Source organism: Neofelis nebulosa, chromosome 9 (assembly GCF_028018385.1).
Source record: "Neofelis nebulosa isolate mNeoNeb1 chromosome 9, mNeoNeb1.pri, whole genome shotgun sequence".
Classification (NCBI taxonomy): Eukaryota; Metazoa; Chordata; class Mammalia; order Carnivora; family Felidae; genus Neofelis; species Neofelis nebulosa.
In genome coordinates, this window is record NC_080790.1 from 73,775,605 (window position 1) to 73,841,276 (window position 65,672).

Consider the following 65,672-nt stretch of genomic DNA (forward strand, 5'->3'; position numbering starts at 1 on the left):
TTTTGAAAATAAAGCAATAGTCTGCGAAGGCAATAATCTGTGTTTGCTTAAGTCTCCCACTATGAGATTCTCCCCTTCACGCAAAGATTCCCCTGCCCCTTTCTAATAAGATCATCGCAAAACATGACACGTGCCACCCACAGCCAGAAAGCCTAATTCTGACTATGGTGATGGATCCTCTTCTCATCTGTCCCTCCCTAACACGGAGGGGAGTGCAGTTGGCTCCATCTACAAACTGGAACAGCATTTCTAGGAAGATCCAAGTCTCCAATGTGCCTGGTTTAAGCAAATCAACATCCCAAGTCAGATGCCTTTTAGCTTTCTGCCAGCTCTCCTGCTCCCCACCCACCTCCAGTCTCCATGTGGGGGCATGGGGTCAGAGGTATTTGGTTTCTAAGCAGGGGAATGCTCAGTGAGTGGACTGACTCCTTCAGGAACCACTTTGAGCACCCGGACCCTGAGGGGTCGGACGATGCTGCCACCACTTTTGGTCGACCTTAGCTCAGTGTTTTCTATTGTGGAGGCCAGATAGCTTGGGAAATGGGGTGGGGAAACAGTTCTGCATTTTGCCCCAGTTCACCCACCTAGGGTATTTAAATACAGTTACCATCATTGTTTTTATTTTCTGTATCTGCGTGGATTCATCATCGTCATCGGAAGGGGGCAGAGAAAGGGCTGGCTGCCTGAATAAGGTGGTGTTTCGTCCGTACCTAAGGTGTTCCTCACCACAGAACTTTGTGACCCAGGCCAAGCCCGGACTGTGTTCGCGGAGAAGCTCCCGCGGTAGCGCGGAGCACCTGCTGTTTCCCGGGCGCGGCGGGACCAGGGGACGACGATTCCCCGCCCCCGCCACACTCAAAAGCACACCCTTTCCCCGCCCCCCACGCCGGCCTCCTGAGAGCCCTCTAGTGAGCTTCCTCTACCCTTCTACCCACCCCACCGCAGCCAGGTTCCTATCCAGACTCCCCGATCCTGGGCTAGAGGGGTAAGGGGGCTGGGTGGCAAAAGAAGACCCAGCAGCAGGGTGGGTTTGGACGCCTCCTCCTCCTCCGGTGGCACCTCGATCCCCTGACTCCTCCCCTGTCTCTGTTCCGCAGCGTCCTCGCCCTGTCAGCACTCTGCTTCAGCAACTGTACCTGCCGCTGACTGGGGGAACACAGGAGAAGGAGAAAGGGAAACAGGGTTTGGGGAGCAGCGCGCAGCAGGATGACGGGCCTCGCCCCGCGCTGCGGGCCCCGGCAGCCCTAGAGCCGCCCGCCCCCCGGCTGCCGCACCGATGCGCTGTCCGCGGTGCTGACGCCGGCCGCCTGCTAGGTTGGGAAGGGGAGGAGACTCCCTCACTCCCGGGTCTCCAAGAGCCGAGTGACCCCACCCCCATTCCTTCCCAGGCGGGATCATTTCTGCAAAGGAACCTTCAGAGACCTAGCGCTGCGGAAGGATCCAGGAAGAAGAGGGAACTTAAACTTCGGTTGCAGCCCAAGAACCGGGTGTCGGGGGATTCGCGTTGTGTGGCCCCCAACGCCCTGCGACCTCAGGGCACCACCAAGTTGAGCAAAGTTTGGCGGCAGCTTGGAGATAAGAAAGGGATTCCGAAGCCGAAGCTCAGGGAGGGGACGGACGGGGTTCCCCGACAGGGTGGTAGCCAGCACCGCAGTCCGGACACCTGCTTCGGTGTCCCGCATTTAATGCCGCCGGAACGACTGGGAGGCGTCGCAGCAGCCCAACTCCCCACCCCTTCCCTCCCATCCTTATCTCCCCCCGCCCCCCCGCCTTCAACACCCCGCCCCGGGCGCCGGTGACTCCGCCTCTTCGTGCCGGGCGGCTCTCCGGCTGGAGCTGGAAAGGGAGCGCTTCCCGGGACTCGGCTCGGTTCTGAGGCTCCGAAGCCGACGCCGCCGGCTCAGGCCCGGGGGTGGGAGCTGGACTGCGGGTGCAGCCGGAGCCTGGGAGCCGCCAAGCAGGGAACGCCTCATGGGACGACCCCAGGGGCTCTCTTCGTGCCCTGCTGCGGCGTCCCAGTCTTAGGCTCCCGGGTTCCCCAGCCCGCCCCGCCCGCAGCCCGCGGCCTGTCTGGAGAAGAGTATGAGGCCCGGGGCCCCGCGGACGCCGGCCACAGGGCGGCAGGGGCCTAGCTTCAGACCCCCGCGCCCGAGGGTGGCTGGTGAGGAGCCGCGGGAGCCGGCGAGGCGTCGGGGCGCGGAGAGGAGCGTCCCAGCCCGGGCGCCCGAAGGGCCGCGGGACCCGTGTGCGGCCTGAGTGCCAAGGAGGAGGCGGAGGCGAGGCGCCCCGCCGTCCGGGCTCTGGGAGAAGCGGCAAGGGGCTCCGCGGCGGCCCCCGACCCCTGGCCACCATCCTCACGCTTCTGCTCCCGCGGGGGGGATGTCGCGGCCCGGGCCCCGAGCGCCGCCCCGGCCCTGGGGCTGAGCTCCGGACCATGTCCTCCCGCAGCCCCCGGCCCCCGCCCCGCCGCTGCCGCCGCCGCCTGCCGCGCCCCTCCTGCTGCTGCTGCTGCTGCCGACGCTCGCACCTCAACGAGGACACGGGTCGCTTCGTGCTGCTGGCGGCGCTCATCGGCCTCTACCTGGTGGCGGGCGCCACAGTCTTCTCGGCGCTCGAGAGCCCGGGCGAGGCGGAGGCGCGGGCGCGCTGGGGCGCCACGCTGCGCAACTTCAGCGCGGCGCACGGCGTGGCGGAGCCAGAGCTGCGCGCCTTCCTCCGGCACTACGAGGCCGCGCTGGCTGCCGGCGTCCGAGCAGACGCGCTGCGCCCGCGCTGGGACTTCCCTGGCGCCTTCTACTTCGTGGGCACAGTGGTATCCACCATAGGTGAGCAGCGCGCCCGGCGCGCCTTTCCTCTCCGCGCCTTTCACCTGCCACCCTTTCTACCGCTCGGCGGCTGGTCCGCGTCCCTCGGCTTCCCCCTTCCCTTCTAATGCCCCACTGCCTAGTTTCGTCTTGCCCTCACCCCTCCGCCGGTCCCCCTCCTCCTGACCCTTCTCTTTCTTAACTGGCTTTCGGCGCGGTAAGTGGCCTGGGAGACCCATCTCTGGCGCTCACCCAGCGGTGACTCGCCAGGCAGTACGGCCCAATGGGGAGAACCCTCACCCAGCCACTGGGCTGACCCGCGGCCGCCCGCGCGCTCTAGCGCTTCCCAGCTCCGTAACTTGACCTCTGTGCGCCTCAGTTTTCTCCTCTAAAAGGACTTGTGAGAATAAGCGTCTAGGGCCTTCTATTTCCTTCTATTTCTCACGCCCCCTGGGTCTGTTTCCTCATCCAGATGATTTGGGAAGCCCCCTTTCCCTCCACTCACCACGTTTTTATCTCTCTCTTTTTTTAAATCTCTCTTTTCTTTCTTCTTTTCCACGTTTTTCTTCAGCATCCTCTAGCCCTTTACCCTGGGGAGGACGAACACTTTCCTTGATCTCCTTCCCACCCGGTACTCCTACAGTCTACACCGCCCCCTCCACCAAAGAAAAGCCCGTTAGACTCTGAGGCCAGGATTTCAGCGCTCTTATTCCGCCCGCCTTCCCACTTGGATTTTCTCCCCCTTCTCCCTCCACCCGCTTCCCAGCTTCTCCAATTTCTTGACCTCTCTCGTTACCTTGCCATCTTTTCCAAGCAATAGTGGCACCAAGGGATAACCGGGTGCGGTGGGGAGGGGGCAGTTTCTCCATACTTTTTATCATTCCTTCTTATGTTTGGTATAAACAGTTCACGGTTTCAGAACCACACAAAATATGATGTGTAAATACTCTTTCAAGCCCCCCACTTCTACTTTCACACCCCCACCCCCATCCCACCAGCCTCTCCTGTAGAGATCTTGGAGCCACTGGCTGCTCGGCACTACACCCCTTCCTTCTTTTTTCTTCTCCTGTCACCCACTTTCCCCATCCCCCCTTTCTGAGGATGCTGGGTGTCATGTGAAACAGACCTCCTCCTCAGTTACTACAGAGTGCAGAATAAATACAGGATTGCCACTTCGGTGAGATTTTGTGTGTGTGTGCCGTCCGCTCCTGCTTTGAGCTTCAGGGTGGGAGAGGGCATTTGGCTGGCCATATCACTAGTCACCCCAAGGCACTATCTCCTGGTGGTAGTTTTGGAAGAGAGGGCTGGTTTCACTGGGTTGAGAAGTGAGGGATTGCATAGACACAACTTCCATGGGTAGGTTCTGGGCTGGTTTTGTATGCCAGCTCAGAGGTGTGCATAGACCAACTGGCCAGTGTAAGCCATCGCAGATGGCTGCTGAGAGGCAGAGAAAGACTTCATCCATGTGCAGGATATGAGCAGCTTAGAGATGTCTCTCTGAGTGTATATGTATAGTCTACGAAAGGGCTTCCTTTCTTTCAATGATTTTTCATGTGTCATGCTTCATCTGATTATTTTAAATAGAAGTGGCAAATATGGCCCAAGCCCAAAGCACACACAAATTTGGTAAAAATACCTTTTAAAAGCTATATCATGTTGTTATGGTGATTGAAGATATAAAATGACCCCCCTCAAAAAAATCCCCTTGTAAGAGCTGCATCAAGTTGCTATAGCAACTAGAGTTTTTTTTTTTAAGTGCTTTAAAAGTACTAAGGATGCTTAGTCCTAGAGGATGACATCATGCACTCATAGCTCATTACTGATTTGTGCTCTTCCTCTTGGAAACACACCCTTTTGCTTTCTTCCACCTAGAGGCACACCTGTGCACATATTGGATGGCCACAGCATTTCTCTCCCGGTTACATGCTCTGGCTTCAGCTTCCTAATGGAACGTACACGCTAAAGGGAGAGGTGTTAGCAGTGTCCTCTTCCCCTACAGGGAGTGAGTCCATCCAGATGGGGCCCCATGCCAGTGACCTGTTGGTCTCTGTGCCTCTCGGATGAGCACCCATCAATTTCTTCATGCACTGCCCAGCCACAGCTTCTAAAGCTTCTCTCAGTCCTTGCACGAAATCAAGTCTGTGTGTTGGCAAATTGTTCCAAGCCCTTTAAGCTACTGGCAGGAGTGGCTGTTCTTTAGTCAAGCAGAAAGGAACTATGTTCTCTTTCTTGATTTGTGTTCTCAGATGTAGGCAAGCAGTGTAGGAGGGCTACAGTGAAGCATGTGGCTGTGTTACGAATGACCCAGCACATTGTTTCCAAAATCTGCTGCACGGAGACATTCATCTCTCAGGGGAGCTACACTCAGGGACAGGAACTAGCCTGTGGACAACTTAGCATTGAACTAGACCTTTGCAGGGATGCCAAGACAGCTACACGAGTAGCAGGATCCACGTGCTGCCATGGCCTGGAGCACTGGTTCAAACTGGTCACTTCTGTCATATAAGTTCTGCTGAATCCCAAAGTAGCATGGTTGTCATTTCAGCCTTCTCTTGCAAAATATACTTAGATGAGATGAGAAGTAAAGGTCTACATACATCACTTTCTTTCCCTTAAATGCCCTGAGTCTTCAGAGACAATTATTATTAGTATTGGTGCTTTTGTGGATTTAGCAGCTCAGGAAGCCACAGCTTGGTCCAAAATGGGCAGTCAGGATTCTCTGCCTGCCACCTCATCCAGTGAAGAGGAAAATTAGCATGCACTCCGTTTTCTCTGATCAGTGGATATCATGGTATAGATGGTCCATGCAGCGGTGGGCATTCCTCTTTTGTGGTGCATGGACCCTGCTAAACGATTCATCTAGATGTTCGTATGGACAAATCTTCCTTTATTTATTCTATAAATATTGATGTATTGTGTATGTCAGGCCCGGTGCTACGTTTTGAAAAGTTAAAGCTTATTCTATAAGACACAGGTTAAAGCATATTCCACGGCAGATGGATCATAGCATTTATGGGCAACATATCCTGGCTATTTTCACTAAAGATGATTAGAACAAGGAGGAGACCTTTAGTCCAGTCCCGTGTGGTGCAAAGTTCTAAGGGAATTGTCTCAGGTCACAGTTAATTATATGTTCAGCTGGATCGAGAATCCATGTTGTGCAGTGTTTGGTCTACCAGTTTCATGCATATAAGTGGCGGACACCTTCTTGTTTGAGACTGAAGTATTTAATAATGGGTGTGTGGGGGGATGGTCTGACATCAGGGCAGGGCTGGGCAGGAGAACTGGTCTGTTGGTCAGGCCAAGAACTGATTAAGTCCAGAGAACACTTGAAGGATCAAACATATGTTAGAGGTCAGACAGATGAGAAGCATCTGGCAGGTCTAAGACAGCTGGGAAGGCAAGAGCCAATACCAAGAAGGTCAGTCAGAGACAGGTACTAACAAGTAGGAGACCTTCTGGTGTTTATCAGAATGGTACAGAGATGGAAACCACTTGCTTTCTGCCTTCTTTTGCCCCAGTGTGTGTGTGTGTGTGTGTGTGTGCGCGCGCGCACACACACACACACACACACACACACACAGGGAAAGGGAAGAAGGGGCAGGAATGGGCCTTCAGCTAACACACACACACACACACAGGGAAAGGGAAGAAGGGGCAGGAATGGGCCTTCAGCTAGAGGGAGACACACATGTGGCTGTATTTAGGGTTAGATGGAACACCATGATAACATGGAATATTTGTCTGGACATTTGGCTTGAACAGGGCCCCATACCAGAGCTAGGTAGTTTGCAGTGGTATAGACACATGTGTGTCCACATGGTACAGATCCAGTGGGAAAATTTGCCAGTGATTGTTCAGCAATAGTTGAGGCTGTGCAGGAAGTCAGCCTGAATAGCTCAAGCAAAATACAAATCCACTTTGTGGTCTAAATTATTCATATTGATTGCTTACACTGAACTGAAACCCTGAGTAGTATTATTTCTTTCATTTATGCGATGTGACATATTCCTAAGGGGTTGAAATCAAGTTTGTTTTAATGTGAATGCATTCATTTATTTATTCCTCCATTTAACAAAATCCAAGACAAGTCTAGCTCATCGTAGATCCATGTGTGGCCTTTGGCAGATCATTATCTGCATCTCCTGTGATTACATGAACTCCTCCAGGTAAAGATGGCGGCTTGTGTTCTGTTCACACTAAACAATATTCTTGGAGGCAGTGCTCTAGCTCAAAGATATTCAAGCAATCCAAAGGGTATTAATCCATCGTTTCACATCCTAAAGGATGTTTTACTGGTTTACTTTGAAAAGATTAAAAGGAAACTCTCTACTGGGGTTTTAATTATGCAACTGCTGTCAGATTTACACATAGGGAAGAACATATTTAAAAGTCTTTCTCAAATGGCAGCTTGATATAAACAGAAATATTTTTGCTTCCTTTTATTAGGTTTGCTGGCAGCGTATTTGAGCTATAAAGTTAAAACCACGCCGCTCTAGACGGGATGGTGTAGGTATATGAGAGTTGTCACTGTTGACACTGCATAATTTAGCTTGCTACTTTCAGAATTAGGCACACTTAATTATTCAGCCGCGAGATTAGTAACAAGTCCTAACTTTTTTCCTCTTTTTTTCACATGGATTTTTAAAACGGTTTTCACTTCAAAGGAAACTAAGACATTATAAGACCGAAATGTCACTGCCACATTTACATTCGGTTTTCTTCTAACATGTATGTAATCCAACTGGAGGTGGTTCTGATCCCAGGAGGCAAATAACATTACCCAGAAGGAATAGAGCCCCTTTCCTCACTTATTTCCCCCATCAACTATTTTTTATTGAAAGATGGTGCTATGACAGCTTTGAAGGACCTTTAAGGAAACGCATTCTCATCCACACCCATCCACAGCACCCAGCCCTGACCCCAGCACATGGTGGACACTTGATCATTATTTATTCAGTGAACAAGAGAGCAAATCACTCATAATACAACTGTAGTTCTCTGGCACACCTTTCATAGGGAAAAGAAAGAGAACTGATCTGTGCTAAGCTGCTTCCCTTTTGTTAACATTTTATCATCAGTGTTGTTTCTACATAGCCTTCACATGCTAATTTTAGTGGGTGCATAATATTCCATCTGGTTGATGTTCTATAATTTACTACCCCTATTGCTGGGAAGCCGGGTGGTTCCCTATTTGGGGCTATTTTGAGTAATGCCACAGTGATCATCTTTATGCAGATGGCCTTTTCCTCCTGTAATATCTCCTTGGGTTGAATTCTCAGTGGTGAAATTGCTGAGTCAGTGGATACTGCTGTCTTCTTGGCTTCTGTGGCCAGCCCCTTCCAAGTGAGGGACTGTCTGGTCTCCCCCAAGCTGAGCCTATACCTCTCCATGGCCTGACAGAGACCAGTTATCCAGCTGCTTGTTCCATGGAAACAGGCCACAGACTGCCACTTGGTTTTCTCCAGGATTGCATTCAGTCCCTGGGGCTGAGCCGCCCCTTGAACAAGTCTGTGGCTTCAGCATTTTTAGCCTCCATTGCTTTAATGAGAATTGCTTCCTTTGGGAAGTTCCGGGTGAATGAAGAATGGCAGGAAAGAGGAACAGATGGGAATAGCTGCCAGGCCATCAAAGACTGAGAGAGAGGGGTACCTGGAGCTTCTTCCCTCCTGTCCCCTGCACTCCTGGGGACCATCTCCCACCACTCCTGGGCCGAGCCAGCTGAAGGAGAGCATTCTTCCCCTCAGCCCTGACTGGGCCACAGCCTGGAATGGCCCAAATTGTGCCACAGGAGCAAAGATCTACCCCTCAGGGATTCCAGCTAGACACTACCATAAAAGTCTCCCAAGCATTTAGACCATTTTGCCAACAAAAGCCAACAAGCCTCCCATTATAGAAAACAGACAGTAGCAAAGCTGCTCTGATTGGAGCCCTGCCCGTCAGGCCTACTCTTGGATGCCATGCTCTCCCCAAAACCTTCTCCGAGGACCCCCTAGAGCTCCTCCAAGACCCACCTGAAGAGGGCTAATTTAGCCTTGTTCTTCATTTCACGTAAGGTTCAGAGAGGGGGAGAAGTTCCCAAGGTCACACAGCGGGTCAGGGGAACATTTAGCTGTACCTCAGGGAGAAAAGGGAAGAGCTTATAGAAAGGAGAATAGGACATCTCAGGAGCAGCAAAGTCAGTCAGGTGCCTTCGAGGTGTCCTCCAGGGAGAAGCTCCTACTCCATCTGAAGGCGGTCTGTGTTTGAAGGTGGGGTGTGGTGCCCCCAGCCCTGTCATCTACAGTGGGACTCTCCTTGCCCCTGTATGGCCGCCTCAGATTCAGAGGAGCTGAGAGAGCAAAAAGCCACTGTGTTCCTGTGGTCACTCCTAGCCCGGGTCTTCCCCAGTCTTCTGACCCTCCCCTGGCTCCTGTCTAGTTCCACTCCCTTCCCCAGGGCCCAGGGCTGGGACAGGGGATGCCATCCAGCAGACCGGAATGTGTGTGGGCTGAGGTGGGCACACTGGGCAGTCTCAAGCTCTGACTGCACTCAGGGGCAGGGGCAGGATTTCTGTGTAGGGAAGAGTCGGGAGGTGGAGGGGCTTGAGGCTCTGAGGACATAGGACTTTCCATGGGGTTGAGAAGAGCCTTTCACAGTACTCAGGGAGGTGCCAGGAGAGAGCAGAGAGAGAATCAAAACCCCCAGGCCCTCAGCCCAAGCCAGCCCTTGGCTGCCACCCTTGCTGTCAGGCTCTGCCCCAGGGAGTTTTGTCCTGAATCTGCCATTCCCAGGCCCGCCTCCAATCTAGCTGTTCCTCACGGCACTCTAGGCCGCCTCTGCTAGCCATCAGTGGTGATGGGGGAGGATGCTCTGGACCCTGTCTGTGAGTGTCACCCCTTCCCTGGGCTTGGCAACCCCAGCTCAGGACTAAGCTCCCAGCTCAGTAGCAGTCAGCGGTGACTGGTGTACCTGTGTCCTTGAAGGATCGAGCTGTGGGGGACCTGCTCTGTCTGCTTCCCCTAGATCACAGAGGACTCACCCCCAGGTGAGCCCAGGATGGAGATGCCAGAATTTTATAATTTCAGGTTTTACTGTGTCTGGATACAGTATTGTTGTGCTCACAGTAATACATACTGCAGGGCAGGAAGACAGAGTAGCACAGAGCAGTGCTTCTCAAACTATAAAGTACATGTGAATCTCTGGTTCTTGTCAACACGCAGGTGTCTGCCCAGTAGGTCTGGGGGAACCTGAGACTCTGGATTCCTCACAGGCTTTCAGTGACATCCAGATCACTGGTCCCCAGGCTGCACCTCTACTAGCCAGGGTGTAGAGAAGCAGCAGCGAATCAGGGGCTGGCAGCTGAGACCCACCTCTGCCACTCACTGGCCCTGTGGCTTTGGACAGGACACATCACCTCCCACTACCTCAGTTTCTCCATTCCTAAAAGGAAGGAGTCCCTGCAGTCCCTGGGGTCCCTTCCTGCTGTGACGTTCTCACGTCTAGGAAGGTGATTTGCTCCCATTCTCCCAGTGCAGTATAATGTGGACTAAACACGCCAGCTATGCAGCCTGCCGGCTTGACTTCCGGTCCCCGTTCTGCCACTTACAATCCATGGGCTCCTGGTGCATAGATATACCTCTCCTCACCTGTGTTTCCTCTAGAAAGTGAGGATAACGATGGCTCCTGCCCTATGGAGTTACTTTAAGGACTGAGGGAGCTAGTCCGTGTGTGCAGTGCCTGGCAAGCCCTCAGGAACCATCAGCTGCCCAGAAGTGGCCCCATTGGCAAGTTGCCTCACTGCACAGGAGGGAAACTGAGGCAGTACTCACCCCCTGCAGCTCACCCACACACACCACCCTGTGCACAACCCTCTGGGTCCCAGCCACACCTGCAGCGTGGCATCTGCTGCCCTCTCATTGGCCACTGCCTCTGGGGTGTGTTGCTGTCCTGCACTGTTACATAACTGGCCTGGGAGGGTGCTTTTTAAAATGCATTTTATTTGGTTCCTCAACTAGAATGTCTTACTAATTCTTCACATGTGTGTGCTCTGGTAATCTTTTTAAAGAACCTATTTAGGGAATAATTGAATGGATGATTGAGTGGTGGGTTAGACCAGTGTCTCCTGGTGCTTCTCTGTTCTCCACTCTCAGAATGGAGCCCTGGTGGGCCAACTGCTGCCCAAAGCCCTGGTTTCCCAGGTGGGCTATAGGGCCTCTTGGCAGTGCTGGGGCTTAGGCGGAGGTGATGGAGCTGAGAGCAGCAGAGGCAGAGGTGACTGAAGTCAGGCCCTGACACGCTTCTCTGAGATGGGACTGCAGGGGGAGGCCACTGGAGGATGGCACTGCAGCGAGTAGTCACCCTGTGGGCGGGAGCCAGGGTGTCGCTCCAGGTCCTCTTTACCCTGGGGCTACCTCAGTGCCCCTGATGGGCAGAGAAGCATTCCCAGTCAGAGGCCTCCTAGGGCAGGACAGGGGAGGCTACAGAGGCTGCCAGCATCTCCCCTCTCCAGACTCTACTGTGCCAGCACCCAGGGCCTCTGTTCTGGGGAGCAGGAGCGAGAGCTGAAGCCTTATCACTCTCGCTGGTGGTCTCCCCCTCATGTCATGCTTGCTGGTTTACCATGCTTTCACCGGAAAACATGTTTACTCAGGAACCTTTCAAAAACCCAAGGACAGCAAAGAGGAAGCTATTATCCCATTTCACAGATGAAGAAATAGGCTCAGGGAGGTTAAGCGACTTGCTTGGGGTCACACAGCAAGTGCGTCATTGGCAGGATAGAAGATTCAGGACTCTTGACCACCCAGCATCCTCTCTGCTGCCCCTGAGCCCCTCATTACCACCGACAGGGAAGGATCACAGCCCGGTCTTCAGTCTGCTGGGAGGTGGGGGTGGAGGAGGAGAACATGAGGAGGTATCAGCAAGGGCTCAAGCACAATTTAAGGACTTGGATTTGGCTCTGCTATGCTCCTCGCAAACCCAATGGCTTCAATGAACTAAGGGCTGCTTGCTTTCCATCGTTTACAACTGCTCCTCTCTGGGAGGGAGACTTCTGGGCAGATGAGAGAAGGTAGATAAGCATAGTGCTTTGTTCAGAGCTCACCAGAACTCTGGGAGCCTGTGTGGAAGGGAACTTTGTCCCAAGCTCCTGCTCAGAGAGGGGACCCCATTACTTGAGGGCCCTCAGCCTTGCACTTGGGCTAGCAGCAGTGGACACGGAGAGGTGAGGACAGAAAACTGAATAAGGACCAGAAGGTCCACACACCAGCCGGGAAAGTCTGGGGATGCAGCCAGCTCAGTTCCCAAGGGCCAGCTGGTTTATGAAAGGCTCTGCTCAAGGTCTTATCCTGGAGGCAAACGTGCCCAGATGTTAGGGGAGCACATGAAACCAAGGACCTGCCAATGCACCCCCCTCCTTAGCCACTCTTAACTTCTGGCCATCCCTCCCCTACTCCCCACCCACTACACCCCAACCCTTCCCACTCACCCCCATCCCCAAACTATAGGCACTTTGAGCCTCCAGGCCATGGCTTTTGTTGTTCTCTTGACCTGCAATGCTCTTCCCTTTCTCTCCATTTTCTACCCAGTGAACTTGGTCCTCAAAGCCCAACTCAAATGGGACCACTAGAGCGAGACCTTCTATGAAGTCCCTCTTACTGGCCCCAGACTTGTGGCAACTATTTGTCTCTATGCCAGTTTCCCTGGAAATAATGCAAGCTATATCAAAAGCTGTCACAGGACCCAGCACATAGGTGTCAGAAATTATTCCCCCTTCCTCTTCTTCCAGGCTAGGAGCTCTTAGTGGGGCTTGTCACTGCTACAGTTAACAATAATAGGCATGCACTGAATGACTACTATAAAGTGGGCACTGTATCTGGAGACGGATGGAAATAATTAAAGCAAAGAGACCATTTCTGTAAATCATGAAGCATAATGCTTGGCACAAAATAGGTGATTAATCAACATTTGTTGAATGGATGGAATGAATGAATGAGTGTTAGTAACTGACAACCTTGGACTACTGGACATAGTAATAAAAAACTTTTTTCTTAAATGCAAAAAGCTGGGCCCAGGCTGGGCTCCAGGAATCTCCCCCCTCCTCCCTCTCCCTCCCCACTCTGGAGCCAGAGGGACTGGCTATTCCCTGGCCTCTCTGCTGGGCCATTGGTTTAACGATCTCTCAGCGGCTGGCAGGTGTGCAGCAAGCAGCCAGCTCACTCTAGCGGGGCTTCCCCTGGCTGACAGTGCTGTCTCTGTGGCTCTCTGAGTCACCTTGGTCCTTTCCTCCCCTGCCTGGGGCCCTACACGATGCTTGGCATGAAACCACACCAGACAATTTTGAGACTCAGCCCCTGTTGCCCCAGGAGTGGTAGCAAAAGTTCAGTCCTAAACGAAGAAGCCAGACTTCTGGTCCCACCTCTCTCACCGACCCTGATTCCCCATATGGCCTGGCCTTGGCCACAGCCCCTGGTCCCCAGACCTAAGGAGACCCTGTTAAGTTCTAGCCCTCAGCCTAGCAGTGCTACCTTCTCCCCATCCTGCCCAGGACACACCCCTTGGGAACCGGATATTGGTTCACAAATTGGACAGAAGTTTTCCCAGTAACTAAACACAATTGCACAAACTGGGAAAAACCATGCCCACCCACACAATCCAGCACCATCACAATGCCTCCAAAAATACTTGGGGAGCTTTTATTGGAATTGGGTGTCCCAGCTTTCTGGAAAGTTACAGTTGAGATAAACACAAACCCCAAATCGCACTGTGTGTGACTTCTTCCTAATCCTTTCCAAATGGCCACCATCTCATTCCCTGCTGCCAAGTGTTCTGAATTCTGAGCTCCTCACACCAGGGCCTGCCAGAAATGCTGCAGAGACATCCCGGGCCGAGAGGGAAAGGAACACATAAAACTCTGCCCATGTTGGGCTGGTTGGCCTTTCTTAGGAGGGCAGGGTGCATTTTGGAGACCATGCAGTTTTTGATGCCCGGATTCTATGTTTAAATGGAAGGTAAGGAAGGAAAGGTGGCAGGTGAGCCAGTGCTGGGGGAGGTCTGGAAGCCCCAGGCAGCAAGCAGGGAAGAGAACCCTGCCTTTGTCAGCGCCAGTGACGCGGAAGCACAGGACCCTATCCTGCCAGTGCCCAGTCCTGCCAGCACCCGTGTCTTCCGATCTCTGCTGTGCCTCCCATTGGCCAGCACAGGGCTTGGCACATGGGAGGGGCTCCAGGAATATCTGTGGGATGAATGGCTGTGTGCAAGATTCTCAAGTCTACCTAGGCACCAGTTTAAGAAAAAGTAAAATATGAAAATCAGATGACGATTGGCCTTGTAAAAAGAAAGCTTCAGTTTGCAGAGGGCTTTACCCCAGGGCTTCTAGAAGTAGACCCAGGCACTTCATTGTATTTAGAGTGAGGTGCAGCATGCAGCCAGTATGTCAGGAACCCAGCAGATGCATTAAGTCCCTTTTCCTGCCATCACCACCTACACACGAGCCTCAAATTCCTGAAGCAGCACAGTCCTTGATGGCGAGGGACCGTGGTCAAACTAGTGAGCACACATCTGGCCCAGTGAGCATCTCAGAAGCAGGTGTGCCGAGAGCTGAAGTGGGTAGTGTGCCCTGTACCCACAGGGCAGCAGACTGGATTTCCTGCCTGCCGTGCAGAAAGTGCCTTACAAAGCTCCCTGACACACACCATTCAGCAGGCGGGTGGCTGTTCACGTCTCTGTTGTCAGACTGAGAAAATCTGCATCACCAGGAGACAACGTGAGGGTGACACAGTGGTCAGGGAGAGAGCGAGGGCTCTGGTCTGGGGTTTGAATTTCAGCTCTGCCTTTCACTAGCCAGTCACCAGGGCATGTCTCCTGCTCACTCACTGAGGAGGTCTTGATCACTGCCTTCCTCTGCACCCCTCTCCCGTCTTCTGAGTGTGACCCATCGAAACCCAGGGCACATGGCCCTCGGCCATCTCGTCTATAGAGATGCTCTTCTCTGTCCCACCCCACTCTACCTCTGTCTTTGCTGTGACCAGGAACTGTACTACCTTCAAAGCTTTTGACTCCAAACATCTCTTCCTCTGACCACCTCCTTCTGTCATTCCAGCTCTCCTCCTCTATTGTCCCAGAACAATGATCCTGGGACCTCAGGACCTGCAGTGTCCTATTTCCTTAATTTTTTTTTTAACATTTTATTTTTGAGAGATAGAGCATGAGTTGGGGAGGGGCAGAGAGATAGAGGGAGACACAGAATCAGAAGCAGGCTCCAGGCTCTGAGCTGTCAGCACAGAGCCCGACACAGGGCTCGAACTCACGAACTGCAAGATCATGACCTGAGCTGAAGTCGTACGCTTAACCAACTGAGCCACCCAGGCATCCCCTTTAATTTTTTTTTTAATGTTTATTTATTTTTGAAGGAGAGAGAGACAAAGTGTGAGTGGGGAGGGGCAGAGAGAGGAAGACACAGAATACGAAGGAGGCTCCAGGCTCTGAGCTGTCAGCACAGAGCCCGACACAGGGCTTGAACCCACAAACCGCGAGATCACAACCTGAGCTGAAGTTGGACACTCAATCAACTGAGCTTCCCAGGTGCCACCCCCCCCCCCGCCCCTTACTTCTTTTCCAATCTAGTTTAGATTTATTCCTTCTGCAAGGACCCTTAACTTCCTTGCCCTGCTCTCCATGTGCTGTGCCCCTGTCTCCACTTGGTCACCATCAAAATGCCAGCTTTCCACCTATTCCTCACCTGCACCCAAGCAGCTGAATGTGGCTGGAGAAAACAGTGCCATCATGCTGATCTAACCTTCAGTCAGTGGCCCTGGGTACCAGGCCGGCCCTCCTACCACCTTCCTACGATGTCAGCTCACTGCTTATGTCCCCTCTTCCCACCTCCAGCCTCTCACACCCCTCACTCTGCTCACACTTCACTGAGAAAATAAAAGCCACCAGAGACTCTCTTATCCTCACAACGCCAAATCCATGCATCACGTGGAACCGTTTGCCCTGTTATGACAGCACATGAATTGTCCACTTTTAAATGCCTGTTTCACTAGGTTCCATCCCCTCCAACTTGCTCAAAGATTCTGTTCCTACAATTCCCACTCCCATGCATTTGTCAAAGTGTCCTCGATTAGTAGGCAAACATGCTGCATTTTCTCCCTTTTTTTTTTTAAAGTTTATTTATGTATTTTGAGAGACAGAGAGGGTGAGCAGAGGAGGGGCAGAGAGAGAGAGAGGGAGAAAAGGAGAATCCCAAGCAGAATTCTGCACTGTCAGCACAGAGCCCGACGTGGGGCTCCAACTCATGAACCGTGAGATCATGACCTGAGCTGAAATCAAGAGTTGGACACTTAACTGCCTGAGCCACCCAGGCGCCCCTCTCCCTTCTTAGTAGACAACCCCCTTGACCCCTGCACTGTCCTCCAGCTACCTCATTTCTCTGCTCCCCTTCACAGGAAGACTTCTCAAAAGTGTAGCCAACCTCTCCCTTCCTCCCTTTCCTTCTCTTCTGGGTCCACATCAATCAAGAGGTTATCCCGCCTTTCCAGAGTCTGTACTTGCAAGATCCCCAGCAGCCTCCTTCTGCAAACCCAATGATGGCTTCCCTGTTCTCAGCTTACTCAGCATCTTAGCAATATTAGACACGGCTGACCACCCTCCTTCTTGAAATCCTCTTTTCTCTTGGCTTCTGAGACACCATGCTCTCCTTTAGCTTCACTGGCTGCCTTCCTCAGTTTCCTCTGCTGGATCCCCTCCTCTGGCTGGCCTTTCAGTGTTGGAGAGCCCCATGTTCAGTCCTCAGACCCCTCTCTCTGCTCTCTCTTCAGATAATCGCATTTAACCTGTAGGGGAGGGAAAATCTTTTTTCTCTACCCTCTTATATTCAGTTCCTGGGGCCCTGCAAATTAAACTGGCAAAAGCCAGGTTAACAGGAGAAAGGGCTTATTATGTATGTATATGGAGGCCTGTTAAGGAAAGAATTGATACCCAAAGAAGCAGTTAGGCCAGGGTTTGATATACCAGTGTAATAAAGAGCTATAAATTGTGAAGACAAGGAAAAAAGGGTTTAAGCTTCTAGGAGTGATAAATTGTAGGAAAGGGAAACTTAAACTTAAGTGTTATTTTAGTAAGGTTTGTTATGCAGATTCAATCTCCTGCAGCATCAGTGTGATGTGAGTGTCTGGTGATAAAGAGCTCTTTTCTTTCTGGTGCGGTTGAGGGAAGGGAAGACACCTTCACCAAGGAAAATTTATACCCTACATTTAGGCAGATAGGAGAAGGGTAGAGAGCTTTTCCTGTATCTGCTGTTTCTCTGTTGCCGTCAGCTCAAAATAATCCTCTGCCAAAGTTGCCTATTTTGGGTCTGCATACTCTCATCCTCTTGCATCCCATGCCCTTAAACCCTGTCTATCTGCTGATGACTTCCAGAAGAAATGCCCCAATCTTCCACACTAAGCTTCAAGACCACAGGTCCAACTGCCTACTTAACATCTCCACATGGATGTCTAATTTGGTATGAAAACTTAAAAAGACCAAAAACAGAACTCTTGATTCTTGCCCCGTCTCCATCTTCCTTATCTGAATGTCACCAACATAAGGAGCTGTCCTGATTCCTCTTTCTCCCTAACTTCCCATATCCAATCCATCATCAAATCCTGTTAGTTCAGGCTGCAGAATATATGCTGATTCCATCTCCTTGTCCCCATACCTATCCCTACTGATCCACTCTGACCACCATCACTACCATCTGTTGCTGGGGCAATGAAAGCAGTCTCCTAACCAACCCTTAGCTTCCTCTCTGCATCTTGACAACCTCTTCTCTACACAGCAGTCAAAGAGATCTTTCAAGGTATAAATTAGATCAAGTTCTTGTCCAGTGTTCCACTTGAAACCTTTCAATGACTTTCCCTTGCAAGAAATCTGATTCCTTACTGTGACCTGCAAGGCCCTGTGGGTTCTGGCCCTCCTTCTCTCAGCCTCACTGGCATTCCTCTCCCCTTTGCTCATGTCACTATGCCAAAACTGGACTTATCAGACCTCAGGGTACTTGCACCTGCTGCTCCTGCTCCTTAGAGCAGTGCTCCCTGAGTCTTAGCATGGCTGACTTCTCAACCACATTCAAGTCCCCATGATGAAAGCTAAAATGTCATCCCTTGAGGAGCCTTCCCTGACCACCCTGACTACCCCTACTCACCCCCGACCACTGTCCGTCGCACTTCCTTATCTTATTTTTTAACTTTTTAAATGTTTATTTATTTTGAGACAGAGAGAGCAAGCAAGTAGGGGAGGGGTGGAGAGAGGGGGTGAGAAAGAATCCCAAGCAGGCTCTGTCTGTGCTGACAGCATAGACAGAGGCCAACGTGAGGCTCAAACTCACAAACCTTGAAATTATGACTTGAACCGAAATCAAGAGTCAGATGCTTAACCAACTGAGACACCCAGGTGCCCCTTCCCTGTCTTATTAGAGCATGAACCACTTTCATAAATCATTGGGTTTGTGTATTTGTTTACTTGTTTTCTTGTTTGTTCCTGACCACCAGCCACTCCCTGCTCCTTGGGAGGAGGGTTCTCCTCTCTCTCACCCACAGTTATGCACCTGTTGCCGAGCATCTGGTATTTGTTGAACAGATGAATCAACTTCCATAGCTTCAGTTTTAACATCTATAAAATGGGAGTATAATAATGCCTCTCTCTCTGGTTGTTGGGAGGATTCTGTGAGGTAATGAATGTAGTACCTAGTCTGGCCCTGGCATTTAATAAGCACTCTAACAGAGCTAGTGTTTGTATTAATAAATAACTTGGCTGAGGTCGCACAGTGAGTGGCAGAGCTGGACCGCAAGCTGAGGTTTCTGACCTCAGAGCCTTTGCTCACTCCACAGTGTCTGATGCCACTTCTCAGGCTGCAGGGTAGGGAGGCCTGGAGGAACAGCGTGTGACATCAGGACCAGCCTAGCCTTGGCATGTTAAGGAACAGTGACCTGATTTTGTAGGTTTAGATCATATCAGAGGGCCTTGAAAAGCTGGGCAGAAATGTTTAGACTTGGCGTGGGGAGCAATAAGGAGCCATTATGTGTTCTTGAGCAGGAGTGCAGTGTGATGATGAATGTTTTAGAGAAGGATTCTGACTGATTAGTCACTATATAGCATGTCATTAAGTCAGGCAATCTAGTCTAAATTGTCATTCTCTAGCCTGCCTGGAAACAACCAGATAATTGTGAAGTACCTTGTTTTGGCTGTTCACCTCGAACACTTAAATCAGCCCACTACCAGCTGTCCCCTTCACTTTATGGGGATCTTACATGTCTATATGGGTGGTAAATCCTTTAGAAGTAGGTACTTAGTTTGTATATTTAGCTCTGAACTGCAGTGTGATTCCAAACTCATTCAAAAGGATTGCCAATGTGTATTGTTTCTTCATGAGCTCTAAGTGGCTCATGATCTATGATAGTTATAATTTTATTTTATAGCTACTGGTACACGCACATTGAACAAAGAGCTAGCAGAATTTGGCACATTAGACTTAATAGCTATATACAAATCTTTCCCACAATAATGTCTGCCTTGTAGGTGTACAGGGAAGACCCTCACATAATAGGCCAAGGGTCAATAAATGTTTGTTCATTTGTTTATATGTCAATCCAGGATGCTGAGTATCTGTGTGCAGAGTGAATTGGGTGGAAGGGGCTAGGGATAGGGGCTGACAATCCTGAGGCCTTTGGAAAGGAACAGAAGAGAAGCTGAGAGAGAGAGATGTTTTCAGGAATGATATGGCAGGATCTAGTGATTGGCACTCAATATGACCCAGCACAATCTCCACTAATCTTGGATTTTCTTGTTCTCTGTTCTTCCCATCCCTGTCATCAAGGCCACACATGAAGATCCAGGGAAGGGGGCTGAAAGTGATCTCTACAATACATCTAGAGCTGCTTGTGTATGTGTCTAGTAGTGGAGGGAAGGCAGTTAAGGATGCTCCAGCCACAAAGAAAGTGGGGAGTGAAGTCAGGCTGAGGCTGGAGGAGAAAGCCCGTCCTCCATATCTGGGCTCAGCAGGGCAGCCCTCCCCTCCCTGATTAGAGATTGCAGAGGGCAGTCTCCTGTGCCCTGTGCTGAGAAAGGCACTAGGGAAGGGCGACAAGACTGCAACAGAGGTTGGTGTGTAGCAGTGACCTAAATTCATGGCATTTTTGTTTCCAGGATCACCTTCATCTTCAAATAAATGTCTGATTTATTTCTTTCTAAATGTTTTTCTATAAAAATTCCTCTTCTTTTACAGCTGTTTGTGGCTGAAGGGCACCCCAGCTGCAGACTTGGAGCTGAGTACTCTGATTAATTCTATCCCAGCTCGTGACCCTGCCCCATTCCCCAGGGCTGAGAAGGGAGGAAGGAGATGTTTCAGACCCTGCAGGGAGAGGCCCAACTTTTCCATGTAATATGATCAAGTGAGACACCATCTGCAAAGCCCTGATCTTTTCCTCTTGTAATGTTTCCAGGGTTTCCCACCCCAGAATGGTGCCACTGTACTAAAATACCTGTCATTTAGAGCTCCTCCCAGCCCCTTTGAGGGAACCAAAATGTCTTTATGCATCAAGGAGTCAGGAACTGGAGAGTTCCAGAAAAACATGAGGTATGGATGCGGTGTGTATATGTGTATGAGTGATTGATTTCACATTCTTCATATAGCAGTGAACAGGTCGACAAAATCCCTACTGTATAGAACTAGCATTCTAGTTGGGGAAGACAGTCAATAAACAAGTAAGTGTCAGATGGTGATAAATGCTACAAAAAGAAAAAAAGCAAGGTAAGAGACTAAAGAGTGTTGGAAATGGGGGTGCTATTTTTGATTGGGTGTTCTAAAAGGGTCTCTGATGATATGACCCTTGAGGAAAGACATTGAGTGAAGCAAGAGAGTGAGCTGTGTGGCTACCTGGAGGAAGATTATTCCAGCCATGGTTCTTAAGTACAAGTTGCATGCAAGAGTAGCAATGAGGCCAATGTGACTGGAATAGTGTTTGGAAGAGGGTCAGGTGCGAGAGTGTTAGAATGTGAAGTCAGAACAATAACCAAGGATTAGACCCATGCAGGGTGTATGGACCACAGCAAGGCCTTTGGATTTTACTGAGTGAAATGCAGAGCCAGTGGAGGTACTGAGAAGAGGAGTGAGATAAGCTTTGATTTTAAGATCACTCTACTGTTCAAGAAGAAAACTTTAGGGGAAGTTTAGAAGCAAGTGTAGAAGCATGGAAACCAGTTAGGAGGTTTTTGAAATATTCCAGATGAGAGATGATGGTGACTTAGACCAGGTTTTAATGGCAGAGCCAGGGAGAAGTGATTAGGTCTTCCAGAATAGTGTTCAGAAAAGCTTTATTCACTGGGTATAGAAATCTAGGCTGAAGGGTTATTTGTTTCCTTCAGCCTTTTAAATATTATTTCCTTTTTTTTTTTTTTTTAAAGACGAGAGCACGAACAGGGGAGAAGGGCAGAAGGAGGGAGAGAATCTTAAGCAGACTCCATGCAGCACAGAGCCTGACATGGGGCTCAATCCCAAGACCCTGGGATCATGACCTGAGCTTAAATCAAGAGTTGGGCACTTAAATAACTGAGACAAGATTATTTCCTGGCTTGCATAGTCTCTGACAAGAAGTCTGTGATTTTTATCTTTGTTTATATGTAAGTAATGTGCCTTTTATTCTTTGGCTGCTTTTAAGATTTCCCCTTCATCCCTGATTCTCAGCAATTTGATTTTGAAGTGCCTTGGCATAGTTTTCCTTGTGTTTATCCTACTTGGGTCTTAATTGAACTTCCTGGATCCATGTGTTTATAAATTTTACCAACTTTGGAAAATTTTGACCATTATTTTTTCAAATATTCTTTTTGTCACCCCAGTATCTTTTTTTGGACTCCAATTACACATAAGTTAGACCACCTGATACTGTCTCACAGGTAACAGAGGCTAATTGCTTTCTTTTATGTTTTACAGACTTTTTCCTCCCTTCACTGTGCTTCATTTTGGATGGTGTCTATTGCTATGTCTTCTGGTTTGATCTTTTTTCTTTCTTTTCTGCAGTGTCTAATCTGTTAAACTTATCCAGTAAAATTTCCTTTTCAGATATTTTATCTCCAGAAGTTCTGCTTAGTTCTTTTTTATTTTTTTCCATTTCTCTCATTATGTTTACCTTTTTCTTAAACCCTTGAACATATTTAACATATTTCTAACAGCTGTTTAAATGTCTTTGTTAGTTCCCTAATCTCTAGCATTTTTGGATCTTTTTCTACTGATTTTTCTCTTGTTTGTGGATTCCTGCTTCTTTGCATGTCTGATAATTTTTTTATTAGAGACATTGTGAATTTTACATTTTTGATGCCTGATTATGCTGTACTCCTTTAAAAAGGGTTGGACTTTGTTCTAACAGACAGTTGAGTTACTTATAGATGCATTTGATCTTTTCCAGGCTTGTTTTTAAACTTTTTTAAAGGTAGAAATAAAGGAGCCTTTTCTCTGTGGCTAGTTTAGCCACACTCTTAAGGTAGAGCCATTCTGTGGTCTCTACTGAATGTGTTATGTATTCAGTAAAACCTTTGCATCCCGGCAAGTGGGAACTCTGGTGATTCCTGATTCTATAAGAGCTCTGGAAACTGTTTGGTTTACACATCTCTGGCAATTGTTCTTTCCTGGAAGTTATTTTTTTGTTGGTCTTAAGAAATTTCATCTTACATCTGCACAGATTGTTATTCAGCCAAAGACCCAAGGAAGCCCCTTTGCTCTTTCTCTTGGTAATTCCTTCTTTTCCCACACACTACCCTGCAAGTGCTGCCTTTGCTGTAGCTGCCTTGTCCTCCTTGAACTCAAGTCTCTGTCTCCTCAATTCACTAAGAGTGCTGGGCTCTGTTTGGATCCCCATTTCCTCTATTGCTGTCTGAAAATTGTCTCCAGGCAGAAAGCCAGGACAATCAAAGGTCTCACTTCATTTGTTTCCCTTCTCTCAGGGATCATAGTCCTGTACTACCTGTTTTCTAGTGTTTGAAAATAATTATTTCATAGATTTTGTCAGTTTCCTAGTTGTTTATGGTAAGAGGGATGTCTGGATAGAGCTTCTCCTTCATGGCCTAAAGCAAAAGTCTGTGGTTCAATTATAGATATGTTTCAAAGGTAGAATGGTAGGATTTGCTAATGGATCACATATAGGGTGTGAGAGAAAGAAAATAAGGGCTCTAAGACTCTAAGGACTCCAAGACTTTTGACCTTAGCAACTGAAAGGATGGATTTGCCATTTACTGAGATAAGGAAGGTTGTAGTTGAATCAAGGAGGGGAGTTGCTGTGATGGAGATGAGAATCAAGGACTAAGTTATGAAGATATTAACTTTGAGATGTCTGCTAGACGTCAGGTTGGATGTCAGTTAGGCAGTTGTATTTGCAAGTCTAGAACTCAAGAAAAAGCTCAGGGCTGAGATACAAATTTTTATAGGCCAATGGTTCTTAACCCTGGCTACAGTGGCATTAAAAACACTTAGGAAACTTAGAAAGAAAAAAAAAAGTTAATGTTCAGACTTGACCTTAAGCCAATTCAGTCAGCATCTCTGGGGATTGGACCTAGGAATTAATACTTTTTAAAGTTTTCCAGATGATTCTAATGTGCAGGCAGGGGTAAGAACCACTCTGTATGTGTCACTTGATGCCCTGCCAAAGATCGGCTAGGGCAGTTGTTCTCAGCCCTGGTTGCATATTAAAATTACCTCGGGAGCTTTTTATTTTATTTTATTTCATTTTTAGTTTATTCATTTATTTATTGTGAGAGAGACAGAGTGCAAGCAGGGTAGAGGCAGAGAGAGAGAATCCCAAGCAGGCTCCTTCATGTCAGCACAGAGCTTGAACCCATGAAACCATGAAATCATGACCTGAGCCAAAACCAAGAGTCAGATGACCACCTGACTGAGCCACCCAGGTGCCCCACCTGGGAGCTTTTTAAAGTCTTAATGTCCAACCACCACCCTACCCCGCACCATCCGATTGCATCATCTTCACTGGGGGTAGGGCATAGGAACGAGTATATTGTTAAAGTCCTTAGTAACTCCAATGTATAGCCAAGGTTGGAAGCCCTGAGTCCCAGGGAGTGATCGTGGCACCCAGAAGTGATCTGAAGACTGAGTCTTAGTGGTCCAAAAGCTGAAGGGGTGGCTAAGCTAGGAGAACCGACAGAAGGAGGCACAGTTTTCTGCAAATGTCTGGATTGTGACTGTCCATTCTCATTTAAGAATTAAAAATAGAGGGGCACTTGGGTGGCTCAGTCGGTTAAGCATCCGACTTCGGCTCAGGTCATGATCTCACAGTTCGTAAGCTCGAGCCCCGCGTCGGGCTCTGTGCTGACAGCTCAGAGCCTGGAGCCTGCTTCACATTCTGTGTCTCCCTCTCTCTCTGCCCCTTCCCTGCTCATGCTCTGTCTCTCTCTGTCTCAAAAATAAATAAACATTTAAAAAAAAATTTTTTTTAAAGAATTAAAAATAGAAAATCTGCATAGGTGGGGCTTGCAGACTCAGGTTTCTCTTTAGATGAGCGGGTGAGCCATTTATCTTTGCGGTGTTTCCCACACCCACGCCTGTCCAGGGTTCCTTGGGGCACTTCATCTCCTTCCCCTCCTCAGCCACACCCACCTTCACCAGTCACCACTCCTTGACCTGCTGCCACCTTCCAGAAGTACGTTGAGATTCCTCATCCACTGGACATCTCCCTCCCCATCCTCAGTGTTGTTCCTGCTTTAAGCCTTTCTGTCCCTTTTCTGTCATTTTAGCTGGTCTTGGGGTGGGGGTGGGGGAGCAATCCAGGTGATTAGATGATTATCTTAGAAACCAGAAGTCTCCAAACCTTTTTAGAGGTAAGGATCACTTGGGGCACCTGGCTGGCTCAGTCGGTGCAGCGTGGGACTCTTGATCTCAGTCTTGAGTTCAAGCCCCACATTGGGCATAGAGTTTACTTAATTAAAAAAAAAAAAAAAAAAAATATATATATATATATATACACACACACACACATATATACATATGTGTGTGTGTGTGTATAGATCACTTTAAATACTTTTACATAATATTTTTATTTATTCAGAATATTTTTACAGAACCCACATGATAGAAGTATTTTATATAGAACCCATATGATAAAAGTGACATATACTTTCAGTATTCATTAATTAATAGGGAAAATACATATTGACACACAAAGTCCTCTGAATTAATTCAATACCACTTTTAAATGCATTCGTGGTTTTACATTTACATATATTTGGAAACTCCTAGCACAAGCATATAGGAGAAAGTTATTATGGCTGAGAACAATGCTCAGTGAACAAACAGATTCAGACGCCTTTGCAACAAATGCAGAGTTGTGGGAATCTGAGCCAGATAACTGAGACCCACAGCTCTAGGCTCTGAAAGCCTTTGGGAGTTTCCAACTGGGGAGGGGCTGTTCCTCTGTCCACCTTTGATGCCTGCTCCCTTTCCAGCTTTTCCCTGTGCATAGTGGTCTCTTTCTCTGGGAATTTAATGTGGGTGGGTTCCTCCCCAAGAGAGCATTTAGATAATGCCAGCTGGCCTCCTGAACAAATTATTTACCCAAAGAAAACAAAGGAAGCTGAATGAAATTCAGTCTGGGAGTTTTATTCTACCACCTTTCTCTTCTCTGTTCGTCCTCATCTCCTATCTTTAGAAATTCTGTTCTTTGTTCTCTAACTGCACAAATGGCCAACGTTTCCAAGCCCTATGCTAAGCGTTTTACATACTTTATTTCATGTAATCCTCATCAGGTTCTGTGGAAATAGGTGCAATTCATATCCTCAGGTGAGAAAACTGTTAGAAAGAGGAGTTAAAGGGCTTTCTCAGATCAAAGAGCCAGCAAGTGACAGAAAGGAGACTCTGGCCCGGGCCCCTACCTCCTCAGCCATCCCACCTGCCCCCTCCCTGCGGCAAGGCTGCTGCTGCCTGAATGATGAGGAATTTAGAGACATTAAAGATACTTAGTAAATGACTGAATGGAGGGAAGATGAGGACCTGTATCCAGGTCTCCCAAAGGGTCCCTCCTCTGGCGGCAGCCTCCAGCTTCCAGAAACTGACCCCTGCCTCTCCAATCCTACGTGTAAGCAAACATTCCCTTTGCTGCTCCTTCGGTTCTAGTCAAATACCTGATCCCGCTCGGCTCTTTATTACCACATCACCTCTGCCCAGAAAGCCCTCTCCCATCCTCCCCCACTTCATTTCTCTAAAACCCACACAGCACTCAAGGGCGTCTTCCATGGCAGGGCCCACCCTGCTAATTCAGCCTCCACGGACCCTCCTTCTTCGTTTCACTTCTGCCAGTGATTATCTGACCACACACTTGTGTGACTTCCCTCCCCACCAGAGGCTAGACCCTGCCTTTAAAATAGAATGACACAGTTTTTAATCCATTAAAATAATATATGCTCGTTATTGAACATTTCAAAAAGAGAAGAGCACATAGAAGTGAAAGAAAAACCTTCCCAATATTTCTACCGCGAAAATAGAACTACACCGGGGATTTGCCTTTGAGTCTTTCTTCTGTAGAAAAATTGTAGGCCTTATATTATTGATATATAATGTAGAAATAAACTTTGTAAAAGCATCCCTGTTGTTGGATGCGTAGTATTCTTTGGAGAGGATGTGCTGTGGCTTTTCAGAAGCACGAATGCTGCCCCCACAGGACCTAGGCCAGAGGACCCCCACCCACCCTGGGAGGGCCCTGGTGAAGACCATGTGAGTGAGTAATCAGGTTGTCTGGGGGGTGGAAAAAGGGTGGGTTATGTTTGGTGCGTGGTATGTGTTAGCTACAGGGGGGCCACTTAGGAGGCTGGAAAATTACAGAGTGCTCATGCTAAGCCCACGTCTGCCAACAAAGGGCATTTAAAACAAATCCCATGAAATTATAGCTTTGCAATCTGTGAGTTACTCAGACACGAAAGTACACGGGACTGATGTGTTTTAGTGGGAACCCTGGGAACAATGGTGCTAGCCCTCTTTAGGGCCTGGAAAAGTGCCTTGTGAAGGAGAAAGGCTTTTCCAGATGCTGTTCGCAGCCCATAATCCCTGTCATTCAGAGGTAACAAGGCCTAGGCCCAGCGCACAGAGGCCAGGGCCTCCCCAGGCTATGAAGTCTTATGGAAGAGCAGGCTGAAACTATACAAAGATCTAGAGATACGATGAGAAGCCCATTGGCCTAGCTTTAGCCCCTGATTCCAAGTGTATGCTGAGGGGGGATAGGGCAGTGAACTGGAGTGTTGGCACGTCTGTGTGGCTGTCATCTGGATGGAGGTCTGTCTTTACTCTCCTCTGAGACAGTGGAATCAGTCCAAAAGAAAGAGAAGTGAAACTGGTGGCAGTGTTTCCAGAATCTTTCTTGGACTTTCACTGCCACCAAGAGCTGAGAGAAGGTGGGCCCTGGGGACTCGGCACGACATCTGGGGATCACCTGCTCCCAGAAACAGTGATGGGCGTCCTTCTGGCTCCTTGGTGGAAAGAGCCTCTGCCCTCCTCCCGTCAGTGACAGAAGGAGCTATGAGAATCGAATCTGGGTGGATGACATCTCACTTTGTGACACAGAGAGGAAAGAGAGACTGTAAAGATGGTGCACATTCTTTCATAGACCTTCAGGATCATAGCGGCAGGGAAAAGGAGGGAGTGACCCAGCCCCAAGTCCTAGCTCATGGGCCCGGCCCCAGAGGGCTAGCCCGCGGGCAGTGTCCGGGGCCACGTAACCATGTTGATCCTCACTCTGCCTTTCCTCCCAAAGAGTCACAGAGCACATGCGAGGGCAGGGTGGGGGGCAAGACACCCCACTGCCTTCCGGAGTGTCTGTCCAGACAGGGGCAGGAGCGCGTAGAGGGACAGCCGAGCTCCTGATGAGTTTCTGCCCTCAAACCTTGGGACAGTGTCATCACAGACCCGAAAGGGTAGGGTCAGCCACGGTGGGGTCACTGACCTGAATTCTGACACCGCCTGCACCACTTCCTTGCCTTAGACCAAACCTGTCTTGACCTCAGATTGTGCATCTGAAAACGGGGACGTCCCACCCACCTCCCATGGTTGGGAAGAAACATACATAAACTATATGTGAAAATGGCCTTTACAACCATAAAACCCCACAGAAACCTAGTGAGGAGAGTGACCCAGAGAAGTGGTCAGAGCTAAACAATGTAGTTGTCATCTGTGCTCGTGGTGGTGGCCGTGGTTGTGACAGGGCCTGTGACACAGCGCTCTGGCAGCTCCCTTTCTCACGGTTACATTGGCACACCTGCTCAAGTGAATTAAAGTTCCCACCTCAAATAATTCCTTTAAAGAGAACACGTACATGTCGCTGTGCAGACTGACCCGCGTTCTTTGTCCACCCCTGAGTATAAAGTGCCCTCCAGCCAGCACTGGAAACCTGTAAGTTTCTCTGTGTCTTTGCTCCCTCGTCGCCGTGGCATGCACCGGCTCCCCGCACACTTGAGTTCTCTGCAGGCGGCAGAGGCCTGGGCACCCTGCCTGGCCCGGGTACTCTCATCCCACTCCTCTCGGATCTGGGGACTCAGGGTCACAGTGCGGAAGTGGTTTCTCTGATAAATGAGAACCTATGCATTATGAGCACTTTCAACAATAGCCAAATTATGGACAGAGCCTAAGTGTCCATCAACTGACGAATGGATAAAGAAGATGTGGTTTATATGTACAATGGAATACTACTTGGCAATGAGAAAGAATGAAATCCTGCCATTTGCAGCAACATGGGTGGAAGCGGAGGGTATTACGCTAAGTGAAATAAGTCAGTCAGGGAAGGACAGATATCATATGTTTTCACTCATATGTGGATCTTGAGAAACTTAACAGAAGACTATGGGGGGAAGGAGGGGGAAAATAGTTACAAACAGAGAGGGAGGGAGGCAAACCATAAGAGACTCTTAAATACAGAGAAAAAACTGAGGGTTGATGGGGGGTGGGGGAGAGGGGAAAGCGGGTGATGGGAACTGAGGAGGGCACCTGTTGAGATGAGCGCTGGGTGTTGTATGTAAGTGATGAATCACAGGAATCTACCCCCAAAACCAAGAGCACACTGTATACACTGTATGTTAGCCAATTTGACAATAAATTATATCAAAAAAAAAAAAAGAAATTATCAATTTTAAACCTGTACTCCCTACTTAGCAAACAATAAACATCAGTACTTAGGGGAAATAAATAAATAAAAGATGAGCAGTTGAGCAATGGTGAAAAAAAAAAAAAAAAAGAATCTATGCATTATGGCCAGGGTCCTGCTGAAACCTGTCATCGGCCCCAGAAGCCCAGGCCAGCTTCGAGACCGCTGAACAACCCTGGAGTGGCTGGGACCTGGTCCCAGGAGATGCCCTCTCAGAGCCCCCAGGAAGGGGACCAAAAAGGGAGGACAGGTGGCAGGAACACTTTACAGTTTATGAAGCTGGAAGTCCAGACTAATCTTTAAAATTTTTTTAAATTTATTTTTTGGGAGAGAGAGAAAGTGAGTGGGGAAAAGGGGCAGAGGGAGAGAGGGAGAGAGAATCCCAAGCCGGATCTCATGACTCTGAGATCATGACCCGAGCCAAAATCAAGAGTCAGACACTCAACCAACAGAGCTACCCAGGCACCCCTAGACTAATTTTTTTTAAAACCAAAACTCCTTCTTACTCTGTTTGTTGAGCACCTGGTATCATGTTGAATCTGATGAGACTAGGATGGAGACTGGTTGGCAAAGGCCAGTCCTTGGGCCGGGCACACCCCAGACAGCGTGTGAGAAGCAGTCAGCATCTGTGTAATCTGCCTGGGCTCCAGGAAGGCCAGACTTCGGCCCCTGAGCCCAAGCCCAGCTTCTGACATGAGAGAGAGCCTGGAGGGACGTGGCACATGAGAACCATGGGGCCTGATGGTGTGGGCCCGGCTGGACGAACCCAGCAGGCCTGACGGGAGCAGCTGGCTCCTTGGCTGCCCTCAGCTCGCCCGGGAGGTTATTGCTCTGGGTATAAACAGTCCCCTGCAGCTAGCAGGATAAATATAAACACAGCCTCCTGATCAGGGCTCAGAAACTGAGCTGTGCATCTGAGCTCCCTGCTGCCACCGCTGCTGCAAAAACCCAGGATAAGCAAGGGTGCAGCGATTCTGGGCTTCCGCAGCCTAGCTCACAGGCTGGGTCGGTCATGTTGGACCACCAGCACCAAGTGCCATGGTCTGGGTGGCTTATTTTCTCATGGTTCTGGAGGCCAGAAGTCCAAGATCAAGGTGTCCATAGGGCTTGTTCCTTTGAGGCCTCTCTCCTTGACATGCAGGTGGCTGTCTTCTCTGTGTGTGTTCACACGGTCTTGCCTCAGTTTGTGTCTACGTCCTAATCTCCTCTTCTTACAAGGACCCCAGTCCTGGGGGAGCCTGGGTGCTTAGCATTCAAGAAAAGGAAGCAAGTACATGCAAGTGCCCCTGGGAAACCGATACTTCGGATCTTAAATTCGAGAAGCGAATCTCACGGATCTTTAATAAGGGACATGGGCAATATTTTTACCTTGGTTCTGCAGAAAACACAGACATGGCCTTCCTAAAGGCAGGAGGTAAAACATTAAATCATTCCTGAAGGCATGTCTGTGAGGAGCGAGGGTAATATGGTCCGCGGTTGCTGTTTTCTGATGATGTGACTCAACACAGAGACGGCATTTGGAGATCCCACGAAAGGGGGCTTACTGCTTAGAGTCCCTGGACTCTTGTTCAGGCCTCTAATGGGCTGAGCCTGTGTCTTCCCAGACACTAAGCCCCTTGACACAGCAAACACGGCTCCTGGCTGGCACACAGTAGGCACTTCATAATGTTACAGAAGCACATGTGAGGGGGTGGTATAGTCTGAAATGTTCGTGTCCCCCCAAAATCCATGTTGAGACCTACCCCCTAAGATGATGGTATTAAGTGGTGGGGCCCTTGAGAGATGACTAGGTTATGAGGGTGGAGGCTTATAAAAAAGATCCCAGGGAGATCCCTCACCCCTTCTCTCATGTAAACACAGAGAAAAGGTGCCATCTGTGAACGAGGAAGAGGGCTCTCAACAGACATTGAATCTGCTGGCACTTTAATCCTAGACTTTCCAGTCTCCAGATCCGTGAGGAATAAATTTCTGTTGTTTACGAGCCACCCCATGTACAGTATTGTGTTACAGCAGCATGAACGGGCTAAGACAGGGAGTGAATGCCTAAAAGCAAGAGCTGACACTTGAAATTTTAGGACCCTTTGTAGGTATTTCCTCCAGGACAGAGGTCCGCCCAGCCAGGCCTTCTCCCTCTCTGCCCTTGCAGGGTGTGTAACCTTAATAATGAACACTTGACTGAGGTCCACCCTGCCAGGCACTCTGCTGGTCCAAGAGTCACCCTGCAAGGTACCACTGTCTCCCTTTGATAGATGAAGACACGAGACGTGGCAAATAGCTCTGAGTGAGTGTGGGGCTAGTTACAACCTGAACCTCTGACTCCAGGGCCTGGGATTTTAACCACAGTCTTCTGATACTTGGGCAAGTTATTCACCCTCCCACCTATTCTGTTCAGGCTGCCATAACCAATATACCCTACACTGAGTGGCTTAAACCGTATTTATTCCTCACAGCTCTGGAGGCTGGGAAGTCCAAGATCAAGGTGCTGACAGATGCGGGGTCTGACGAAGGCCCCCCCCCCTGGTTCGTGGGCGACACCTTTTCTCTGTGTCCTCATATGACAGAAGGGATGAGGGGATCTGGTCTTTATAAGGGCACTGACCCCATTTGTGAGAACTTCTCCCTCATGACCTAATCATCACCTCTCAAAGGCCCCACCTACTAATACCATCACCTGAACAGGGGGTGGGGGGGTGGGATTTCAACATATGAATTTAGGGTGGGGTGGGGGGAGACACACAAACATTAAGACCTTAATACTCCCTGAGGTAAAGTAAGCGAAGCACCCGTCTTGGCCCCGAGCCTTGCTGGGTGGGGATGTCCTAGCCTTCCTTCGTAAGGGCTTCAAAGACAGGCTCCCCACTTGCATCCATTCCTCCTCTTTCAAGACCTCTGCACCCCCTGCAGCCTGGCATCCATAAGGCCCCACCCCCTCCTTTCATGTCTAGAGCCAGCTTCTCCCAGTTGCCGAATCCCAGGGAAACTGTCAGGTTTCTATCTGACTAGATCCTTCTAGAAGTCTCCAACCCCTTTCTGCCTCATTTCTGCTTCTCAAACCTTTTGTCTGCTCTAGCTTCGGTGACTTTGTTCTCTCCTGCTTTTGCGTCTTCCCCCCTTCTTTAGTCTCCTTCTGGCTACTGCCCTGTTCAGGGCCACCCCCACCTGTTTGGTGCCACAGTCTCTGAACTGGACTCCTCGATCCTGGCCCTTCAGGCTGCCCTCCACACGCCAGCCAGAGAAACTGGCTTTTTAAAATTATTTTTATTACCGTTGTGTAAAAATTTTAATAGCTAAATACTGATTGAGAGCACATGAACACTATATACAAAATACAAATTGACACGCCCTCCAATATTTCCCTGGTTATAAATGAAAGAATCTAGGTTTGAGAGGTAGGAGGTACAAACTCTGGCTCAGACTCGAGGAAGTCAGATGTCGTGGAATTCACATCACTTCCCATAGACTTATTTCCTGGTCTGTAAAATGGGGATGATGGTGCCATTCTCCTTCCTGGGTGGTAGCCGTGGCTACATGTGATAGGACATAAACATTTGCTCTGTACACCGAAGAGCTGATGGTGGTTCTCATAATCTTAATTCCTTCTAGAATGGCATGTGATCCTCCTGATCAAGAACAAAGGTAGCGATCAGTTATTTTCAGCATCTCTGCTGCCCCTTGAAATCTACTTGAATAGTTGTATTTCTTCCTCTTTAAGACCACTAGTTTATTTGTTTATCCTTCAGGCTAAAATCAAATGAGAGTGAGAGGTTTTCGGACACTCTCGGACATCTGTGTGAGTTCAACTTTTCCCCGAGAGGGTCCTTGAGAGATTTGCTGACTAATCTCTCTGTCCAGTATTTTCTTTTTTTTTTTTTTCCTGCTCTCTACTACCATCTCCAGCTCCCCTGCCTCAGGGCCTTTGCTCTGGCTGCTGACTGGCCTGGAAACTCTTATCCCAGATACCTCCTTCCAATCCTTCATCAAATGTTACTCCTTAATGAGACCTGCCCTGACTCACCCCACTTCATACTGCAGTGTGCCTCCTCCCAGCCCACAGCTGGGCCAGCTCTATTTTTTTCTTTTCTCCATAGCACTTACTACTTGCTAACACAGTTTACTTGCATATTATGTTTGTACTTTATTATCCATCTCTCATGCTGAAATATAATCCTCGTGGGGGCAGGGAACTTTGTTTGAATTACTGATGAATCCCAAGGGCCTAGCACAACACCTGGCACACAGTAGGCCCTCAATAAGTATTTGTTGACCACATGAAAGCCTCCTTCACTGGCTCCTCTTCTGTCCTTTATTATTTTTGTTATTTATTTATTTATAGAAAGCACAAGTAGGGGAGAGGGACAGAGGAGAGAGAATCTTTTTTTTCTTTTAATGTTTATTTATTTTTGAGAGAGACAGAGAGACAGAGCATGATCAGGGGAGGGGTAGAGAGAGAGGGAGACACAGAATCCGAAGCAGGCTTTGGGCCCTGAGCTGTCATCCCAGAGCCCAATGGGGGCTCAAACTCATGAACTGTGAAATCATGACCTGAGCCGAAGTCCAAATGAGCCACCCAGGCACCCCGAGGGAGGGAGGGAGAGAGAGAGAAAGGGGGAGAGAGGAGGAGGGGGGGGAGGGGGGGGAAAGAGAGGGAGAGAGGGAGGGGGAGGAAGAGAGGGAGGGAGGGAGAGAGGGGGAGAGAGGGAGAGGGAGGGAGGGAGAGGGAGGGAGGGAGGGAGGGAGGGAGAGGGAGGGAGGGAGGGAGGGAGGGAGAGGGGGAGAGGGGGAGAGGGGGAGAGGGAGAGAGGGAGAGAGGGAGAGAGGGAGAGAATGAATCAATCTTAAGCAGGCTCCATGCTCAGCCCAAAGCCCAATGCAGGACTTAATCCCATGACCCTAGGATCATCACCTGAGCTGAAATCGAGATGTAAGGGTTCAACTGACTGAGCCACCCAGGCACCCTTCTTCTGCTCTTTAAATACTGGGGTTCCCCAGAGGCCCTCATTCTCATACAGCACACTCTCCCCGAGAAACCTTACCCACATGACCCCTGAGTCCATCTCCCAATCTCCACCTGCTTGCCTAAGGCATGTTTACTACTTAGCCAGTGGTACCATCTGTGGGAAGCCCCCAGGCCCCTTCTCTTATTTCCTGGCTTCTTGTGACATCTCCCATGCTGTCCTTTTCATCTGGTATCAGGGTCATTATTTTGAGAACAGGGGCCTTATTTTATTCATTTTTATTTATAGATTTTATTTTTTATTTTTTTAGTAATCTCTATGCCCAATGTGGGGCTTGAACTCATGACCCTGAGATCAAGTCACATGCTCTATTGAGTGAGCCAGGCAGGCATCCCTATGTCTACATTTTTTAAACGTTTTTTGGGGGAAAGTTATGATTTCAAAAGTAGTAACTATCCCCTTTGTACCACAGGGAATGTGAGATATTTATAAAAGCATACAGAAGAAAATTAAAATAAAAATCGCCCATATTTCTACAACCTAGAGGTATGTTCCACTCACAGAACTAAATACACGTGCGCACACACACACGCACATGCATATACACATATTTTTTAAGTACATTGGAAGACTTAGAAGGAATTTCCTTATTTTTTTAACGTTTCAAGATTTTATTTAAATTCTAGTTAGTTAACAGAAGGAATTTCTTTAAAAAAAAAATGAATGGCTTCCAATAAAATGCTATTATGGAATGCTGAGTGCAGAACCATTTTGAGAGAGACAAAAACGGCCCCAGAAAGCCAGGAACTGGCCTGTGCTCACATCTAGGCTGGGGTGTTCTCACATTCAACATAAGCAATTCTGCAGGACACCCGCATCACACGAGGCCTCTTTATGACTACAACGGAGTAAGATAAAACCAAGACCTATAATCACACCCAGACACAGAGCAAATAAGAACATCACCCAAGCCACGAACATGACCAAACACCCCCCCTCTGGTTACTGTGAGTGACTTCTACTTCTTTACCAATCATAGCTATGGTTTTGCTCCATGACTCCCACCTTCTAAGTAAGAAGTATGTTTCTAATGTTTATTTATTTTTGAGAGAGAAAGAGAGGGGCAGAGAGAGAGGGAGAGAGAATCCCAAGCAGGCTCCATGCTGTCAGCTCGAGGAGGGTCTCAAACTCATGAACTATGAGATTATGACCTGAGCCGAAATCAAGAGTCGGGCGCTTAACTGACTGAGCCACCCAGGTGCCCCAGAAATATTTTTTTAATGTTTATTTATGTTGAGTGGGAGAGAGAGAGAGCACGAGCAGGGGAGGGGCAGAGAGAGAGAGGGAGAGAGAGATCCCAAGCAGGCTCCAAGCTGTCAGTGCAGAGCCTGTCATGGGGCTCAGTCTCACAAACCATGAGATCATGACCTGAGCTGAAATCAAGAGTTGGACACTAAACCAACTGAGCCACCCAGGCGTCCCTATGTAAGAAGTATTAAAATGCCCAATCCTAGAATGATCCCTGCTACCTGAGCAAAGCCTTGCTTCCTTGAGCCCTCCCCCAGATCACCTAATACAAGCTCAAATCCTAAGTAAGTCCTTTCTGATACCCACGGGCTAAGAAGCTCCATGGCTCTCCAGGATGTACATCTCCCTTGTTGCAGTGAACTTAATTTTGTTCATCTAAAGATGCGTTCCTGGTGGCCTTTGGCAGCAGGGCACAGACGATACGGTATATCACAGTATTCCCTCCCCTGTCCCATGCCTGGCACATAGCAGGTCTCAAAAACATGCTAGGTGAATTAACTCAAATGAAGGTGGAAACCATGTTTCTGGGACAGTCCCTGCTGGTGACCACTGGACACACTGCCAGTTCTGTCGGGAATTTAGCAGCTGCTCCCTGAGCACCTGCATTGTAGAGGGAGAGAGGAAATGTAAGACATGGGCTGGGTCCTCGTTGACAAGGCGACCCAGAAAAGCACAAAGAGGTAAAGAATACTCTGGGACATGTCAGTAGTACAGGGGCCACCACAGCAGCACAGAACTAAATACCCAATGAGCTAAAGGTGCTGCCAGGTGATGAATGGACTTCAGATAAGTGTAAAGAAAAGGAAATAAGCCATTACAGACCTTGCAAGGTGGGGAAGGACAGGTGCAGAGGCATGGCACGGGGGCGGGGTGGGGGAGTGTTCGTGGCACATCTCCTAGACACTAGGTTCTGTTCAGGCTGCAGCTTTGACCATCTTGCTTGCCTCGTATCCACCAATGCGCGACACAGAGCAGGCTTTCAGTAAATTCCTGGTGAATGAGTGTGTGTGTGTGTGTGTATGCATAAGGCAGTGAGGGTACCCGAGGGCCTGAGGAAGAAGGTTCAAAGAGGGGAGATGATGCTAGAAAAGTGGGTCAGGGCCTGAGTGCCAGACTAAGACATTCCAGATCCTTCTGTCAACTGGGAGCTCAGTGTGGCTTGAGCAGGATAGTCCATCTAGGACAGTGTGCAGAAGGAGGGTCCCAAGTCATCAGGGCCTCTCTATGAATGGGGTGCCAAAAGCAAGGTGAGGAGAAATGTAGGATTTAGAGTCAGGCAGACCTGAGTTGGAATCCCAGTTAGGCCATTTTCTGTGATCCTGGACAAGGTCCTTCACGGTGCCGAGCCCCAGCCTCCATCTCCTGTCACTTAGCATCTGACACACACTCATGGCGCAGACCTGTGGCAGGGGTTTTGGTCACAGTTCCCCATCACAGTATGATCGTTTGCATGTTTTAGAGCAAAATCAGTGCATTCTCTGAACCAAAGGGGAGTCGGGCTTCAAGAGGGCGAATGGAAAGAACCATGGGTGTGGGGTTTGGGACCTGTGTGCTGGTGTTCTTTCATTCATTACTTGACTTCTCTGGGCCTGGTTTCCTCACCTGAATAAGGACCAGAAGCACTTGCTCCAGGAATTTCTCTGGGGGTACAACTTGGAAAGCACCAGCAGAGTGCCAGGCATGGGCTAGGGCTCCATACCAGTCCCTCCATCCCTCACCTCCCGTGAGCCGGTGGTCACCCACCCTTCCCCATAGGCGGCTGAGAGCACAATGTGCAGTAGGAGCTGCCCTGCCCCATTTGGAGGAGACGGCACCCCTGATCCCTTGGCCTCAGTCCTGGGGCCACAGGTCCAATCCCTCCTGACACAGCCAGGCCCTAATAGAGGCCCCTGTGCCAAGCGAGGCACCGTGACAGCCCCTCTAGCTTGTTTGCCAGCCCACAGGGTAGGGGGCATGTCAGCAGGCACCGGGGCAGACACAGGGGTCTGTGGGGACCCCAAGAGCGTTTCCCCAGGTCCGGCTCTCAACACTGGGCTTGTCTGTCTCTAGCACTCTCTGGAGCAGCCCACAGCCCTCCTTCTGTGAGGAGAGGTGCGGGGGGAGGAGGGGGGGTGGGGGGAGCCACGTGCTGGGACAGCCCCTCACACAGATCAGGGCCTTGAAGAGCACCCCTGTGCACAAAGAGCCTCGGAATCCAGCTTCCCAGGCACTTGGCCCCCTTCCCTGCATCTCTCCTCCTTCAAATGTGCCTTGCAGCTCCATGGGCAGGGGTGAAGGATGGGAAGCTGAGCTTCTCCAGGCGCACGAAAACGGAATTGGCCGAGAGGCGGGGGAACTGTCGGTGGGAGAGCACGATTCTGCCTTACAGGAACCACCATGGGCTTTAAAACCTCTGCTCCTCTATGATACAGGATTTGAGGTGACAGGAGATTCAGGTGATGTTGTAGTGACACTTCCAAGCAGGGCTGACACACCTGCTTTCTCCCCACAACCATGTCTGCCTGAAAGGTGAGCTCTCAAGCTCCTCACCACAGCCCCGTGCGGGGGGAACCCCCACTTCCCCCCTCCTCCCCCCCCCCCCCCCCACCTCCCCTGAGGTCCAGGAGCAAGGCCAGGGCGGCCTCTGGCTTCCCCCATCTCGCTGTGCCCTCTCCAGGCTCCTGTTGGCCAGGCCTCTGTCCCATCAGAGACTGCTCCTCACTTCCCCTGGCCTTGGATCCAGCCTTCTCCCACAACCCTGGGCTGAGGCTAGGGCTCTGCTCTTTGGGGAGGGTGGGGGGCAGGAGGGGCAGTGATCTCATCCCCCAAAAGGATTAGTCATGAGAGAGGCAGGGACAGATCTGGGGGGCAGGACGCAGGATGGGCTCCATGTAAATGACTCATCTTCCCGCTCCGCAGGGCCTGGGTTTGACAGATGCTCCCGGGGAGAGGTTGTTAAGCAGGAGCTACCCGGAGGCAGGAGTAGTTAACCGGCTTTTAATAACTCATTTTGCTGAATGATTTCTGGTGAGGAGAGAAAAACCTTAATCCCACAGAAGCAGCACAGAGTGGGAGGAGGTTCAAGTCAACCCGGCTGGCTGGGAACGCCCATGCCAAGGTTCAAAACTGGTTCTCGGGGTCACTTGCCCATTGCTCACAGTTTACCAAAACTTTTCTAATGTTAAACATCACTGGCCTGCAGCGCTCAGCCTTCTTTTCCCAGCCCCCAGCCCCCTGCCGTCTAAGCCACCCCCAACTGCTCTCCTGTTCTCATCAAGAATCATCCCAGAGGCCCCCACAGAACAACCCAAAAGCAAACAGGAGAATGAGGAGGGGCCCACATTCTCCAGGTGCTTTGCTGGCAGTGCCTCTTTGTCCTGAGTCATGGGGCGTCTGGTACGAGCTCAGCCCCACGCTCAGCTGTGGAAAGAAGGGGACCAGGAGCTGCTGTCCTCGAGAAACTGTCCATCTGGTTTGCAATTGAGAGAAATCCACAAGTGCCAACAAATACAGCAGCCCACGGTCTTGGCTTTTCCATAACGGTCCCGTTTTCTAGGATCCTGCCATGTGAATTTGGGGGATTGGAGAAGGCCGTGCCTCCCTCTAGCTGGGCCTCCCACCCCGCACAAGGCCAGAGCCTGAAGCGAGTCCAGAGGGTGCTGTCACTCACCTGAAACTGCCCAGCAAACTGAAGCCCAGGGAGGTAAAAGCAGGCAGTGGTAGAGTCGGTCTTAGGTGTGTAGATGGGGAGCTCTTTCTTGCCGCTGAAACTTCTGGTCACGGCTCACCCCTGGCTTCCACGTTTCACCCGATGCACCTGAGCTGTGATGGAAGGGCCGTGCCTCTCCTGTGCTGTTTGCCAATTAAGCTCGCTGCTTTGTGAACACTCAGCATGTCCCAGGTGCTGCGGGAGGCGTGCGGGAACCACCTCTTCACGGACTCCTCACAGTAACCTTCCGAGGTAGGCAGTCAGCAGGCCATTTTTAGAGGGAGAAGTAACCTGTCCATGTTGCCGCATTCACAAGTGAGGCATGCGCCTGACGCCACAGCCTCTGCTCTCAGTCTCCGCTGTCGGCTCTCCAAGAAAGGTGACGTTGGCCCTTCCCAAGCCTGCAGGAATGGAGACATGCCAGTTTTGTCTTCTGTAGCGTGAAGTTTCCAGAGCTTGTAAGTTTGTACAAAGGCAGGGCATGTTGCCGGATGTCAGGCTCAGATGCTGGAGAAGCTTCTGGAGGTGCCCCTGGAGGTGTTTCTAGAGGCCTCATTCCCACAGTGTTCCCATAGTTCAGTCTGAGAACAAGGTGGATGGGAAGTTCTCCCACATCATCCCCTTCCTTCCACATGGTCACCTGTTCCATAGGCGAGCGTTACTGGATACTGTGGGCCAGGCTGAGCCCCTCGCACACCCGGCCCGGTGCCCGGCACCTTCCCAGTAGACATGCTTTTCTCGGACCCAGGCCTCAGCTTCCTCCCTCTCCAAACTCCACTCCCTCCCCAAAACACACCCTTCTGGACTGAACACAAATACACCTTCCTCCATAAGTCTTTCCCAGACCCTCCACGGGGAGGACCTCAGCCCCAGTACTGACCTATGCTGGTCCGGGCGCACCTGGGTACTGGGGACAGTTTTAAGTTTCCCCAGTGATTCTCTTGCATAGCCAGAGTGAAGAACCACTGTTCGAGCCACAAGCAACCGACCTCCCTTTCTTCCAAACTCCCCTGCGTTTGACTCTCTCCTTTATCACATCGCAAGCTCTTTCCTCCACATTCACCTCCTGGCTCTGCAGCTTGTTCTGTGATCTGGGCAAGTTATTTAACCTCGGTGTCTTTATCTACTAAGTGTGACCGCATTTACTAATTTCACAAATGGAGATGATAATAATTCCCACTGTGGTTCATTACATCTAAGATTATAAATGCACCATCGATTAGAAATGCACCATTATTGTGTACCATTAAGAATTTAAAATGTTGCCAAATAAACCATGCCAGGTCATTGACTGTAGGAAGCATCCTGATTTCAAGAATGTTAAAATTCAAGGGAAAAAAAGCTGTGACTTAGAGTAAATGAAAGCCAGTGCCTCATGGAGTCGTGAGGATGAAATGCATGGATATACATGAAGTCTTGGCACAGTGCCTGGAAATAGTGAGGGCTCAATACATGTCAGCTATTATTATCCCCCTCCACGTTTTTATTCCTCACTGAATGCTTTAGTGACTTTCCCCCACCATTCTTTCAGCCCCAGCTCTCCCAAAATATTCGGGGCTTACCCAAGCTGGTTAGTTGTCCCCCAAGCCCCCCCCCGCCACAGCCCGAGGGTCCAGGGCTGAGGCTCATGTCCCAGGGAAATCTTTCTGGCCTGATGCCTTCTCAAGTGTCCAACCTTCCTCCAAGAAGAAGCTCCCTCCTTCTTCCTGAGAGTCAGTGTCTTGGCACTAGCCACAGAGCAGCCCAATGGCATTCCACCTTCCACCCCCCAGCCCACCCCGAGTCTCCCACTGCTCCCTGCTTACCTGGGGGGGGGGGGGGGGGGACACGGGAAGGCCTGGCTGCTAACATAGCCTTGGGCAAGACCCAGCCTCCTTGATATTAAAGTGAGGCTGTTCAGAGGCATCTGGGTGGCTCAGTCAGTTAAGCATCCAACTTCGGCTCAGGTCATGATCTCATGGTTTGTGAGTTCGAGCCCCACATCAGGCTCTGTGCTGACAGCTCGTAGCCCGGAGCCTGCTTTGGATTCTATGTCTCCCTCTCTCTCTGCCCCTCCCCTGCTTGTGCTCTGTCTCTCAAAAATAAATAAATGTTAAAAAAAATTTTTTTAAAGGGAGGCTGTTCATCCTTCTACCAGCCAGACAGGAAGGATCAAATGAGATGGCTTCCCAGGGGATTGTGCCAAGCAGACAAGCGGAGCCCTGGTTAGGGTCATCAGATTGAGCACATAAAAATACAGGACACCTAGTTATATTTGAATTTCAGATAAATAATGAATCTTTTTTAGTGTAAATGTGCCCCATGCAATGTTTGGGACATACTTACACCAAAAAATGATTCGTTATTTATCTGACATTCATATTTAACTGGGAGTTCTGGCTTTTTAAAATATTTAATTATGAGAGGGAGAGAGCAAGCACACACACACAAACACACTGCGGAGGGTCAGAGAGAGAAGGAGACAATCTCAAGCAGGCTCCATGCTGTCAGTGCAGAGCCTGGTGCTGCGCTTGAACTCCTGAACCATGAGATCATGACCTGAACTGAAATCAAGAATTGGACACTTGGGGCGCCTGGGTGGCTCAGTCGGTTGAGCGTTCGACTTCGCTCAGGTCACGATCTCACAGTTCGTGAGTTCGAGCCCCGCGTCAAGCTCTGGGCTGAGGGCTCAGAGCCTGGAGCCTGCTTCCGATTCTGTGTCTCCCTCTCTCTCTGACCCTCCCCCATTCATGCTCTGCCTCTCTCTGTCTCAAAAAAATAAATAAAAAAACATTAAAAAAAATTAAAAAAAAAAAAAAAAAGAATTGGACATTTAACTGACTGAGCCACCCAGGAGCCCCGGAAGTTCTGTATTTTATCTGGCAATGCTAATGAGTCTCCTTGCCCATCCCTGCCCACTGACCCCACATCTCAGCTTTCCTACTGTCTCTGGTATTTAACTCTCACCCTTGAGAGATTCTTGAAATTTTTACTTTCAGTCATTCAGTCAACAAATAACTATCAGTGCCTACTTTACATGAGGTTCCTTTGTCCACTGTAGAGCACAGAAAGATTCATAATAATAAATCTTTATTTAGGACTTATTAATGTGCTAGGCACTAAATATTCTGCATATACTTAACTCAAAACAAAAAATTATTGAGGCAGTTATATTATCTCCATTTTACAGATGAGGAAATTGAGGCTCAGAGAGGTTAATTGGTGGAACTAGATTCAAACCTGAGCAACCTAGTTCCAAATAGCCAATTACGATGTGGTCCCACCTGCCAGGGATTCCCTGTCTCATTGTGGAGACAGGCCCCAAAAGGTAATTGATGCTGTGAGTCATCCGTGCTCGCTACTCAGGATTCACTGACCAGCTGCAGCGGCATCACTGGATGCCAGGTTACAAATGCAGAATCAGGAACCCCGCCCCAGAATTCAACAAGATCCCCAGGCGGGTCCTAGGCAAACTAGTTTGAGAATCCCTGCTCCAAACCAGCAGAGGGAGAGTCTATTTATTCACTCGACAAGCTGAGCTCCAGCACGTTCTGCATCCCAGGGGCTATTCCAGGCACCGCATTGTCACGGTGACTGTTGAAAATGTGGGTACTCCTCAAGCGCTTTTAAAAATGTCTTATCCTCAATTCTTCCTGAGGGTGGAGTGCAGCATTTCCCAAAGATTATTCTTTGAAACACTCAAGTCACCTGAGGTGATTAAATACAGTCTATGGTCCAGTTAGTGTGGGGAACACTGGAGAGTGCCAGCACAGCCTACTCGGATTCATAAGTCACATTAACATAAGTGCTCTGAAAAGTCCTACCATAAATAAACATGTTGCCCTTACATCCACCTTTTTTTTTTTTTTTTTAATTTTAGGAATTCTCCTCTCCCCACCACCATTAAGCATGTTTTATCATCTTAAGGAGCATTTTTTTTTTAACGTTTACTTATTTTTGAGAGAGACAGAGCATGAGCAGGGGAGGGGCAGAGAGAGAGGGAGACAGAGGATCCCAGCAGGCTCCACACTGTCAGCACAGAGCCCGATGCGGGGCTCAAACTCACCAACTGTGAGATCACGACCTGAGCCGAAGTCGGAGGCTTAACCGACGGAGCCACCCAGGCTCACCTTGAGGAGCATACTTTGGCATAGTGTATTACAGTTTACAAAGAGAGTTCACATTGGGGGGAGGGGGGTTTACGTTGTACAGATGAAATTGAGGCTTAGAGAAGTTAGTGGTAGCAATTTGCTTCACGCTTGGCCGATAGAGGCCACAACGGAGGTCATAACTTCCAGTTCAACTCTGGTTCTATTTCCTGGACACTGAGCTGCTCACCCAGGCCCTCAAACCATCACACCAGTTGGAGTATGTTTGGTGGCATGTAATGGAAGGTGTAAGCAGGCAAAAGGGTTTATGGGCTCCAGCAATGGGAAGGCTGGAGGTAGGTGGGGCAGCATGGCCAGTTTGATTTGACAGCTCACTGGGGCCAGGAAGGCCCCATTTCTTTCCGGCTGCCTCCACTCAGCCTCCTGCAGTGTCAGCTTCATCTAAGGCTGGCCCCACCTCATGGCCACAGATGGCTGCCAACTACTCCTGGGGCCAGGGCAGCTCTAGAGCGAGAAATCTTTTAACCCGGGAACTATCAGAGAAACTCTTCTTTGAGCTGATTCACTTGAATGAAGTCACGTGTCCACTCCTACACCAATCTCTGTAGCCATAAAAGTGTCCTGCACTGATTGGTTTAGGCTTATCCATCCTTGAGCCAGTCATGGTAAGGGACTGGTAATCTCGATTGGCCTAGACTAACAGAGCCCACCCCTGATGCTCAGTCAGTTCTTCCAGTGGCCTGGCTGCCTCCTATAGGAGTTGGAGGTGGGAGGTGTTGTTAAGGAGACAGCCACAATATCCACAAGTGTTTTAGGCTGCTTGACATTTAAATCAACAGAGCACCACAATATACCCTTTAAATATCTGACAATTTTATGTATTAATTATACCTCAGTAAGCCAATTTTTTAAAGGAATTTAAATCAAAATATTTGAAATTGGGCAGATTCCAACCAGTAGGACATACAGGGCTACCTTATCACATTTTTTCTAAAGAAAGGGCTTTAGCCTGCCTGCATCAGAATCATCTGAAAACATTTGCTAAAATGTAGATTCCTGGGCCCTTTTCAGGACGTACTAAATAAACTTCTGGAGTGGGAATCTGCATTTTGTTAGTACCACATTCTAACTGAGCTAACCAGCCTCTGCTTTGGAATCTGCCCTTTAATCATTTTAATCATACATCTCAGTTGCTTGGATCAGCCCTGATTTATGGCTTTCCTGGTGTAATGATGATCAGTGCCCCTTTTACTCTCAAAAGTATACTGGATTGGACTATATATTATATCTCCCCTTCTCTAAGTTGACACTGTAGAGCCAGCAGAAAACGTACCCCAGGTAAAGAGCGAAGACTCCCCAGCCTTCTGCCACAATGGAAAGGGCTTCAGAGTCAGCTCAGCCACTTACAAACGGAAACTCAGCCGGTACCTTCACCTCCCTTAGCTCATGTCCTTATTTTTTTTTTTTAATTTTTTTTTTCAACGTTTATTTTATTTTTTGGGACAGAGAGAGACAGAGCATGAACGGGGGAGGGGCAGAGAGAGAGGGAGACACAGAATCGGAAACAGGCTCCAGGCTCCGAGCCATCAGCCCAGAGCCCGACGCGGGGCTCGAACTCACGGACCGTGAGATCGTGACCTGGCTGAAGTCGGACGCTTAACCGACTGCGCCACCCAGGCGCCCCGCTCATGTCCTTATTAAAGCTGATGATGCCTCCCTCCCAGGGTGGTTGGGGGATCGGATGAGAGGACAAGTGTCCAGTGTCCAGCACGGACACTGCCAGCCAGGGGTACCCGATACAGATCAGTACGGGCCTCTCCATCTCGATTCCAGCCTCTTTGAGCTGAACTCCAGAGGCCCCGTCACCAGAGCCCCAATTGCAAAGGCGGCACCAGACAGGCTGTGGGAACGAGCTTCACAGTTTTTGTCAAAGTGGCATAATAAAGCCCCCAAGTGTCTGCTCTTTGCAAACTGGGATGGCAGATCAATTATGGCATAAACAAAACAGCAGGCTTGGTGTGAACCTGGGGACAGATTACGCCTCTGCAGGGTGTGATTGGGGGAAGGAGGGGACTCTCAGGGTGCCTGGGGTTGCCTTTTTCTGACTGAGGCTTTAAGGCCCCTCTCCGGAGCCAGCCTGGCTCCCCACAGATTGCCAGAGCTTGAGGGACTGCTACTCCACTCTGGGAAGCAGCACCAGGCACATACCCCACAGCCCTGACCCCAAGGCCTCCGTGCCCCCAGAGCTCTGAGCCTATCGGTGTCAATGGGGAAGGACGGTAAACTGCCACCTATCTCCTGGGCAGAGCAGACGGACAGTGTTGTGTGTAGGAAAGCAAAAGGAGGTGTCGTGGGCACAGAGCCAGACCTCAGGAATAGGGCTGGTGGGAGGGACACTTGCATTGGGTGCTCCTGTGCTGGCAGAGAAACTCCTGACCTGCCTGTCCCCTTCCTTCTGGGCCGACGGTGCCACAGCCAGTCAAGCATTTGGCACCATTTTGGGCCTGTGGTCATGGCCATGACGAGACCCCAGAACAAGTTCTGGCTCAGACTCTGTGGGGGCATCGGAGAAAAGCTGTGCCCTGGCCCAGGGGTGAGCCTGCAGAGCAGAGGAGTAGATGAGTACTAAACCTCTAAGAAGGCAGCCCAGATACTCTGAGGGCAGGGACCGCATCTGTCCGGTTTTCCAACATACCCCGAGCCTAGCACGAAGTCGACCAAGCTGTGTTTCTGAAGGAGTGAACAGGTGGATGTCCGTCTTCCTGCAGCGTATCTAGCTGTGGCCTTATGGGGGCCCTAGGATAAGGCCATAACCCTCTGGGGAGGGAGAATGGTCAATGGGAAACATGTCACATTCTCAGCCACATTCTCAGTCATGAAGGGAAGAGACAAATCCTCAACAGGGAACCCAGACTCTGGAAGGGGGCCAGGAATCCAGACATGGGGGAGTTTGGAGGAATCTGAGGCTGCTCCTGGTGGCCTGGCCTTTGACTCAGGGGGGTAGGTCAGCTACGGGTAGTCCTGTGAGGACCCCAAGGGACAGATGAGCCACCAGCCAGACTGTTAGCCAAAAGTACAGGCCCCCCTGTATGGCATGCCTCCTGCTGTCCCTAACCAAGCCCTGGGGCATCTGGTTCTAAAGCCTTGCTTGTCTTAGCTGTGCCACAGGAGGGGTGATGCATCCACCTCAGTGGGAACGTTAAAGGAGGAGCCGTGGCCCCTCTCCCCAGCAATGGTCCAGGGAAAGAGAGCCACAGGGGACAGAGGACTCTTAGGGACACGAGTCATGACTCAGGGTCAGCCAGCCTCCCCGGGGGAAAGTGCTCTCTTGGCTGCCAGCCTTGGAGGACTGAAATGAGCCGTTACAGTTGGAAAGGAGGCCCTGCAGTGCTCTCAGAAGGCAGTCTGGGGGTGGTGGAAAGAACATGAATGTTAGACAGCAACAGACCTGGGTTTCAGGCCCAGCTTCCCTGCTCTGTGCTGTGAGGCCTTGACAACTACCTAACCCCTTGGTGAGTGGGGTGTCCCTCCCCCACAGCTGTGGCCAAGATGGAGTGAGGCGAGAAAGGACTGTGGGCTCGAGCCGGGGGCTTTGCTACAGCAAGTGAATCCAGGTGGAACCAGTTTATCCAATGGCCTGACACAGAAGTGACCTTGTCTTCATCTGCTGTCTTAAGGAACTTCCCTTCGGATCCCTTCAGGTCTTGGGCAGATGCTAGAGTTTTCCAATCAGCCTTTTTTTTTTTTTTTTTTTTTTTTTTAAGTACCATTAGTCTTAAAATTGAAACTCATTCTCAGGTATCCAGTCCCATCTAAATCCAATATAAATCCAGTCTTCAAGTTCACTTCTAATCAAAGATCAGCTTCTCCCTCCAGCTCCATGTCTGGCCCTCAGCTCAGGGGCCTGTGGGGGGAGGGCAGTCTGTTGGCTCGGTCTGACATCATTGGTGCCACTATAATCCTTTCTTACCTATTGCCCACTGTTAGAACAGACATACCCTTTCATGGGGCCTATCTATGGGTCTTTGGAGACCACCCACAGGGCCCACTGTTCTGCACCATTCCCTCAGTGGGGGCACCCTCTCCATCCTACCTCCTGGGAGTGCCTCAAATGCTGTCCCAGCACCCCATCCCCTAGCCTCTTATTGCTAGAGGCCCCTCCACCCAGCAGCAACCCTCTTGGGCAGAATGTCTTCAGACCTGGCTGCCTTCTGCACATACACTTGACCCTGTCACTCTCAGTGACCTGTGTGTCACTCTCACACAGCCTTGATGCAACAAGCATCTGAAGTGCAGACTGCTCCCCTCTTCCCACCTCTGTCTGTGTGGCCCGCTCCAGTCAGCCTCTCACCCAGAGAACTCTCCAGCACAGCTTCAGACTCTAGGAGATACCTCTGACTCTCCCAGAACTCTCACTATACTCCATCCAGGGGTCCTGGATGGGCCTGCCTAGTTCTGCAGGTCAGCTAGCCTCTGGGAAGCGAACTGCCAGCTCCCCTCTAGCTGCAGGCGAGGTGTTCTTGACCGCACCACCATCACTTGGCCTGGGGGTAGGTGGAGGATGCCACAGCACCTCCTACTATGACAACCACTCTGCTACTTCATGACCATCTCCCGTTATCCCTGAATAACTTCCAGCCTTTCCATGTAGCCCAGGGCTGGGGGGTGCTAGTCACCAGACCCATTTTGATCTAGTAATTCTGCATAAATGCATCTAGAACTTCTCTTTCCAATAGGGGATAATGTGCCACGTGTCACTCTTAGCTTTGAGACTTCAGCTAAAAATCCTAAAGATTAGGAAAATCCCATTCAGTATTCTCTTAGGCAAATTAATTTTCCAGGCTCAGGACTTTCCATTTCTTCAGGAATCTAGCAAAGTGATCCCCTATTAGAGGTGCTGTTTTTCCTCAATGTGTAGAAACAGTGTCGGGTAGAATGGTCTAAGACCAGGCTAGAAGCCAGGACGTGTGTAAGGTATGTGTTCCCAACAAGCTATAGATCATGTCACTTTTGCCCCTGCTCCCTCACTTACACAGCGAGAGATCAAAATTAAGGTCCCTTACAGTTAACAATCTAGCAGGTTTAAAATTTTTTTTTTTATGTTTATTTTTGAGAGAGGGAGAGCCAGAGACAGAGCACGAGCGGGAGAGGGGCAGAGGGAGATGGAGACACAGAATCTGAAGCAGGCTCCAGGCTCTGAGCTGTCAGCACAGAGCCCGATGTGGGGCTCGAACTCGCAAGCTGTGAGATCATGACCTGAGCCAAAGTCGGACACTCAACTGACAGAGACACCCAGGTGCCCCATAGCAGTTTTTTAAAAAGTTTTTCTTATCATAAGAGTACCAAAAAAAGTCACAAGGCACATGGTTAGACAATTATACAACACCCATGTAACCACTACCCAGATTAACATTTCTGGCACCCCAGAGGCCCTGTGTCCCCTCCCGTTTATTACCCCCTGCCATCCCCAGAGGAAACCCCAATTCTGACTTTTATTGAAATCACTTCCTTGATTTTCCTTATAATTTTACCAACCAAGAATGCATCCCTAAAAAAATTACTATAGTTTGGTTTTGCCTGGTTTTGAATTTGAATTTTTTATAAATGGAATAATACAGAATGCATTCTGTGTTCAGCTTCTTTAACAATTTTGTGAGATTCATTCATATTATTGCAAGTAGCTGTGGTTCATGCTTTCTCATTGCTGTAGAGTATTTCCTTGTAGGAACAGACTGACTTAGTTGTGGACAATTGGGTTATCGATCCAGGACTTTATATAAATGTGCACATGCAAACAAGCGTGCACACACACACGCACACACACAAATACAAATACTCTCACTCCACATATAACCATATAGATTCAAAGCTGATTTCTTTACGAATTCAAGAACTTGGATTTGGCTTTGAAGTGTGGAAAAATCCGTTAAATTGCTTACACTGCTAATATGTTGTTGTTGTTTTTTTCACTCTCTTGTGGCCCAAATCTGAATCTAAGGATATAATCCATCCTCCTCAACATGGGTATTGTCATAGCTTTTCTCCTAAATTAAGTTATTAAGCATAAGATGAAGATCGTGGTCAGGCAATTGAGATTTCCTCCAGGGAATCTCAAGAATGATTAGCATAGAGGCTAAGGAATTACTGGAAAAAAATCTTTTACCTCTGGCTTTTTTAAGGAAATAGTAAACCAAGTGAGACAGAAGTCTTCAGCACCCAGTTCCCAGGGCTGGCTTCACCCCACTAGCAGCACATAGGCAGCCCCTCTGACATGGCACCTAAATTTAACAGGGATGCCCCTGAACTTTTGCTGCAGAGGTGGGAAAGGTGCCATGGTGCTGTTTGGACAGATGATCTATTTCCAGCTCAGACTCCGAGCGGCAGTGAATATTTGTGCAAAGAGATTAAACCCCCTTCCGAAACCAGAGTGGGTTATGGGTCCCACAGAGAGCCCACAGCCCACAGCCAGCTGAGCACGCAGGTGGGAGGGGAGAGCTGCCCGGGAGAGCAAGGGCAGAGCACACTGGTGGGAAGCCAAGTCTTCGGCAGAAATCAAATGATAAAGAATCTCCCTTAAAGCCTGTGCTTTGAACAAGTGGACACGTTAAGGCTTAATTATGAACTAAAAGCAATAAATAGCTGCCCAGGCACAGAACAGGCCTCCCAGGACAAAAGTGACCCCAGACACATGGCAGCATAGGACCCTGATGGGCCACCACCTTTCCCTTGGCCACAAGTCTGAGCAAGGGTGATGGTGGTCCTTGGATGAGAAAGACACCCAATGACACCCAATGGTAGAGCCAGCTCACTCCCTGAATGTTGTGGACTCATTCTCAAGCTTTTTGTCAGTTTCATAAACCCCCTTTTCAGAGACCATCACACATAGCCACCTGGACTGAACACACTGTACCTGGTCCCTAGTAATCCCAGATCAAATGAAGCCTTTATGGAATTGTGTCCTAAGGAGGCCCACGTGTGCCATTGGTTACATTAAAAAAAAAAAAAAATTGAGGGGTGGGAGAGCAGGTGACATCTCTTTGTAGGCTTTGTAGGTATCTCAATGGTTTGCACCCATACAGTGGTTTCATTTCACGAGTCTTTATGGGTCCTTCCTAGTGACCATCCTGCCCACCCATCTTGATCCACAGACCCCAAGACGAGGAGCCACATCTCTGCCATCAGTTTAGGCGTTGCCCCAATCGGGAACCACGCCGCCAAGGGCGAGAAATGTCTAAGTACTGTTTCCCCTCCCCCCGAGTGATGCCACTCGGTAGGAGCCGCGTCAACACCTATGTACGCCCGGCTCCCCCGCCCAGTGGGCACCACCTGCCCAGCCAGGACCTCACTGACCCTTGCCCTGTCTCCACAGGTTTTGGCATGACCACCCCCGCGACGGTAGGCGGGAAGGCCTTCCTCATCGCCTACGGGCTGTTCGGCTGCGCCGGAACCATCCTGTTCTTCAACCTCTTTCTGGAGCGCATCATCTCTCTGCTGGCCTTCATCATGCGCGCCTGCAGGGAGCGCCAGTTGCGCCGCAGCGGCCTGCTGCCCGCCACCTTCCGCCGCGGCTCGGCGCTCTCGGAGGCCGACTGCCTGGCGGGCTGGAAGCCCTCGGTGTACCACGTGCTGCTGATCCTGGGCCTGTTCGCCGTGCTGCTGTCGTGCTGCGCCTCGGCCATGTACACCAGCGTGGAGGGCTGGGACTACGTGGATTCGCTCTACTTCTGCTTCGTCACCTTCAGCACCATCGGCTTCGGGGACCTGGTGAGCAGCCAGCACGCCGCCTACCGGAACCAGGGGCTCTACCGCCTGGGCAACTTCCTCTTCATCCTGCTCGGCGTGTGCTGCATCTACTCGCTCTTCAACGTCATCTCCATCCTCATCAAGCAGGTGCTCAACTGGATGCTGCGAAAGCTGAGCTGCCGCTGCTGCGCGCGCTGCTGCCCGGCGCCCGGAGCGCCCCTGGCCCGGCGCAACGCCATCACCCCGGGCTCCCGGCTGCGCCGCCGCCTGGCCGCGCTCGGCGCCGACCCCGCGGCCCGCGACAGCGACGCCGAGGGCCGCCGCCTGTCGGGCGAGCTCATCTCCATGCGCGACCTCACGGCCTCCAACAAGGTGTCGCTGGCGCTGCTGCAGAAGCAGCTGTCCGAGACGGCCAACGGCTACCCGCGCAGCGTGTGCGTCAACACGCGCCAGAACGGCTTCTCGGGCGGCGTAGGCGCGCTGGGCATCATGAACAACCGGCTGGCCGAGACCAGCGCCTCCAGGTAGACCGCCCGGCCGCGCCACGGACCCTCGGCGGGCTGGCGTGCCGCCGGCCGTGGTTTGCTTTCCTTCTCTCAGACGCTGGCGCTTTCTTAATCTTTATCCAATAAAATCAAACCAAAAAAAAAATTTTTTTTTTAAAGAAATACTATTTGGCCAGGCCTGATGTTATCCAGGGCAGGTTTTGGGGGAGCCTGTTTTCCTCGTGGGTCCCCTCGTGAAGAACGGTGGCCCCCAGCAGATTCTCCTCCAGGGAGAGAGAAAGTGGCACCTCAGACCCCCACCAGGTGCGTACCGCAGCCAGGAGAGGGCCATCCCTGGGTTTTGCGGACTGGCACTGAACCCCGTCCCCATGCACATAAGCAGCCGGCAACCCCAAAGCATATGGTGCAACTTCTCCTGGCTCTGAATTACCTCCGCAGCATTTAGAATCCTGGCCCAGCCTAGCAGCTTCCTTCTGGTCGTCAGAAGTGATGTAGTCACAGTTTTGACAGGTGGGGGTGGGGAGAGCCATATGTTGCCTACCGATGTATATAAATAGAACAGCCGCTACACACGGAGAATGGTGTAGTATTATGCAATGAGATGAAACATAGCACCAACTTGCGGACTGTGGCATTTCCCCGAGATTTAGAAATTGGGATGGTAAGGGGCTCAGCTGGCCTTTCTCAGCCTGGAGTTTAGTGCACTTAGCACACAGGGCAGCTACTTCCAATGCCGAAAACCCAGAGTGGACGGCAGGGCAGGGAGCAGGGGAGCACTAGGGCTGTAGGAGCCCTGCTTTGCTTCAGCCAGCTGATCTTTGAGGCTCCAGGCACATCTCAGAACCCCCCAACCCTCCTTTCTCTCACCAGCGCTGTCCTTGGGAATGCTTTTCATTACTAACCAGGAATGTCTGAGTCTTCTCAGACGAGATCTTGCTTTGTTGGTGTGGATTTTGTTTCTTAACTCCCGTTGAGCAGTTCATTTTTCCCCTTTTAGAGAACCTGAGGGTGCAGAGTGCAGTCCCCAGAACCCCTTTCTCCTCCTGTCTAAGTCAGGGCTCTGCATGACCAGGCTCTGCCTCACCAGAAAGCAGCCATCATGCAAATGTTAGAGAATCTGGCTCCAGAGCCCATAATGTTTGGGGGACAGATCCCATTCTAAACCCTGTTTGGCCCCCACTGACAATCAAGTGGATTTTTCTCCACGCACAGTCTGTATTGGAGGTGGAGGAAGGCAGGAGGTAGGGAGTTGATGGAATGGGTGGATGGAAGCGGTTTTAGAGTTAAAGTTTTGCTTGGGATGATCCTTAAGCTGAGGGACGCCCTCTGCTGCATAGAGGTCACTGAACTGAAGGAAGGTCAGATGCTGCCTTCATTGAAAGGCTGGGGGTCTTGGACTGTAAATGAATAATGCTCTTTCAGCCCATTTTCCTCACCTGAAAAGAAGGTCCCAAGGACACATGCAACAGAAACAATGTGACACACCAATATATACAGCTTCTGATAGGAAGTCTTACTTCTAAGACTCCTAAAGCATCAGGACACCTCACACTGTCTGCCTGAGAGGCATGGAAAGCCGTGAAATCTGCACCCCCTGGCCTCCAAGGAAGCATATGTGCCTGGAACACGCACACACACACACACACACACACACACACACACACACACACACAGCATTAAGAGTCATGCTTGAATGTCAGCCTCCCCTTTCTCCTTCCCGTTCATGACAAGAAGGGAAAAATGTATTGGGATCTGAATGATTCTCTAGCTTCGGGTAGCTAATTTCTAACTCAGATTAGGATTGGGACTTAAACACAGCTCCTAATCTGAGGGTAAACCAGTGACACAGAGCAGCCAGGAGAGAGGACAGTCTTGCTAGATCCTGAAGGGTAGGCTTCCAGAGAGGATTCGCCATGACTGTCACTCAGGCCCGCTGGTGAGCACCCCACCCCTGCCCCACCTGAGCCGTGGCTTTAGTCCCACTGCAGTGACTGCACACTCAGAGGCACAAGTGCTCTAGGCCAAGGCCCCCTCACAGGATCTAGAAGTAAAGTGTCATGTTTATCCCTCCAAATGAAGGAAAGCTGAAAAGGCATCCAATTAGAGGTGTCACCCAGGCAACGAGCAATAACTTGGGGATCTGAAGCATACAGAGGGGGTGAGAGATCCCCATGATAGAGGCATCTAGATCATGAGGACTTAATAACAGGCAAAATAGAAGCCAACCCAGAGGAAGTGAGCCCCAGCAACGGCACAGGAAGCTTAAGACCTAGCTATCGAGGTTCTTTGAGCTAGACAGGCCAAAGACATGTCCAAGCCATCCCCCTCACCAGTGCTCAGGACTGCACAGAACCGTGTCTCTGCAGGAGGAGCAGGACCTGCCTACAGAGAAGAAGAACTCAAGACCTTCCTTGGCAGTCTTCTCTGTCAGGAGTGCTTCCTAAAGTCTATCCTAAATTGCTCATGCTGCAGCCTTAGCTGTTTTCACTTCTCCTATGTTCTGCCTTTGGAAGGAGACCATTGTAAGCAGCTTAAGCAAGCTGCTGAAGGAGCCTTAAGCATGGCTTATGGGGGCAGGGAAGAGAGCCTCCCCTCTCACCAACCTCCCAGAGAAACACCAGCCTCCAGCATACTAAGGTAGCTCAGGATCCAGGGCCATGCTCATATTTTTGCCCGTGTTCCCCTAGTCCCCCACCCAAATTCAGTATGTCATTGTCCTTCACTTCAGGCCAGAGGGCTCAGTGTTCCAAATGCCAGGGGCTGCTTCTCTGGAAAAGCTGGGCTCCCAAATTTAGGGGGATTGATGGAGCCTAGACCCATACCTACAGACTTATGTGGCATCCTGCTTGAGGGTGAGCCCTGAGAACCAGGACCGGGGTCCTACCATCATTTCAGGGATAGTGACACTGATAGGGACCCCTTTCTTTGGTGCAGGTTCTTCTGAACCTCAGGCCCCATAAGAAAGGGCTCCCCATTCGCTTAGATACTGTGGCCCATCCCACCATGCAGGACTCTCCAATTTGACCCAAAGTTGGTAGCTCACTGCAGTCTGCCGTTGTCCCCGCTCCTCAGGTTGCTGCCTCACCTTAAGCCCCTACTCACCCCTCCCAGGCTGGGACTATGGGGCCCTAAGCAGCCCTTGACACCCGCTGTGGCCACACAGAGGCCAGGGTCTTAGTGAGCAGCTGGGACTTCTCAGAGATGAGCAGGCAAATAAAGAAGCCACCCTTGATGTCCTTGCTTGCTAATAAGGCCAGGTGGTCAGGCTCTTCTGTCCTTTGATTGAAGCCAGAGCCTCTGGGCCTGGAGAAGGAGTCAGAAGGCTCAGGTAGTGTCATGCCTTCTGTTTGTGGAAAATGCCAGTCGTCCTGGGCATTTGTCCAGGAGCTTCACACATCACAGCATCATGTGCACCTACATGCACTCACACACCAGCCTTACAAAGAGCCACTAGCCCCTTCCCCCAAGGAAAAATCCAGTCTAGATCACGTTGAGAAGAAAGATTCCCCATTTTTAACTCCCTGGAGATCTACTAGGGCCTGGAAAATTCCTCTCCTCCTTGGGGGAGTTTCGCGTACACTTTGCATGAATTTGAATCTGTGTTTTACATAGAAGCCAGCGTCCAAACCCAAGCCAAACCCTGGAAAATAGCTGCTAAATTTACAGCAGGGCTCCTCCATCCCTGTGGCCTCCTAGCAAATGCCCTCTTCCTGTGTGCTTTGGGGGTGAGGGTGGCTGAGCCCTCACAGCCGAAGGAGAAGCTTCTGGGGAGCTGAGGCATATGGAAGTCCACAGAGGTGGAGACTGCAGGAGCTGTGGGCCAGGTGGTTCCGTCTTACTGTAATTTCTTACATTCTTAACAAAAAGCACAATTCCACACACACACTGTCTGGAAAGCACATCCAGACAGACTGCTTAGGGCCTTTCTGAGTCCAGAAGAGGCGCTGGGGCTTCTCTGTCACAGGGGTTGTTGTACAGCGAGCTCATCGCGGTGCCGGTGCCACTGAAGGCTGCACACTCTGTGGGGGTTAGGCAGGGAGAGGGGACGCAGAAGGGCTGCTGGAACCATTCCCGACCCAGGGCAGGCTCCTCAGCATGGACTCGGGGCCTGGACTCTTGCCCCTGGGGCAGGCCTAGCACTTTCAGGCACCTCGTTAAGCGCTGAGAAGCGATGAGATTTCTGTACTAACCTGGCCCAAGACCCTCTTCCCCTCTCTTTCAGCCTCTTCCTCCTCTCTCCCCTCCCTAGGGAAGCTCCACCTTGCTTTACAAATCATTTTCTATGCTACTGTGTTCTCTCAGGAGGGGGTTAGAGCATGCGGGGTGAGCCTGCAGGGTTTCTTAAACAATACATTTATTTTTCTGAGCAGTAACTCCAAGACAGGAGTTGAAGGGTGTTTAAATTAACGATGAATAAAATGCAGCCTGCCACCTCTTTGAGCTGTTTGCGGTCTGTCTGTCAGAGTCTCCTGCCTCCCCACCTCCCTGATCACACCTCTTCTCAGGGGGCCCCAGGAGACCTCAGTTTCTTGGATCCAGGCCCTAGCAGCAGCTCCCTGGGGAAGTTACTCAGCAAAACAACAGTGACATCCATCTGGAGGGTGGGGGGCACCAAAGGATCTCGCAGGCAACTGGGCTGAATTGGGCCAGTTTCCAAGGGCCAGGCCTGGAAGGAAGACAGGCACAGAAGACATTGGCCTCATTGTGGCAGGGGCTTTCAACCCTCATGGTGCGCCAGATTCTCCAAAGGACACTTGAGAAGATACTGATGTCCAGGACCCACCCCACCTCTGCCCCCCACCATCATCCCCTCACTCCCAAGATTGTTCAGGAAGGCTGAACGGCAGCTTCCAGTTTTGGAAGCTCCCCAGGTGCTCCTAATGGACATCTAGGGCCTTGAACCCACACTCTAAACACAGAGCACTCTCGTCACAGTGTGGAAAGTGCACTCACTTGGAAGCTAGGAGTCTGAATTCTCGTTCTGCCTCAGGCAGTCACTGTGCTGGCTCAGATCCTCAGTCTCCCCGTCTCTAAAATGGGATAATGATATTGTGCCCCCCCCCCATACACCTCTCAGGAGTCTTCTAAAAACTCAATGAGAGGTTGAGAACTCTGAAAAGTATAAGCTCACCATAAACACAAGGTGTCACCCTGAGAGGGACCAGGCAGTCCCCACTGCTTCTGCAGTGCCAGCTGGGGAAGGAGGTTCCATCTAGATGATTGTTTCTGGCCTCCGCAAACCTTGCCTTTTTGGCACCACCTTAATCAGCATATTAGTGCAAAGTCCACAGCCTCGTGGAGGTCATCTTTTTCCCTCAGGGTGCCTTCCCTAGAGATGAGAAGTAGTTGACAGATCCCTCAAGGATGGGTCCCGTCCCCCTCAATCTACAAAATCACTCTCTCCCCCTACCCCAAAAGTTTCACAGACTGTAGTGTGACACAGTGTACTATTTTCTATTCTGTTTTAATGCTGGTCAAAGCTATTACATTGATTTCCTGATGAATCACACTCAGCAGTTTGAAAAAACACTGGCCTACAGTGTTTCTGGAATGAAAGCTTCCTATCACCCTGCTTCCAGCTAAGACCCATTAGCTAACTGTGGTAGTGGAGGAGCCCAGCAAGCCTCCTTTCTCTCTGGACCCCATGCCCCAGCTGCATAATCTGCTCAGGCAGGTGATTTAGCTGCACAAAGGAGTCCTTGCCTTCCTTCCAAGTTGGAGGCCTATGATTCCTCTGACGTTTTAGACCCCCAGGAAGCCATGCCCAATGGACTGCCAACCCTCTCCCTTCTATGGTAGGTTACCCTTCAGTTCGCCTAAAAAGAAAAGGAGCTTACATTTATCAAGCCAGGCCCTTGCATATTTATCTCACTATCCCCTACCTCCCCTAGGAATTTGGTATTTTCCCCCATTTTGTCCTGGGTCAGAGAGTTAAGTAACTTGTCTAGTTTAGGGCCAGTCCCCCGCCTTGTCATATTAGGGGCTGGAGAGACAAGGATGAAAAGGATAGCACGGCCCTCACCATCCAGGAGACCAGGCCCTGCAGTATGGCAGGATGGGAGCCACACATCCACGGGGCAGTCCGGGCTGTGGGAGTGCCCAGGGGGAAGCAGCCAGCTCTTCATCCAGGTGGAGAAGGCCCTCAGAGGCAGGGTGTCCAAGGTGAGCATGCTGATGAGGGGCAGAAGTGAGCCGGGCAGGGGGAGTGGCAAGTGAGGGACCAGGGAGGGGAAGTGGGTGGAGTGATCTCTTGGCTGGAAGAACTGGAGTGTGGGCAAAGCAAATTACTCCCTGGCCCCTTCCTACTCCATTTTGAAGGAAACGGTCAGTGGAATCACTTAACCGGAGGCAATGAGCGCTCCCTTCTGTCCTGTTGCTGCCTCTTTGGCTGCCTGCCAGCAGACCTCTTGCTCTCACTGAGGCTCCTCTTCCACATCAGCAAAGTGAGGGCTGGCCCTTGGGCTCTGTCACTGCAGCTCAGGAAAGGAGGGGAGGGAGGAGAAATGCAAGTGTCCATGAGGATTCCTTCAAGAACCATACTTAGCAAACATCTGCCAAGTGGCTAACCCAACATGGACAATTTATGCCAGCTCTTTCTCCATGGGCTGTGCTAAGCAGGACTGGCCATCTGGATGCAGGATGGAAGGAAATGTGCCCACTGAAGGCTGGCCAGCTTCCTACCAAAAGCTGCAGCTTCCACACACATTCCCAACCCTGTGAGAACCTCTGTGAGCTTCAGGTCACCGTTTCCATGTGTCTCTGCTTCCTCCAGGACAAATATAGGACCATTCTCTAGAGTTTTGCTGTTCAAGGCAGTGCCCACTAGCCACACACAGCTATTTAAATTTAAATGAATTTAAAATTAAATTGTAATTAAATTACAAATTCAGCTCTTCAGTTGCAGGAACCACGTTTCAAGTGTTCAATACTCACATGTGGCTAACAGCTACCACATTGGACAGCACAGCTAAAAACTATTTCTGTCACTGCAGCAAGGGCTATTACAAAGGATGGCTCTAGGTAGCTCTGGGTCAGAGAGCTTGAACTCCAGGGCCACCCTGGGATGGGGGGTGGTATTTATCAAAATCTCAGTGGTCAATTAGGAGCACCTGAGTAGGTGAGCGTCTGACTTTGGCTCAGGTCATGATCTCATGGTTCATGAGTTCGAGCCCCGCGCCAGGCTCTGGGCTGACAGCTCAGAGCCTGGAGCCCGCTTCAGATTCTGTGTCTCCCTCTGTCTGCCCCTCCAGTGCTTGCACTCGGTCTCTTGCATTGTCTCAAAAATGAATAAACATTAAAAAAAAATTTTTTTTAATCTCGGCGGCCAATTAACACCCAAGTTTATAGACCTTTTCTACCTATACTCCATCGTCTCTGTTTCTCCAGATCTAGAATGTTCTTAAAGTCCTTCTGCTCATAATCAGGTCACAATCCTGCTGAGTTTCACTCAGTAAGCACATACCCACAGTTTGAGTGCTGCCTGAAGGTGAGGGTTTAGGGGTGTTGAGAAGGCCCATCAAAGTAGATTTTGGAGCCTTTCCTTTTGTCTGCCCAGGATGCTCTCCTGTCCCTTTCTTCTGGGACTGATATCCCTGTCCTGTCCTTTTGAAAAACCTGCCCCACCTCCCTGTGGTCTAGCGGACTTATCAATCATAGGGTGCCTCCTGTGTTAATTAGGAATGTGTTTGGCTGCAATTAACAGAAAATCCAACAGAGAGGAACAAAGAGACAGAAATAGGGTTTTATTTGATGTTTGCCAGAGGTCTGGGAGCAGGTGCCATAGTAAGGCAGTAAGGCCAGCTCGCCTTCTCTCCCACTCACCATCTTCAGCATGATGGCTTTAGTCCTCATGCTGATCACCTCAGGTGCCGGAGGCAGCCACACCTCCAAGTTTCATGTCTATGTTACCACCAGCAGGCAGTAGGAAGGGCGACTTCCTGGTAAGTGGCTTGCCCAGGCCTTCCTGGGGAGTTTCTGCTCGCATCTCATTGACCAGAAGAGTGTCACATGTTCACCATCACCTACAAGGGAGGCCAGGAGCCAGAACAATCCTCTTTATAGGAGCATGGCAAGGGTGAGAGCCTTTGGATGGTAAGGAGTGAGACCAGCTACATACTGGACCTGGCATCCTCCCTCTAGGCTGGATCACCCATGGTTCCACATCCTCACTGGTATAAGGGAGGGCACACGCCACAGGCCAGGGGAGCGCCCCATTGGCTTTACAAGGATCGGGTGTGATGGAGTGGCCCTTTCTTCTTTTAAAGTACAAGCTAGGCCTGGTGCACTAGTCAAGGCAAAGTTAATGCAGTAGAAAGCAGTCCACCTGGTTTAAGCATAACACATTTATTATAGGTGGTAAACTCTGACCTGGCCACCTAGGTCACTGACACTGACTCAGTGATGCTGCAGGGCACTGCTGCCATAGCCCCCAGGCAGGGTCTTATGTGCTTGGGAGAGACACTTGGGCACCATAATCCTAAGATGGGCACCACAAGCAGCCAGCAGGCCCTGTCCAACCCTCCGTGCTTACACAACTGACAGACCCAGTCAGCATCACTAGGAGACTTTGCTTTCCTGCTGTGGGACACAGAGAGAATTTGCAATCTTTTAAAAAAAGACCTACTCCATTTCCCCTCCCCAAACTTCATCTGAACAGCCCTCCCAGACCCTTTCCTCAATCAGGTTTTCTGCTTGGCTGTAAAACTTATTCATTCTATTTTTAGTCTCCAATGGGCTTTACTTTGTATTTACCCTGGGCTAGCAAACAGCCTGTACATCACTGGGAAAGCCAAAAAGGCTCTCAGGAGAGACACACCCAGGAGAGGTTGCTACCTCTCCTACGATCAGGGAAGCAGCTGTTTTCATAAAGGCCACCATGATGAAGAAGCCACTCCAGAAAAATCAGACAGACCCCCTTGCCAGCAGCAAACAGCAGAGACCCAGGCTCTACCTCCAATCTGCCTTTCAAATCTTGTCCAAACGCATCTAACATGCAGAATCCACATCTCATCCGATTGGTAGCTGCAAGAGAGTCTGGGGAATATAGTTTTCAGCTTTCTAGGCTCTGCAGTATAGGACAGCCCTCTAGAAGGAGGGTGGGATAGGTGCTGAGTGCCAGTCTACTGCATCCTGCCTGCAGGTGCGGTCAGGAGGTAATTGTCCTCCCTCTCTGCAGGAAGAGAACGGAAAATCACTATGCAAAGGGAAGTAGAGGCAGCCCAGCTGTGCTCCCCAACACTGGTGCCTACAGTTCTTCCTCCAAATCTGGGAGCCTTCTCAGCTTTCTTCCCATGAGGGTGGGCCAATAGTTTTCCCCTTCGTCTACGGGCTGAATTAGGTTATCCTGCAACTGAAAAAATGTGAGCTAACATTGTCCCTACACCTAAGCTAACTCCTTCCCTGCTCTTGGAGAACTGGAATGTCATTTGTAGCAATAGCAACTTTCATGGGAAAGTTCAGTCTTGGAATGCAGACATCTCCGGAACAGGGAGTACAATGACATATTCACACTTAAGTGTAAATGACCAGTAGCAGAGCCTCTTCCAAGACCAGGTTCTGATGGAGCAGGAGAGGAAAGCCTTGGCTCCTGGCAGATGGAGAAGGGAATCCTACGAATCAGATAAAGGTCACAGTAAAGGCCATTTGAGAACATCATGGAGCCACCTTGCTGACTTTGGGCTTCAGAGGACTGAAGCTGAATGTATGCCCCAACTAACACTCCTTCCCTTAGAAAACAAAGTTCTGGAAGTACCTGGGTGGCTAAGTCGGTTAAGCATCTCTCTTTTTTTTAATGTTTATTTATTTTTGAGAGAGAGAGAGACAGAGTGTGAGCGCAGGGTTGGGGGAGGGGGGGGCAGAGAGAGAGGGAGACACAGAATCTAGGGCAGGCTGATAGCTCAGAGCCTGACGCAAGACTGAAACTCACAAACCATGGTGAGATCATGACCTGAGCCGATGTCAGATGCTTAACCGACTGAGCCACCCAGGTGTCCCCGAGCATCCGACTCTTGATTTTGGCTCAGGTCATGATCTCATGGTTGTGAGTTTGAGCTCCACATTGTTGTGCTGATAGCACGAAGCTTGCCTGGGTTTCTCTCTCTTCCTCTCCTTCTGCCCCTCCTCTGCATGCTCTGTCAAAAGAGAGAGAGAGAGAGAGAGAGAGAGAGAGAGAGAGAGAGAGAGAGAGAGAGAGAGAGAGAGGCAAATTTCCAGCCATTCCTCGTTATATCTCTAACAATGCTATCTCCAGTGTTGACTTAATGTTTCTGTGACAGGGTCTCTGCCAGCCCAGCTTCTAATACTATTAACCAAATGCACCAAGTGCAAGAGTCTCTCAGTCAGTCTCCCTCTTCCATGTTCCACCTTCTCTAGATTCTCTCCAGAGCCTCCAGAGCCTGGGGCAACAGGGCTGTAGGGAGATTTCTACTGGCTAGAGAGCATCTCTGTTCCAGAAATTGGGAACATTTGCCCCTCCACAGCCCACTTCTCACCTCATCTCACCCTCCCCAGTAAGAGATTTCTCTTGCCATTGGTTAAAAGTCAAAATAATAAAACAGGGAGGATTTTATTATTATGGCAATCTTATTCATCCTAAACAAGCTAACAGGAATAATGCAAAAGCACTGGAGGCGGAATCAAGCATTCTGGCCCAGAGACATCTTAGGGAGCAGCTTTTTCCTGGGTGTCACAGCCCTGCAACCCCTGCCCCTGACGGCATCAAAGCCCCACTGCTCCCACAGCCTCAGCACAGTGAGCACCCCATCCTCTCTACACCACACCTGCGGGGCCTGTGTGCGGGCTCCAGGCTGGGCTCACATCAGACTGTTCCACCGCCAGTGATACAAGAGCTTCACTCCTGATGTGCAGACCAGGAGTTGCCAGTGTCCCCTTAAAGGCAGTGGCGACATAAGCCACCTGGTCACAGAAGGAGCATGCAGAGCATCACTGGCATCTCATTCCCCACTTCAGCTCACCCACTGCACACCCGGGAAGTCAGTGACACAAGGAAGGGGGAGCCACAAGAACCGCCCCCGAACTGCAGAGGCTGCACTGGCCACCCTTAGCCACGGTTTGGCTTGCCCTCCTGTGTTGCAGATTAGGAGGCTGGCTGGAGAAGGGAAGTGACTTCCCAGGCCTCCTGGTTGTATGTGAGAGAAGCCTAGAATAGAAGCAGAGCTGCCTCTGAGATGAGATTTCAGGACATCTCTCCCTCATTCGCCACTTAAAGAAAAATAACACTGCCCACCAGCTTCTTAGAGCTGAGCATCAGTAAGACCACATGCTCTAGGGCCTTTGAAAGAAACATGGGGCTCAGGTCCCCTTTCATTGGGGGTCCTTGAGACCACCCTCAGGTTCAATGAAGGGCTCACAGTTGTGGCTTATTACAGAGAAAGGGTATAGATTCAAGTCAGCAAAGGAAAGAAGAGAGAGCAGAATCCTGGAGAAACCAACTGTAAGCACCCAGTGGTCCTCTCCAGTGGGATTACATGGAGGGCATGTATTCTCCTAGTAATGATGTGAGACATGTAAGGTCTTGCCAGCAAGGGAAGCTCCCCTGAGCTTTAATGTCTAGGGTTTTTATTCGGGGTCGGGGGTCAGCCCCACAGCCATGGAGCACCTGCATAACTGACCATAGCTACTCACAATTCAGCCCCTTCAGAGATCAAACTGATACGGCATTGGCCAGGGCCCCAGGTGAACAGACAGGTGTTGACCATGAATCATGTTGCGAGTGTATACTATCTGTCATAACACAAGGGCTCAGGTGTACAAGGACACTTCTCTAAGGCAAGATCTTCCAGGGGCTCAGACGTTATTTCCCAGGAGCAGGTCAAGGGACAGTTCTTCGGTATGTGTATGGTGCAAGCACCCCAGGCCTTCTGGTTGACCCTCTCCTGCACACGCCTGTGCTCAGGCCCAGTTCTTCATTGATAGGCAGCCTCTGCCTCTCTGGGTCATGCCAGCAGAGGCCAGTGGCCAAAGTGGGCAAGGAGAACAGTGGAACATAGCTGCCCTTGGCTCCTTGCCTCCCCAGCAGAATCAGCCCCAAAGACTCTTTCTCCTGAACAGGGACCTCAGGGGCTGATGCGTTCTCCTTGATGGCCATTCAATTGTCCCCCTGTGTCCGTCAGTGGTGACCTTCGCTACCCTGTGGAAGCCTCACTATGTCTTGTCCCTTCTACCTGCTGATGCCCTGCAGTGAGTGGGAGGCCAACACACCCATGGCTCACCCATGGCTACTGTTGACACCCCTCTACTGTATCACTTTCACACACATCTCATTTTCTACTCTTTTGGGGGTTGGGGGTCCTCTCCCAATGTTATAGTTCCTAAGACTATTTTCAAAAGGGGTCTGGCTGACTCTTTTTCCTATTGCCCTGTTGCTCAAGAAGCCAGGGACAAGCAGGGTCAAAGGGCATCCGTAAGGCCCTACCTAGAACCCTAACCAAAAGTGCCTCTCCCCCTAGCATCACAAGGTCCAGGACAAGGGCCTCCAGTCTTTTCAACCTCATGGGGACTTTCTTCTCTACCTCATCAACTCCCTGATGGAGGGGAGGGGGCGATCTCTTCATCCACCTGGGGGATGTGCTCCAGGAGCCAATCACCCACTCCAAAGGCCACAAGGCCACCCTGTACAATATGCGCCAATACAGCCTGGGCCTACCAGAGCTGTCAGGTAAGCAAACGAGTCCCCTCCAGGGATGCCATAAAGCGGCATTATAACAACCCCAAAAGACGACATACGTGAAAAAATATTGTGTACTATTAAAGGCCTTATGAATAAAAATGATTAGTCTTCTTTGACTGACCAACTTTTTTCTCCACAATATGATCTTGAAGTGTAAATAACCAGGGAGAAAGGAGATACTGTGGTTTCCACTTAGACTCGCTTGCCAGGAAATGACTGATAACAGAAGCCGTGCAGAGGGTGGTTTATGGCAAAGCTTAAGGAAGAAATAGTAGGCCTCCCTGGTACCTCAAGGGAGGGGGTGGGAAGAGGGGCTTATGGGGAGTTCACAAAAGCTGAGTAGCTTCATGCTTTGTCAGAAGCTCAGAAGCCCCACCTCAAAGAGGACAGAGCAACGAGGGCAACTGAACAAGGGGTGGGCCTGCTGAGGGAAGTCCTGCCCCTCACCACACAAGACAGGGCATCTGTGAGGGACAGGCCCACTCAGTTTGGGGGGGATAGGTTTTGGAACCAGGATGCTTCCTCAGGGCAGACCACCATCAGGCGGGGAAGTTACACAGAGGATTCAATCTCCAGAACAAAACCCACAGTGTAGGCTCCCAAACCCTGCTGCCTGTTGGCTCCCAGCCCTGTCTTCTTTGATAATAACATCAGCGGAGCCAGGGCTGGCCAACACTGTTCCAGGGCAGCCCCCGGCTCCTGGAATGAGGCCTCCACTCTCTCCTCCTCTGAGGCTGCCATTCAGGTGACATTTGCTCTTAGCTTTTACACTCCGCAGTAGGCACTGAGAAGGGTACAGTCTGCTGCCTAGCGGGGAAGGCAGGACTGGGGGACACAGAAGGGGAGAAGGCCATCTGTCCCAGCATACAGCGTTGTAGGACAGGTATGCTGAGGACATGGCCACACCTGTCCTGACTCCTCTGGAACCAAAGAGGGGAGCAGTCTTCTGGGGCTGACACTTGAGTCACCCAGGCCCTGGGGAGGCCAGCTGCTCCCTCAGCCCCCACAGCAGACCCTCAGTCAGGCCCAAATCCACTCCACATTAATCTGCATTCACATAATTTCAGGGTCAGCGTACTGACTAAACAACACCGTAAAAGTCAACTTTTGGTGCCCACTTGGTGCTGGATTGAGTTTTACAGTGTGGTGGGTTTTCCATTCAGACTGGTCTAGATGAGGGTCCCATTAAGCAAATTCTGGAACCCTCTGAGCATCAAACACCTTGAAACGAGAAAACAAACCCATCTAACTGCATTGATGGAAGGAATTGGAATGGTTATAAAGTGCCAAATGCAGTATCTAGCAAGGACAGAGACATACAATGGATATCAGTTCCCCTTCTCCATCCCCTCCTCAATCCACAAGTTCTACTTTTCCTATAGGAAAGGAGCCACCCATCCTTCCATCCATCCACCCACCATGTATTTATATTACATCATGTATTGAGCACCTTCCACATACAAACCACTGCAAGTTGCCACAGAAGTAAATATAGGGATGTACCATCTAAAGGCAAAAATTAAACATTAAGGCCAGACGTAAATAACTTGGCAGAAAGGGAAGAGTGTCATGAGGGAGGTACAGAAAAAGTGCTGGGAGATGAAACATTCCCAGGCCTCTCTTCAAGCTCCAATAGAAAACAATTGGCAGGATTACATATTGTTTAATAAAACACTTCTTTCTCTAATGGAGACCACCAGGACAGGTTTTTTTCCCCCTTTTTTTCCCTTCCCAAGGAACAAGCCTCA

The 65,672-nt window shown here is 50.2% G+C and overlaps 1 protein-coding gene across 1 annotated transcript; it reads left to right on the plus strand.

The window, feature by feature from the left end:
• The first annotated feature begins 1,828 nt into the window (after positions 1-1,828).
• On the plus strand, positions 1,829-55,671 carry KCNK12 (potassium two pore domain channel subfamily K member 12). The gene is made up of 2 exons (XM_058684184.1): positions 1,829-2,825; positions 50,357-55,671. Exons 1-2 carry the CDS (start codon positions 2,435-2,437, stop codon positions 51,256-51,258), a joined length of 1,293 nt encoding a protein of 430 aa, XP_058540167.1. The 5' UTR covers positions 1,829-2,434; the 3' UTR covers positions 51,259-55,671.
• Positions 55,672-65,672: the final 10,001 nt, after the last annotated feature.

What these genes read in the sequence shown, in the direction of transcription:
- KCNK12 (XM_058684184.1), top strand. Translation starts at nt 2,435, where the DNA reads ATGTCCTCCCGCAGCCCCCGGCCCCCGCCCCGCCGCTGCCGCCGCCGC. An exon ending in CACAGTGGTATCCACCATAG is followed by an intron (nt 2,826 to 50,356) that starts GTGAGCAGCGCG and finishes CTGTCTCCACAG; the next exon opens with GTTTTGGCATGACCACCCCC.